General features: G+C 38.2%; 2 protein-coding genes and 1 pseudogene across 4 annotated transcripts; 2 read left to right on the top strand and 1 right to left on the bottom strand.

The window, feature by feature from the left end:
• The first annotated feature begins 22865 nt into the window (after window positions 1-22865).
• On the top strand, window positions 22866-24324 carry LOC149135057 (uncharacterized; annotated as a pseudogene). Its single transcript, XR_016242259.1, has one exon. The product of XR_016242259.1 is annotated as an uncharacterized LOC149135057 (transcript).
• Window positions 24325-29706: 5382 nt separating this feature from the next.
• Window positions 29707-41848, top strand: LOC106868079 (pantetheinase). Its single transcript, XM_014913194.3, has 2 exons — window positions 29707-30147; window positions 39961-41848. The coding sequence occupies exons 1-2, from the start codon at window positions 29947-29949 to the stop codon at window positions 41326-41328; spliced, it is 1569 nt and encodes a 522-aa protein (XP_014768680.1). The 5' UTR covers window positions 29707-29946; the 3' UTR covers window positions 41329-41848.
• Window positions 41849-45226: 3378 nt separating this feature from the next.
• On the bottom strand, window positions 45227-53717 carry LOC106868078 (uncharacterized). Of its 2 annotated transcripts, none has more exons than XM_052968846.2 (2): window positions 52367-53717; window positions 45227-50045 (listed from the first exon to the last, which is right to left on the bottom strand). In XM_052968846.2, exons 1-2 carry the CDS (start codon window positions 53267-53269, stop codon window positions 49986-49988), a joined length of 963 nt encoding a protein of 320 aa, XP_052824806.1. In that variant the 5' UTR covers window positions 53270-53717; the 3' UTR covers window positions 45227-49985. The 2 variants fall into 2 exon arrangements, with proteins under 2 accessions (XP_052824806.1, XP_014768679.1); XM_014913193.3 differs by having other exon boundaries at window positions 45227-46456.
• Window positions 53718-72089: the final 18372 nt, after the last annotated feature.

The following is a 72089-nucleotide window of genomic DNA, read 5'->3' as shown; positions in this document are numbered from 1 at the left end:
TTTATAGGCAGGCCTCCGGACGAATCAATGCATTGGTCCCTATAATATTTTTATTGACATCAAGCCACATTATACATAAACTAGAATTGAGCTTATAAACTCATGAGGCCCAGGGTGCCCATTCTTTAAGACGATCCTGCGTAACTATATGAGGAATCACTTTACATATCACTTTACATGTATCAATATGCTTGTTTTATCGTCCACAGAAAGATGAAAACTCCAAGACGATGTCAGCAGATTACCCCACTTTAGACATTATTTTTTGAAAATTATACAATTAGATATTAGTGTGGGAAAAAATTGACTTGGAATCCAACAGAGAAAGGAATATTAATAGCTAATCCCCACAAATTATCCAGATATTTTAGTAGCAACCTCAATTACAATCGGGTTGAAGTTGAGGAAAAATTTCTTGAAAAAAGTAGTACCTGCCATCTGACTGTTTCAAACTCTCCCAACTTCAAAAACAATTTTGCTAACCAACTTTTACTCCCAACGATGATGCAATAGTATAAATGATGATACATTACTTGCAATGTACTGATTTCATACAGGAAGGGAGAAAATAAAAAGAAATCAGAAATTACTCATTCTACCCCGGTTAATTTTGCCCCTCCCTACTTATTTTGTACTTAATAGAAAGTATGTGTTAATTGAGCAGACTTATAATCAAATGCATTCCAAACGTGACCATCTTGTCTTTTATTGAGGCAGTGTATATTCAAGACGAAACGCACATTTATTTTAAAAGACGGATGTGATTTACGGGAGATTTGGCTCTTATTTCTAGCAGGTCAATCGACCACATAGACAATCCCATCTTGAACTGAAAAGAAGTGTAAACAGAAACTGACTCATTTGTTGACACATAATCATCACAAAAGATTGTACTTAAGTGGGAAGGAAAACTTTTAAGCAATCTCTCGGCTGCTAGAAATAGCAGTCAAATGTCCCTTACATAACATCCTTCCATTTTAAATAAGGTGGGACACATTAGATAATGTAGTTCGGGCGATCTAGGCCGATATTTAGGTAATCGTACCAGGGTGAGTGTTTAGGGTTAGGGTTACGGTTACGGTTAGGGACGGAATTCCTTAACGCAAACCCTAAAACCCAAACCCTAACCGTAAACCTAACCCTAACCCTAACTCTAAACCCTTCAAAATAAATCGCGCTCTCTGTATGTCTTTCGCTGTTATGACATCGTTTCCCTGTTTCTCTCCAACACTTTTTACGGAAAGGGCCGATATTTAGGTAATTGTACCGAAAGATCGCCCTAACCCTAACCCTAAAACCCTAACCCTGACACTAAAACCCTAACTTCGAAACAATGGTCTTAGTTGGAAAGCCTCGAAGAGAGCTGACCTAGGGCTAAAAAGCAACAGCTACATACAGTGTACGTGTTTTACCACACGTATCGTTTTATTTGTTTACACTTGATCGGTCAGCGACAAACTTTACTGCGTATATCATTCTCGTATTTGATGCTATTTCTATAATAACTTTCATCATCTTCGCACGTCGTCGATTGTGCGTAAAAATAACTACCATGAAATAGTAAGCATAAACACGCGCACGGGTCACACGTGGCAAGCTTCTGCCACTGTTGGGATGTACCAGCATTAACATTGAAGATAGAGATTAACCGATATTTTATCGTTTACTTGTTTCAGTCATTGGACTGCGGCCATGCTGGGGCATCGCTTTGACGGGTTTTGTCGAACAAATTGACCCTAATATTTACTTCTTTAGCTTGGTACTTATTCTATGGTTGTGTCTTGGTGAACCGCTAAGTTATGGGGACGTAAACACATCAACACCAGTTGTCAAGAGGTGGTAGGGGGACATACCTGTGTGTATATATATATATATATATATATATATATATATATATATATATATATATATATATACATATATATATATATATATATATATATATATATATATGTATATATATATATATATATATATATATATATATATATATATATATATATATATATATATATGTATGTATAGGGAGAATTCACAAAATAAAAAAAACAAACAAAAGACGAAGACAGGTGGTGTAGACAGGAAACAGATGTATTAGTATAACGTTCGGGAAGTGAAAAAGTCCTTAACGTCCCGAGCCTACGCTCTTCCACAGAAAGGAACTCAGAAAGAAACAAGGAAAAAAAAAAAAAAAAAAAAAGAATGTGTATGGCTAGCAATCTATTTTTTGCAGCAAATTAATACATTTGTATTGAAATATTTTTCATATATATATATATATATATATATATATATATATATATATATATATATATATATATATATATATATATATATATATATATATATATAATTATCCAAAACAAAATTACCCCCCCACCCAAAAAAATTAACTTCCCACTCTCTGTTTTTTCTTCTCGTATATATATATATATATATATATATATATATATATATATATATATATATATATATATATATATTTATATTTATATTTATATATATATATATTTGGGTAATTTTGCTTTCACAGAGTTTACCTCTGTACAAAATCAAACTAGAAAACTGGACAAAACAGAGAACACAATTGAAAAAATTAAAAAGAAAAAAAAAAGGGAGAAGAAAGAGAGAGAAAAAAAAAATTCACCTTGAGTTGAAAAGTTGGGAGCGCCGGGAAACCTTTCTAATGGCTATTGAGATACGCCAGCACACACGCAGCATTGCCACGGGTGATGGCGAGGCTGATGCACTGGAACAGCCAAAATCTCTCACAAGCCTCACCAGTTACCTCTGCAAGGCGAGTTGCCAGGGAAGACAGGAATCTCGCAGTAAGTAGTCCGACCCCACCAAACATCTCGAACGTCACAGGATGGAAAATGTAGTTGGCCGACAGATCGCGGTATTTTAGGATTTTGTTCCGCTGGGCCGCAGAAGCTGTGGACCCATGCCCTGACCGCAGCATCCAGGATGTGAGAAGAAGCAAAGGAGTCGCTAACTGTGACAGCCCAGACAAGGCATCTGCCTTGCGACCAGGGGCACAGGGTGAGGCCGTCAGGTCTCTTCCCATCACATCTGGTCAATCTAGATGGTTTTAGGATGGAGGGGATGTTTGCCCGAGCCAAGCTCCTCTTGAGGTTCAACTCCGTATGACGCGCGAAGCGACCAGCATTCAAGCGGCAAGAAAGGCCATAGAGGCCTGTGGAGTTGAGGAGCCTATCACGACAGATCAAACCCGTGCATACGTCAGCTCCCACTCTGAAGGCAATGGAGACACGAAATTCAACCAAGCTGAGTAGGCCACCAGCATTAGCCACAGGAATGTATCAATCCAGTCATTTGAGTATTTGGAGCTAGCAAGCAGTAAACGGCACCATGAAAACTGGTCGGACTGGATGAAGAGGGAGTCGAAGGTGGCCTTCGAAATCATTCTGTCCCCATGTCTCTAACTCTGATAGTCCTCCACCTTCTCAGGAGCAGACAAGCCCAACTCCCTCCAGTGTTGGAGAGCTTCATCCAACTCCCTGTTGGAACTGGTCCATGTTGGAGAGGAGAGGATGCTGTCCACCAGGATTGAGCAAACGTGGGTGATGGAAAGAAAGCAGGGGAGAGAGAGGGACGAACACTTACGAAGACCAAGACCTCCAAATCGCTTGGGCAATGCAGCCTGATCGTAGGACGTTGCAGAGAGTCTGACATTGACCAAGCATTCGAGTCTTTCAATGATTAGGTTGTCGAAGCGCTGGAGGCACGATGGGGAGAATCGCTAAGATGAGCTGACTCTGAATAAATACAGAAGCTCGATAAATACAGATCGAGAGGTAATTCCTAAGTATGAAAAAACCTTGATGGGGTTCGATAGCTTCAATATTTTTCAGCAATTGCTCAAGGGTAGCCACCTTCGATTGGAAGATAGACTCAAAGGCAAGGTCAGTGATTGGGGAACCTAGAGAGCACCAAGCCGATATGGGGAGGAACTGCAATGGAAGGGAAGGATTCTGCAAAAAGGTCAATAGTTGGTTGATGTTGAGAAGCCTGGTGGTTGAGGATCCAGAGCTCATATTTGGAGCTGTTTACTTGGAAACCCCGGCAATCAAGCTTCCCAAACATCATGTTAGCAATGGTGAGAACCCTGTCCGGAGGTCCTCCCAAACAAGCATCGTCGAGATACCAGACGTTGAGGCCTAGCTCGACGCCCATCTTGGTGATGTCATTAATACCCAGTGCGAACAGAGCGGGTCCTAGTGGGTTGCCCTGTTGGATTCCTGAGGCGGAGGTGATGATTTGGTCACCGAAAGAGAGATAGGAGGGCTTCCGATAAGCCTGCCATGCAAGGCGCTAGAGTTGTGGGATCTTCTCTCTTACTGAGCTGAAGACAGCATCGCAGCTGATGGAGTTGAAGGCATTCTTATGGTTAAGTTTGAGGATGACCTTGGGTGACAATCTGGCATAGGGTCTGGTAGCGTGGGCGGCAGCTTCACATCCCAATTTGGTGCCTACACCTGGGTGGGGAAAAATCGGAAAGACTTCCTTTCATCCAAGGAAATACTGGTTCAATACCTAGTATAGAAAGATTCCCTTAGTATTTTGGAGGAATTAATTTCCTTAAAATAGTAGGTATATATATATATATATATTATATATATATATATATATATATATATATATATATATATATATATACCGTAAATCCTCGAGTATAGTCCGCCCTTGAGTATACGCAGGGAATTTTTAGGGGGCTGTACCTCTGAAAAGCCTAAACCTTGTGTATAATACGCATCCTTATCTAACTTGAATCAAGGAGGTCTATATAACGTCCTTGGTTTGTAAACATATATACGGTAACGTCCTTTATTATTATTGTATATATAACATAATGCAAACGTGTAGCTTTTTGTGCACTTTGGTTGGAGAAAATAAAGAAATAACAGTAATAACGTCTGGTCGTGAGCGCGAACCCTTCTACCTTTAGTGAACGACTTTTCTCCAGTCGACATCCATTCAGTCCATAAATCACGCATTTGTTTTTAATTGCTTTGTTAATAGAGACATCTAATGGCTGCAATATGGAGGTCATACCCGCTGGAATGATAGCAACATCTGTTTTGTGACGTTTTTTTTTTAAATGCTTGAGTTTATCTTCACTTCTGTGGTATCTAAAAGCATCTAGTACAAGCAAGCTGTTGTGCTGTTTAATTGCTCCACCAGGACGATTTCCCCATACAGTGTCAATCCAATCTCTAAAGAACTCATCATCCATCCAGCCTTTTTGTTGATATCTAACAATAATCCTTGTTTTTGGGTGCTGTTTTACGTTTGAATATTATATAAGGTTTAAGTTGGGTACCGTCAGCCATACAAGCTAACATGACGGTAAAACGATTTTTTTTCATGGCCAGTGGTTTTAATTGTAATTGACGATGTACCACTGAAATCTATTGTGCTATCTGCAGGCATATCAAAAGTTAATGTGGTCTGGTCCGCATTACCAATCAATGACATTGGGTAATCCTTTTCCCGTCGCATTTTAATAATAAACTTTTGAAAGACCATTGACTTCTCTTCAATATCAGCTGGTAACTTTTGTGAAATGTGGGTTCGCCTCCTAATAGACCAGTCATGCCTTGACATAAAGTTACTGGCCCAACCACGCGATGCTTTAAATTCTGACTCATTAAGTTTTACCTTTTTTAGCAATGAGTTTTGCCTGTAGCCTCAAATGTACTGTATTAGTGGCTATTCCGCCAAGTCTTCTTTCCTCTACCCATTCAAGCAAAATTTTTTCAAGCTCAGGATGTTTGGCTTCTCCCCCCCCCCCCGCTTCTTGCCTTTTTTCATCTTTGGCATCTGTTTAATTTCATCTTTATTTCTTCTCCATAACCTGACATTGCTTTCGTCAACATCAAATTTTCTTCCGGCGGCCCTATCACCATGCTCTTCAGCATATGATATAACTTCAAGTTTAAACATAGTTGAATAAGATCTACGAGGCATTTTATGGGCATGTAGTGTATAAAATGTTTTATTGGAGATTAATGTACAGGTTTAAGTCCCGCTTATAACAAACCCTAGTAAAGACCCACAGTAGTTCAAACATTCAATACCGGTATTTAATTAAGTATCTACCGTTTGCCACAGTAACGATGCAAACTGTCAATTCAAACAGCAGGATGAACTACTTAGCGCTAAACTATTAAGCACAACTCATGCGTAATTAAGCCAGCAGCACCTAGTCGAACAAACACTTCCGCGCATGCGTAATACAATAATGGTGATGTTCTTAACTGTTATATGGGAATGTAAATATGTTTGCAAATTGTTACATGTTATTCCGTGTTCTGAATACTTTTATTCTAATAAATGTTGCTAACTACAAGTTATGGATGATTCTTTTATGACTTCATTGCTTTCAGGTTTAGCTTAAGGTATTTTCGCGCCCGACATCACAAAATGCGTCTGAATAAACATTGCCGGACAGCAAATAGAGACTCGGACATTGCTTAGAAAATATTTTTCCTTTTTGACCTCGTATATAGTACGCACTAGGGATTTTGACCTTTAAATTTTGGGAAAAAAATGCGGATTATACTCGAGGATTTACGGTAATGGTGGCAGCTGATGAAGGAAATGTTCTCTATGTGGCCTGTGTGTTTTCTGTACTCTGTTTATCATTTTGTCCACATTTTTTTTGCAACGTCCTGTACCCAGATATGCATTTATATATACATGTAGATGTAGGTATGTACATACATGTACGTATATATGCATATACTCACATATTATTTGTATTATTATATGATCGAACGCATGTGTCATCCTTGCAAGTAAGTTTTAACTTTATATTTCTGACGCGATTCTATCTATCTTTGTATCTTTCTCTCCCTCTCGTTCTTCCTTCTGTTGTTCTTCGCCTCTCCCCTTCACTACTATATCTCCCTCTTCATCCTTGTCTCTCGTTGCTCAACTATGTTCTACTTCCTCCCCTTTTTCTCCCTCCACCACTCTTTCTCTTTACCCCTCGCTGGTCACGTGTCCGGCTACTTCTCTTCCTTTCCTATCTTGGCCATCACCATGCTCGCACGAACTCTTTTCGTCTCTCTTCCTTTCAGTTCGTCGCATCACAGCGTTCAGTATACACATTTTTTTCACGTCTGGCCGTATAGCCTTTCTTGTTTGTTTTCACTGTTTCGTTTTCCTGTTTTGTTTTCTGTCCGCCACTACATTCCTCCACGTTACAAATTTAATTTGTCTCCGTGGGAAGAGCCGTTCTAACAATGCGTCCTGCCCTAACTCTTCGAAACGCTTAGTTTTAGAATGGTGGCAGCTGATGAAGGAAATGTTCTCAATGTAGCCTGTGTGTTTTCTGTACTCTGTTTATCATTTTGTCCAGGTTTTTTTTTGCAACGTCCTGTACCCAGATATGCATTTATATATACATGTAGATGTAGGTATGTACATACATGTACGTATATATGCATATACTCACATATCATTATTATTATTATTATTATTATTATATATATATATATATATATATATATATATATATATATATATATATATATATATATATATATAGTTTTTATTCATATAAAAGAAGAAAATGAAAATTAGGAAGTTAATAATTTTGCATTCCAACGCTTTTGATCTTGAACTGAACTATTCAACAGTTTATCTTCTTTATCTTGTTTTGCTCTATTCCCTCTGTCATTTTGGAGGATGTCGCATGCGTGTGACTCTTCAATCTCTTTTGATAGCGCTCTGTAAAGTTTTGTAACCTTTTTTGTCTTTACTTCCCTCCCTCTTTTTCTTTTTTCTTCTTCCACCCCAACTTCATTCTTAAATATTCGTTGCTCTTTATCTCCCAACCAGCGACGACTGCCGATTGGTGGGGTTGTCACCACTTTAACTCATCCATTCTTGGTGGCGGAGGCATGCGTCAAACGACCAAGAAACCTGCCTGGTGGAGCAACTATGTGATAATAGATCAACCTCTGACCTCTCATTCTCCACCAACTTCGGTACGCTCGAGAGAAGCTAACCTCTCTACACCACGGGTTCCGATCGGAATTAACCCTATCAACCCACCACTCCTACAACTTTCAACCCCCACCCTCACCACCCGACCTTCGTTACAGCTCCACGGATGGAAACAGAATTAACCCTGCCAACCCTAACTCCAACAATTTTTAACCCTCCACCCGACCTCCGTTCTAGTCCCACCTTTGGAACTAATGCTGCATTCCCTGGACTGAGTTCCAATGCTTAGCCCTCTACTGTCGGTCGATGCTAGTTCGCCACCTGACTGTGCTGTCTGTGCTCGCACTATCCGTTACTTAAAGACAATTGATTGTCACCTGTGCCACCAAAATTACCACAGGAGTTGTGTCCGCATCCACAATGCTCAAGCCGAAAGTTTTCCATAATGGGACCTGCAGTCAGTGCCACTTCAGCTCCGACGCACTCCGTGGAGACGCCTCGCACTCCGTGGAGACGCCTCGCACTCCGTCAACCAGCTCTCTACAAAGAACTTTGCTGTAACCTTCCAGGGTTTATTTAAGTCGAAGCTCGTTAACCGGATTCCTAAGGGAGCTCGGAATAGATTTGCTCGCGCGCTCTCCAGCTTGTTGAAAAACATATGTTTATTCAACAATGCGTTCGACTGGCAGGAACTGTTTCTGTTCCCCCACATCTCTCTCCACGTGCACGATGTGAAATCGGGCTCCCTCACTTCCTCACTCAAGTGACAGTTCCAGCTATTTGAGTCCACCTCGACCACTTCTCACCTCAATTTGACATCGAGTACGGTGCCTACCGACAGGCAACCGATAAATCTTAATGCTAAATTCAGTGAATTTAACATAAAAGGGGCTGTCTGTCTCCTCTCTTCTCTATCCTCCATCGCTCCGTGTGACTCTGAGTCACTTAGACGTCTGAAAGAGAAGCACCTACCGGCACCCCTTGATAATCAACTAAACTGGCCCAATCCCCCAGAATACTTGAGACCGGTCTTCACCCCTGCTAACATCAGAAAGGCGATTTCATCCTTCCCTGCTGGTTCAGGGGCGGGAATTGATGACCTTCGGCTTCAACACTTCAAGGATGGTATCTCCTTATCGGCCGGTGACGCCGGACTTGAGCTCTTGGAGAATTTGACTCAGTTTATAAACCAGTTCTCTTCAATGAATGTCCTCCCTTATATCCGCCCACTATTCTTCGGGCTCATGAAACCCAATGGAGACTGCGACCCATTGCGATTGGCTGCACTCTTCGCCGTCTCACTGCAAAGGTGTGCTTACAATCGACCTCAAGCTTATTGGAGGAGAGATTTTCCGGAAAGACTTCCTTTTGCATCCTACCCACGTAAATTCTTTTTTTTGAATATTACACATGGTGGAAAACTGTTTTCCTGTCACGTCTTATAATAACAATGATGAGAAAAAGGCGGCGAGCTGGCAGAAACGTTAGCACGCCGGTCGAACTGCTTAGCGGTATAACGTCTCTGTGAATTATTGTGAAGACTGCTGTGTTACTTTGTGAAAACTGTGTGAATTACTGTAAGTTGTCTCTGTGAATAATTGTGAATTTTTGTGGAATTATTGTTGTTACGTTTCACGCGAGCCGCTGTTTTTTTTCCCCCAGCTGTGGCGAGTGGTAGGGTCTCCAGTATGGAGAGCTACGCCAGGGCCACTGCGGGGAAGAAGCCAGTGATGCTGAAAACCAAGTTGATCAAGCTGGATATGGAGGAGGTGAGCAGAAGCAGTAATTTGATAGAAGTAGAGGGAGACTCATACAAATTGTCCCCACCAAAAGAGACCAAAGAAGACAAAATTCTGAGGACAGTAGTGTATCGTACATAGGCTGTCGAAACCTGTAAAATTGAAATGGTGACGGAAGAGGAAATCGAGGAGTGCCTGGGTGAAATTGTGAATGAAGCCACGTACATGAGCAGAGGAAGAAAGTTCGGTACGGTAGAGGTGAGGTTCGCCACTATAGAAGAGGTTACCAAACATGCCACCAACATTTTAAGAAATACAAAAATAGCATTACTACCAAGTTATAGAGGAAGAAGTGTGAGAATACGTATTTCCAGAGTTCCACCAGAAATCAAACCGGAGTGGTTGGTTGCAGCAGTGCTGGCTGCAACCAAGGAGAATCCGGAATTGGGACCAGTGGCGGAATCAAAACTGCGCAAATGGTGGGGATTTGGACTCGAAATGTGGCTTTTTGCCACATTCGAGGACATAGAAAGAATTCCCTACCAGATAGAAGTGGAGGATGAGAGAACGTTAAATGTCGTAGTCGAGGGAAGGAAACCAAATTGCTACATATGCGGGGAGAGAAGTCATATGAAGACCAAATTCCCCCTATATGAGTTCACACAGCCACAGCAAGAGAAAGCACAAGCAGAGGAGGAAAACATTGTAGACCACACTGAGGAAATGAAAGAGAGACAGAAGTGTGAAACAGAGAAAACAAAGGAGAAGAACGAAAATGGAGCTACTAACCCTAAAAAGCGAAAGAAAAATAAGTCAAAGGAACGGTCAACAGAAAACAAAAACGAGATACAAAAGCCAGAAACTAATAATGTACAAGAAGAGGAGGAGAGAATGGATAAAGATGTCAAATACAAGGGGTTTTTGATAAAGTACGAGAAGAGCGAACAGATGGAGAGAAAAGTCGTGAAGTTGGAGGAAATAATAAGAGTGAAGATAACAGAGAAATGTGCTGAGAAATGCATTTTGATACTCGAGGAAAACTACTGGGAGTACATACACTTGGTGAAAATATAATAATGAAACGTGTATGGTTGGTGGAGACACCACCCCTTAAAACTGATTATTTGCAGTTGATAAGGCAGAAGTAACAGTGATTAATGGGAGAAAAGTAACGCGAGTGTTTCAATTTTTTTAGTTGCAAAACCGTTAAAATGTTTACATGATGTTGAACGTGAAAGTGAAAAACTGGATAAATGTAACCACCCGACTTCGGGGACGAGTGGACATTGCGCCTCATTTTTTCATTCTTGCATATCATCATTTTATTTTAATTTTTCTTCTAATATTATCATTGTAATTTTTAGTTCCTCGATTTTATGTTTGTTGCGTTTTGTACCATCTTTATGTCTTGTGATGTCTTAAAAATGCTTTGTATAGCTCTTTTTGGGTAATAAAGAAATAGGTATTTCATCTGCCGTTACGTTCTGAGTTCAAATTCCGCCGAAGTCGACTTTGCCTTTCATCCTTTCGGGGTCGATAAATAAAGTACCAGTTATGCACTGGGGTCGATGTAATCAACTTAATCCTTTTGTCTGTCCTTGTTTGTCCCCTCTCTGTTTAGCCCCTTGTGGGCAATAAAGAAATAAGAAACGTTAGCACGCCGGGCGAAATGCTTAGCGGTATTTCGTCTGTCTTTATGTTCTGAGTTCAAATTCCGCTGAAGTCGACTTTGCCTTTCATCCTTTCATGGTCGATAAGTTAAGTACCAGTTACATACTGGGTCGGTCTAATCGACGGCCCCCCCTCCCAAAATTTTGGGCCTTTTGCCTATAGTAGAAAAGAATAATAATGATGAAAAAGTCATAAAAATTAAGAATTTCTATTAAAAAAAAAACTTCATTTCTGTATTATGTATATTCATATCCCAAGGTTAGGCAAATTTCATAGAGTGAGGCAATTCAGGACTTAACGTTAGGCAAATTGGGACATGAATATACATCATAAGACATGGTAGGAAAACAATTTTCCACCATGTGGAATATTTTTTTAAAGACTTTTACGGGGATGGGGGTACAAAAGGAAGTCTTTCCATAGTGGGTTTCTTTCAATTTCCGTCTACCCAATCCATTTACAAGGTTTTGGTTGACACCCAGGCTATAGTTGAAGACGCTTGCCTAAAGTACCACGCAGTGGGACTGAACCTGGAACCATGTGGTTGGAAGCAAACTATGTTAACAAAATCAAAATATCCAAGAAAAATGATCTGAAATATCTCATTCATCTTAAAAGACTTAGGTTCTAAGTTCAAATTCCGCCGATGAAATTAGTACCTGTCAAGTACTGTGGTGATGTAATCGACAAGGCCCTCCAACCAGCGAAAAAAAAAAAACAAAAAAAAAAACAAAAAAACAATCAGGCTTTGTGTAAAAAGAAGTAGAAAGAATTATTCATTCATTGCCGTTGCTAGCTGTAACGTAAACAACATTCTTAATTACTATTGAACCGAGTTCGTTAAACAGGATCATGTTTTAGCATGATATTTATATTTTGACATCTGGTGCAATAAATAACTTGTTTTCAGTGGTTTAATTTTGAATACGACGTATATTGTTGATTTGGAGCAGGTGAAAGGAGACGGAAATAGACAGACAGACAGATAAAGAGAGAGAAAGAGAGAGAGAGAGAGGGGGAGAAATTGGATGGTTAGAGAAAACTAGGTAGTTAGATACATCGATACATAGGCAGACGGACACACGGAGACACCCACACACTAGCTTTCTATCTCGTCGATGCCGTACATTAGAATACTTTGGCGGATTTTCGGAACAGTACACACACATAAATTGGATTTTATCCGTTTTGACGAGGATTTTTCAATTTGTTTTTCCTCCACGTCTTTGCGAATGATGGGGAAGATCTTTGTGAAAAAAGTTGTAGTGGAACCTCTCTCTCGGGCATTAAATCATAAATGATAACGAATCGGCTAACATCTAGCCTTCGGCTGCCTTGGAACCTTGTGTCCATCACCCTGATTGGTTCTCATTTGCGCGGCAATTGTCCCCAGTTCTGTTTCGCGTCAGGGTGCATACAGTCCAATCGTGGCCTTACAAAAGGTCACGTGAGAGAGAGGTTCCACTACAAAGTTTTTTAGAAAATTATGCGTCCTCCCTCCCCACCTTGACTGGTTTCGTCCACTTTATTTTTTTTTGCACTACGCACTAAAAAGCAACGGGAGACGCCTTTTCGGTGAAAATGAAAACGCAAATTTTTGAAAATTTATTAATTTTTTCAGTCCTTTTCCCCATTCAGTACCGATTTTGATAAATTTGTTTAACACTACGCACTTAAAAACGATAAGAGAAACCTTGAAGGTAAAAATAATATATATATATTTCTAGAAATCGGCGATGGAAAGACGCCCCCGCCCAGTTTCTCGCAAATTATTGTTATTAAAAAATTTTTTTTTGACAAAAACCCACAATTTCGGATTCTGAAAAATTGCAAAAAGTTGCAATTTTGAAATTTTTTATTAGTATTTTTGCCAAATTTGGTGAAAATCTGTTCAATATACCGCCACAAATTTTTCACCAAATTTGGCAAAAATACTCATAACCCTAACCCTAAAATCTTAACTCTAACCCTAAAACCCTAACCCTAACTCTAAAACCCTAACCCTAACCCTAACTCTAAAACCCGAATCCTAACCCTAAAATCCTAAAGCTAAATCCAGTACAAACGCACGAACGATGTCATAAATAACAGTACTGCCGATAGTTGTTGTTGACAAACAACGGCACTAATTTTATTCAAGGGAAAAGATCCCATTACACCGCCACAACGTGTTGTTGACAATCCACAGCAGTAATTGTTTTCACCTCAATAGACGTCAGTGATTGGTTGAAATTACCGAAATACGACAATTTTAACACGAAATAACTTTAAAAATATAAACTTTTCTCAACAACAGTAAGAGTAAAAGATGTTTTATACGACACATTCTACAAGTGTCCCAAGTTTGAAAGTGTTTCGTTTGAAAACAAATGGTGTCCGCCAAATCAGAAAGATCCATATAACCACATACACTCGCATTTATATATATATATGTAGTGAAAGTACCTATCGTCACTAGATACAAAACTGCTATCGCCATTCTTCTCATTTAAATATAAACAAACGCGAACGTAGCGGAAAACATTAGCCTTGTCATCACGTGACTGATTATTATTTGAAGCGGCAAATTCTTCGAACCTTTCCCGCCAGAACGCAAACTGACCAATCACAGCCCTTAATAAGGTCACGTGATAGAGTATATTTCTGATGTCTGGTGAGCCGATAATACGCTATAAATAGATCAACTCATACCCACCAAATTTGTCTCGGTCCAGTTTCTCTTTGAGATCTGTTCCGTGTACCACACGACAGCAGCAGCGACAATCAGCCAGCGACCACTTCAACAGCTTCGTCCAGCCAACGATGACCACCGCCGTCGCCGCATCAGCAACATGAGTCTACGACTACTACCAAGCAGCAACAATCTCCACCAGCGTCAACACGACTTACTATGTACACCAAACCACCGCGGCACCTCTCTCTCTTCGATTCTGTTAGGTGACTTAGCTTCACCACGATAATAAACAGACAAGAGATTTCAGCCTGCGATAAACGTCTGTCCTCAAGGCCCTGGCATCGAAGCCAAAACACAACTAGTGATAAGCTCTGCCAAACGACGAACACCTGTATAACAAGAATCCCGGCCCGGCATCGATGCCACGACATCACAACTAGTGATCAGCTCTGCCACATTCAGCTTCCTCACTTTCACATACAGAACTTTTCCTATAGTGTACTAAAGAACTGGTAAAATTGCTCACGTGTTATTGACTCTTTTTCTATCTGCTGTAACATTTCACATACATGTATCACTCACATACATACTTTTCTTTGTACGACGGCCTGTCTTTGATAATGTTCTTATATGTCGCATTCACACTCTCACACAGACATACACCTTTAACGCTACAATAAATATCTCTGTTATTCATCTAATACGGTTGTGGTCTTTCATTGCTGGTCATCTATGTTATCGTCGTATAACATATTATGTATATCATATTTGATATATATATTTTTGTGTTCGACCGTGTGACACGTGTAAATAAAAGGAGTCCTCTGTTTTTCCATTCGTCACCATTTCTCCTTTTTGAGTTCGCACGGTCGTTCCTTACACACACATATATATATATATAGTTGAAATTTACAGAAAAACAAAAGACGAAGACAGGTGTATAAACAAACAGGTGTATTAGTTTGACGCTCGGGAAGGTGAGAAAGTCTTTTACTTTTCGAGCCTATGCTCTTCAACAGAAAGGAACACGAGGAAATAAACAGAGGGAGAAAAAAAAAAATTGTGAATTTAGTCACGACGGGTTTCTCTCAGTTTCCGTCTACCAGATCCATTCATGAGGCTTTGGTTAGGCCCGAGGCTATAGTAGGAGACATTTGTCCAAGTTGCCGCGCAGTGGGACTGAACCCGGAACCATGTTGTTAAGAAATAAACTTCTTACCAGGCAGTTACACAGACACACAGATAGACAGACAGAGAGATAGGCAGGCAGACAAATAGATAGAAAAATAGACGAGGAGATAGATATTTACTGCCCTTCCGTAAATTTTTCGAAACGTCAATACAAGTGTTAATATCACGTGATATCTAAAACATTTTAAAGTAAGGAAAGAGCTTGCACACGGTCAGAACCACTTTCTAAACATGCAAGCAATTTATCCCCAAATCAGAACTGGTATATATCTATGGCAGTTGTTTTCCACATGTAAATCGCGAGTTTATCATGCATGAAGACCTCATTTCAGCCAATCAGAACATTTTGTTCACGTGATAAGTTGCAGAATTTTCATTTAACGAAGGCCGTAAAAACACATTTTTAGCGGGGAAAGCCACAGAGAATTTGGATTTCGTTGAATTTTATCTTATAACTGCTTTCACAGCTTTATACTCAAGCCCGTACGATTTCCCTAATAGTTGCTATCACAGTTATAAACCCAATATCAAGATGGATGAAGAATCAACGTAAGGCAGCGATGTGAAAAATCATCCTAATCATCAATTATCCAACATCTGTAAAATATGATGTTCATATAAGATTGACTCTGTGTCTCATGAAACCTTGTCAATAAATCATGTATAGAAACTGACACCGAGTCTTTGTCATAATCAACGCTACACATGAGATGCATACAAAGTCGCGGGTGTTGCATCAAAGTTTTCTTTCCCCTAGTGAGATATCTAAACAAATACTTAGGGGGTCTTTCAGTCTCTACTATGAGACGTCTGTTGAGTCTACTGAGTGCATATGCTCGTTGACAAGATTCGTTTTCTGCACTGCCGTGTCCAACAGAACTGACTTTCTTTACTAAGCAAGCGTAGTCGTGTTACCAGTTTAGTTGCTCGATCATGCTGCAAGTTGTTCTGGGTTACTTGTTACTAGTAGCAATAAGAGTGACCTAATTCACACACACACACGTACGTACATACGCATATACATACAAACATACGTAAGTACGTACATGTATACAGACATATGGTGACAGTCGACTCGTTAATAAGTATGGAAAAGAATTTATGCTGCCTTCCTCTTTCTTCTTAATATGAAGTGACTCCCTGTCATCATCCTCAGCAATTTGTAACTCATATAACACTGTAGCAAGACCAAAGCTTCACCGCCTGGATACTGATAGCACGAAAACGGATATTTGTAAGCATGTCGAAATATGATTAGTTATCGAAATTTGATTAGTTGACAGTCCTTCCTCTGCCAAAACAGCAGCGTGAAAATACGTCACACATTCAATTGTACGGAGAGCGCTCGATAACTTTATTCACATGAAAAGCATGTGATTATTATCAAGCTTTTTCTTTTTAATATTAACAAATTTTAAGGCGGCGAAATGCTTAGCAGTATTTCGTCTGCCGTTACGTTCTGAGTTCGAATCCGCCGAGGTCCACTTTGCCTTTCATCCTTTTGGGGTCGATTAAATAAGCACCAGTTACGCACTGAGATCGATGTAATCGACTTAATCCCTTTCTCTGTCCTTCTTTGTCCCCTATATGTTTAGCCCCCTGTGGGCAATAAAGAAATAAATATTAACGAATTTTATCAGAACATTTAAATACAAAGAAACAAGAAAAGAAAAAAGAGAAAGGAAAGGGAAAAAGAAATGGGGAGGGGGTAAAACAACGGAAGTTGTAGGGGGTGGGAGTCGATGAACCATACCCCAGAACAAAAAGGCGTAGTCAGCCGCATCCCGCAGCATTGACTGCGGAGAATGGCTAGCGGCACTCGTTGCAGCAGCCACTCCACCTCGCGGGGCTCATTTCACCGACGGGTCACCGTTATCCTTATTTTGGGGAGGAGATCAGTATTACGGTGTCCTAAAACACTTTACAGCGACCAGCACAAACAGATAGCGGCCTGTTATATACATATATATCTCCTTCCTTTCCCGAGCGTCCAATAACACTATCCGTATCACGTCCTCACTTTGTTGTTTTTTTGTTATTGTTTTTTATGTTTTTTTGAACTTATATATATATATATATATATATATATATACACATACATACATACATATAAATATATATATACATATATATACATATATAAACATATATATATATATATATATATATATATATATATATATATATATATATATATATATATATATATATATATACAAATTTCTTTATAATCGTAATCCATGCCATATGAAAGGTATTTGATTAAAATTTCACTAAAAGATATTTTCTTAAAAGTTACGTGGGGAAAAAATCGGATCGTGTGAATTTTCCGAAGGTCCTCCTCCCACCCCCATCCGTTCGGAAAAATTTCCCCCACAAATTTCTTTATAATCGTAATCTATGCCGTTTGAAAGGTATCTATATAGAATTTCATTAAAAGATATCCGTTTTCCTAAAAGTTATGAGGGAAAAAATCGGATCATGTGAATTTTCCAAAAGTCTTCTCCCCACAAACGATTCGTTGGCGCAAATTTCTGTTTTCATATTCGTTTAATATACATTTTTTTACACCTATTACTCTTGTTTTTTTGTTTTGGTGGCCGGGTGTTAAAGTAAATATTAACCAAGGAGAAGGAGAGAGAAACGCACAGATAAGAGAAATACGAGTTTTGTTATGATTAACAATCCATCCTTTTTCCAGGATGGCCTTGAAAATGTGTCCAACAAGCGATAAAAGTCAGGAAACAAATTGAGTAGCCTTTGTTGTTTTTTATTGCATCTATATTCAACGATTAGGATAACAGAAGAGTTTTGTCAAGCAGCTAAGTGGTTCAGTCATTTCATTTTCGAAGCGTATAAACAGATTTCATCTTTCTGCTTAGTACCGCATTTATCAATTTTAGTACTGCTGCTGCTTTGTGGTATTCATTCAGGACCTACAAGAATTGGTTTCAGCCTGTACATCGGTGATCCGGGGCTCAGAAAATTAAGGATGGACTTATTTAATATTTAACGGGTTCTGAATTGTGAGAGGACCCGTCCCTGAGGTCCCAAAAACAGGTCTTTCTTCCCTTTGTAAAATCTCTCTCGGTGGTCCTATACCTATTTATAACTAGATACTCAAGTGCTTTGATTGACCTGGCTGAGTAGAAATGTCGGTAGAGTGATATGAATTACCAGTCTGTCAGCTATTACAAAAATTGATAGAGTTTACAATGAAAAAAGTTTAAAATTTGGTTTATTTATCTATATATTTATTCATTTCTAATGTAAAGAAATGTTAATCTTTAATTCTAAATATAATAAACCTGTATCCGTTCATTTGAACGCCCGCTCAAACTTTTCGTTACTTCGGGGCATATCTCTAATTACACGCACGCACGCACAAAGTGACGTGCGTGTGCAGACCCATCACTAGACTTTGGTGCCTGGGGTTGCTTCAAAATATTCTGGGTGGGCTCTAATTTGTAATAATGTTAAAGTAGTTTCGAAATAAGTGTACCACTGAAAATCTGAGGGTACACCATTAAATAGTGATGGGACAGTGCCGTCCAGTGCACCCAACCCTTCCACACTTAGCGACGGGCATGTACGAGTGTATGTTTTTCACATAACAACGTTGGTGAAAACACATGGAATGACAAAAAACTTGTGTTTAAAATCACTAGAGCACTGATGATGTACTTTAGCGACCAAGGTATACTGTAAAAAGTCATCCAGGTTGTTAATAATTTCAATTTTTTTTTAACGGAATCGTATGGAATTTGCTGATACTGAGATAAGAAAACCCGTTCAGTTCGCGAGCTTCATAAAACTTTTGCCTTCATACACAAAATACTCAACAGCTCCTTAAAAACATTGGTTAGTAAACTGTCGCCTCGTCAAGCTTATGTAGCGTACAAAAGCAATGCCTCTGTAGATTTGTTTGAATGGGTGTAGATATATTAGTATAATGTAAGGTTGTGTGTTGACCCATAATAAAAGCAATTCCAACGTTGTTTAAATAGAATTAATTTTTACAGAAGCATATCACAATATTTATATAGTTACCCAATGCTTTGCCAGCAGTGTATTGTGTATTTCTGTAATTTTAATAGTGACAAGCTCCCAGTTAAATAACCGTGTCATATTACCTTCTCTAATCGGCACTGCGTATTCTTCAGATACAGTTGCTCAACAGCTAGCTCCAAACCTACATTAGGGTCTGCCATGAGCCCTAGGACTCATAAAGCTGGACCCTAACCTGTTTCCATTGTGTATGAGTGACTGAAAATACAATCCCACCTCCCACGAAAAGGGACGCCAGTCTGTCCAAGGGTTGACTTCCCAGCTATTGCTGAGTGGAGTGCAGCAATGTAAAACGAAGTAATTTGCTAAAGAACACAATGCACCTCCTAGTCCGGGAACCGAAACTACAACCTTACCATCATGAGTGCAACACTCGAACCACTGGGCCATGTGCCCTCACAACCAAGGGTCGTACAAAATTAATTGATGAAAAATTAATTGCAATATATTGGTCCAGTTAATTGATTGGAGTCATACTGCCAATTAAATAATTGATTGCTGTCGTATCAATTAATTGCGACATTGTCAGCGAAAGTTTTTCAAATGGTTCACATTTCATTCGACGTTCAATTGGCAAATACAGCGTTCTATTTTTATTTGGGGTATTGTGTTGACGCTTTGTTCTGACAGCTGAGAATGATTCATGTATTCTGTCGTGCTTAGGGATTGACTCAATAGTCCATCCCTAAGCACGACAGAATACATGAATGATACACATCCTATCATGCCTGGGAACTGGCTATTGTGTATGTTGTCAAATAATCGCTGTCGAGTGATTCTTAGTTCTGATTAGGACTCGAAACCGGTTTTATATTATGATCAGTAAAACCGAAACGGATTTGCCAAACCCGATTTTAATGCTTGCGGTTTCTATTTTTTTTTTTTTCGCAAAACATTTCTCCATTTTTTCTTTTGAAGAAATATCGTTGAAACTGAACTAACTGAACTGTTGTCGGTCGCCTTTAATTGAGAGTGTTGTCTGTTACATTGAAACATCGCAGCATGTAAATTCTCTCCCTTGAACCTTAGATCAGCACCTTGTCATTTCCTTCGCTAACCCCTGGTTGACTCTTTGAATTTGGAGGTAACCGACTTTATTCATAGCAAGTCAAGGAGATGCTGTTAGTCTTCAGTCAGGTGATCTTTCCCTTTGAGCATATGTAATAACCAATTCCAGATTCATTTCAAGGAAGTAACGCAAACTAATTTTTTTCTTAATTATTTTCATTAGCCCAAGCATGATAAAAAGAAAATCAAACAAAGATGAAGCTCAATGCAATAAGTGTGATAAGATCATGAAGTCTTCTGGAGGATCTACTACGTCTCTGATTTTGCACTTGAAGAAAATTCATCAAATCGACATAAACCAAGATGCAAACCAGCCTCCTGTGAAAATGACAAGAACAATGGAACACTTTTTAACAAAGAAATCAATGGAAGAAGTTTCAAAGTTAGCTGCTATGGATGGATTCTCTTTCAATTCAATCGCCAAAAGCGATTTTATACAGAGAAATCTTCATAGTCAGAGAAGCAAATATGATAAATTACAACCAACATCTGCAAACGGAGTCAGGAATATGGTAATAAATTATTACATAACCAAGAAAGAAGAAAGAAAGTAGTACTGGGGATTCGATACTCATTGACATTGGATGAATACACATCAATTCAAAATAAACGATATATGAACATAAATGTTCATGAGAAAGACAATTATTGGTCGTTGGGTCTTATTGAGATCCATGGCTCCCTTAATAGCAGGAGAACAGAGCAATTTGTGAGAGGACATCTTCGTGAATTTGGATTGGATTTTGATATGCACATTGTTGGCTGTACGACGGATGGTGCTTCTATGATGGTGAAATTCGGAAAAGAAATAAGACCTGATCACCAACAATGTCTCACACATTGCATACATCTGTTTGTGATCGACATTCTCTATCGAATGAGACTGATAAAAAAAAAAAGAGATCGCTATAACAGACGATAGTGATGATGAAGCTGACATAAGCCAACAAGACATACTTTTTCAAACAGATTTGGCTCACGAAAATGTTTTGTTTCTCCAGCTAAAACCTGAATTTAACAAAGTTTTAAATAAGGTAAGAAAAAATTTTTCCGTAAATCTCCTACAAAAATGAAATTTTGCAAGATTTTGTACGAGCGAACTTTGATAACAGAGAATATAAACTTATACTGGATTGCAGAACTAGGTGGACTAGCACATTCCATATGAGTGAGAGATTTTTGAAATTGAAAAGCTGCATTCCAAATGCTCTACGAGCAGTACTTTTCACAGATGCCGTAGCTGACGAAGAATGGAAATCTCTCGATTTACTATATGAAATTCTGCATCCAGTAGAAATTATTTTGAAGGCTATTTGCGCTGATGAATCGGATTTACTGAAAGCGAATATTCTATAGAATTTTTATTGAATAAACTTAATATCGTCGGCAACCCTTTAGCTCTAAATCTTCGTAAAAGACTTATAGATATAATAAAAGAAATGTTGAAACCTTGACTCTCTTGAGGTATTTACATAACCCAAGGAAGTTTAAAGGTGAATCAATTTCTGGACCTTTTCTGTTTTTAACGTAACAACATTTAAGGAAGTATGCTGAACAAACATATAGGAGATTATTTTCCTGAACATGACACTGAGAACACAACAGAATTATACAAAGAAAATGAAATAGGAGGGAACCTAAAAACAAGTGTTACTGTTGTCCCATCTACTTACGAAGGTAATGAACTCCTGCGTGAATACACAAGCGCAATGAAGAAAATGAATGAAGAGCCCAAGATAGTAACAGATGGATTTGGAATCTCTAAAGAATTCGAATATTTTGAAGCAACTTCGAACAGAAGTGAAAAGCTCGAGAAACTTTATAGAGCATTGCTTACAACTAAAGCAACTAGTGTCCAGTCGGAAAGAGTTTTTTCAATTACTGGATTTTTCAACACAAAAATTAGGACAAGTTTGTCAGGTAAAACACTGAATGCATTGTGTTTTTTAAAAGATTATTTTCGAAGGAAAGTGAATCATCAAGCAAGTCAAGAAACTTGATTGATTCCCAAAAATACAACGACTTGGAAAAACGTTGCATTCCTGATTAAATAAATATAATACCATCACTTTTTGTAATTGTTTGTACATAGATACAGATACAGGCACCATCAACATATTTGTGGATATCAGTCAACCTGTTACTTTCTCTCTTTCTCTGTGTATGTATATAAACAAAATACAATATACGACAAACTTCTTCGTTACAGGGACACCGCTCTAAATCCGCGAAAACCGGTTTTGAGAATTACTTATACTTAAACTCGGTTTTGGGAATTATCGGTTTTTTGCGAGCCCTACTTCTGACTGCCGAGAATGATTTACACATTCTGTCTTCAAGTCATGTAAATTGTAACGCAGTTGTTGTATCTTGAATTCCGTTCCAACGTATTAACTGAATCAAACTATTATCAGTGGAATGGCGAAATATCTTCTATTTTAAACTGTGGCGAAATATCTTTTATTTCAAACCAACCCATGCCACGTGAAAACGAGCAAATCGTCAGAAAATATTTTAACCAAACAGACAGTGAACATGTAAAGAAATGCAAGTGTGGAAAAAAGTTGACCCAGAAAAAAGAAAAAGAAAAAGAAAAAAAAACAACTGGACAACCATCTTTATTGAGTTTTCTATCACCAAAAAGTAGCTTGGTCAGTCGCTCGGCCTCAAATGTTTATGGTTGGATTGAGTGGGTATGTGTTGTTTTAAAACCATATTTCTTAATTGAAGACTCACTGACTCGTAAGTATACAAACTTGGGGGTATGAGGGATGTGACCTTAAAGAAATACCATGGAGAAACTTACTCAAGAAGTGGAAAAGAAAATATCTGATGAAATTCCAAGTAAATTTTCATTGGTAATCGACGGTTGGACTTTCTGCATTTCATTCGTGCAATTATCAAAATGACTATTGTACTATGTTGGTGGCATTTTCGCCAATGGCAAGTGAAACATCATTCACTGCTTCTGATTATGTCGAATTTATAGAGTATGTGTTAAGTGTCTATAAAAATATTTAGAAAATGCTGTAGCTATTACCGGAGATAATACTGAAGTGAATAAATCTATAGCCAATTTGTGTAGAATAACATTGATTGGATGTGCCTCTCATAAATTCAATCTAGCTGTTTCTGCTTATCTCGACAAGCAGGAAGTTCTGTTTGATAAGAGTAATATGTTGATGGTCAAGCTAAAATTATTAAAACTTGAGGGCAAACTTCGGGAAAAAACGCCTTTGCAACCTATACAAAAAAAAATAAAAGCCGTTGGTCCAGTACTTATGATTGAGAGGTACATCCAAATCAAGCCGTTTTTAGACTCTTTTCAAGGCGATCCAAAGCTGGTTGATTATCTGTTGACTCCACGCAGTCATAATGAACTGCAGACTCTAAAAGACAATTTAGGAAAGTTACGCTCAGTAAAAATCGCCTTCCAAAGAAGAGAAATAGATTTGGGAGATGCTCGAATTCTTTTTGATGAAATTCTCGCATTGTATTCTTACAAGGAGTTTTAAAAAATACTTGCTTACATCGGCAGCCATAGTGCACAGCCCAAATTTTGAAAGTGGAGTTGTGAAAATTTTACAACATGCAGTAGCAGAGCCAACTGCGGATGAAGTGGCTGCTCTACACTAGCTGAAAGTGGTGAAAGACACATCACAACTGTCTTATTTACTTGGAGAAGATGATAATTTTGCTTCATTTGTTTGAAGAAACACAAAAAAATATAAAATTTCATCTCAACAATATCCGAACTGTAGATTTTTGTTACCAACGTCCAACATCTTGAAACGTTTCTTCAGCTGAGCAGGATACGTTTTTAATGATTTTCGGCAATACTTAATACCAACGAATTTAGAAATGCAATTATTTCTAAAAGTCAATCGCACTTTCTGGGATGAAGACCTAGTTTCAGAAATCTGCTATCGTTCATGACCTTTTGCTATATCAGAACGTTTTAATCGTGCTACTCGTTTGAGAAACTTTTTCAATTAAAGACCTTCAATTTATTTGTTTTTCAACTACTGTACAATGTCAGTATACATATTGCTTGTTCCCTATTCTAAATCAATAAAACTGAACTTTGAACGTTTTCTAATAATAATTTTTTTTGAAACTATAAAACGTGCCTTTTATTTTCGTATCATTTTGGTTCTTATCTAAATCGAAGCTAACACCCCAAAATATATGGCATTTTTACGTTCGGCAAAATAATTGACAATTAATTGCAATTAACTGTAATAACTGATTGGCCTGCATCCTAATCAAAATTAATTGATTGCCAGGAAAATAACTGATTGGAAAAGTTCCAATCAATTATTTACAACCCTATATTAATCAACTAAAAACCTGGATCCAAGGCGACAAACTTAAAGGAGTATCTATCAAGTTCATCGCCTTCTCTTCTTATGAGGAATCCCAGCACACATCGAATACAACAAAACAACCTGTGCGGGTGAACCTTCTCCAGCATTCATTATACGACCTGGGAGGGCTCTAACCCTCCCCTGTTGCTGTTGAGTAGATTACTAGAACTTAGGCTACCATTACTAGACTGGGTATAAAAACTAGAGTTTTTTCCCCCCCTTTGCCTTCTCCAGGCAGGTGGTATTTGAACTCAGAAAGTAGAAAACCGAAAGATATACCGTAAAGCATCTCTGCTGACGTGCCAAAAATTCGGCTACTCCATTACCCTCAGAAGAACATGAAATGAAGTGTTTTGCTCAAAAACATAACGCGCCGCCCGGTCCGGGAATCGAACCCACGATTGTCAGTGCAACACTAACCACTAGGCCACGCGCCTTCACATAACAACAAATACATAATAAAAAATCTTTGAGATTTACGTTCCTGACACTAAAAAATTTTTTTATTCATGCTTTGTAAGCTAACACTAAGTAAGAATTATATTTAACACAGTTTATAACGGTATATAATTAACTGTGTTTCCAATTCCGTAGATTTCTTAAAGTATTTAATTACACTGGTCAACAGCCAATTTTCATCAGGGATATTAGATGGTGTTTTATATGTAGTTTTGTCTGTGGATTTCAAAAATGTAATCGGTTTCTTTCTATCAGGCACAGTTTTTCTGTAATTTTATGTTTTCATAATCTTTTCTTTTCATAAATTTTACTTTCTGTTTAAGGTGCCAAGTCATCATCAAATTCTACTCAGGATGTCAAGGCATTGCAAGAACAGTCCTGATATATTTTGTTATGTCTGTGGTTCATTTACCACCAAAGCTCAGCAACGTGTCATCACAAGTGAAATCAAGAAGGTCTACCAGTTATACTTTGGCTGCTCTCTCGGGGATCAAGATAAGAGTTGGGCCCCGCACATCATCTGCTCAGCTTGTTCAAATGGACTAAGGGATTGGCTAAATAAGAGGAAGAGAGCAATGCCGTTTGCAATACCTATGATATGGAGAGAGCCAAAGGATCATTTCATGGGCTGTTATTTCTGCAGCGTTAATGTATGTGGGTTTACTATAAAGACCAAGCATAAGATTGTGTATCCCAACTTGGAATCAGCAAGAAGACCAGTACCACACAACGATGATGATCTTCCTATTCCAATACCACCAGAAAATGGCCTTCAGATGTCTGACGAAGATGTATTTCCTGAAGAAAATACTACTGCTGTGGAAGACACTGAAGTGGATGCAGATTTCACGATTGAAAATGAAGACGTACCACAGAAATTTTCTCAAGGAGAGTTAAATGATTTAGTTAGAGATTTGTCATTGTCGAAGGATAAAGCTGAACTATTAGCAACTCGCCTACAAGGAAAATGTCTGCTTAAGAAGGATGTTTTTATTACTCATTTCAGGAAGAGAAATAGGGATCTGACTTCATGCTTCTCTGTTGATGGACTACTTTGTTTCAGTAATAACACTGATGAGTTATTTCGCTGTTTGTGCCAAGAGCATATTCCAGCTGAATGGCGCTTATTCATTGATTTGTAAGAACGACCGTGCGAACCCCAAAAAAGGAGAAATGGTGACGAATGGAAAAAGAAGACTCCTTTTATTAAAACGTGTCACACGGTCGAACACAAAAATATATATCAAAGATGATATACAAATAATGTTATACTTCGATAACATTAGTGAATTCGTAAATACCAGTAATGAAAACGACAGAAGATGAATAACAGAATTATTTATTGTGGCGTTAAAATGTATGTCTGTGTGTGAGTGTGAATGCGACATATAAAAACATAATAAAAGACAGGCCGTCGTATAAAGAAAGGAGTGTGTGTAAGTGATACATGTATGTGTATGCGTTATATACAGCAGATAGAAAAAGAGTCAGTAACACGTGTGAGCATTTATACCAGTTCTTAGAGTACACAATAAGAAGAGTCTGTATGTGAAAGAAGTTGAGGCGTATGAGTGTGGCAGGGCGATCACTAGTTGTGATGTTGTGGCTTCCATGCCGGGCCGGGTTCTTGTTATACAGATGTTCGTCGCTGGCTGAACTTCTTGTCTATTATTAATCGTGGTGAATATGAAACACCTAACAGAATCGAAGAGAGAATATGTGCCGCGGTTACTGTTTGGTTTATTGGTGTACATAGAAATCATGTTGATGATATTGGCGAATCTTGTCGTTCGTAGTTAAAGTCGTGTTGACTATGGTTGGCGATGATGGTGGCGAGGACGATGCTTGGTAGTAGTCGTAGACTCGTGTTGCTGATGGCGATGTCGGTGGTAGTCTTAGCTGGACGAAGTTGTGCTTGTTGTCGCTGGCTGCTGCTGCTGCTGTGTGGTACACGGAACAGGTCTCTAAGAGATCTGAACCGAGACGAATTTTGCCGCTGAATTAAAGCTATTTATAGTTGATGGTGGGCTCCCGAATAGGTATTAGAAAAGCACTATCACGTGACCTTATTAAGGGCTGTGATTGGTCAGTTTGTGTTCTGGCGGGAACGGTTCGAAGAAGTTGCCGCTTCGAATAATAATCAGTCACGTGATGACAAGGAAATGTGTTTTCTACTACGCCCGCGCTTGTTTATATTTAACAGCGGGGAAGATGGCTTCTTTGTGTATAATGGCGATCGAAGTGTTAGTTTCACTACAGATTCATCTAAGAGAAGCCTCAAGGCAGTACTACTACACAACGGCAATAAGAAACCATCCATTCCTATAGGACATTCAGTGCACATGAAGGAGTGTTATGAAAACATGCAAGTACTCCCCAATGCCATAAAGTATACAAACTACAGCTGGAAAATCTGTGGAGACTTGAAAGTGGTTGGAATGTTGATGGGAATGCAATCTGGGTTCACGAAATATTGTTGCTTTTTATGCCTGTGGGATAGTCGTGCAACTAACAAGCACTACGTGCAATCAGAGTGGCCTTTGCGAAAATCATATGAGCCAGGAGTTTCTAGCGTCCAGAACAAGCCACTTTTAAACCCAGAAAATGTTCTTCTCCCCACTCTTCACATAAAGCTTGGCCTCATGAAACAATTCGTGAAGACACTTGCCCAGAAAAGCTCAAAAAGTTTTGAATATGTGAAGGCCAAATTTCCAAAAATCACCGAAGCAAAACTGAAGGAGGGTATATTCATAGGTCCGCAGATAAAAGAACTCTTGAAGGACAACCACTTCCTCACAGCACTAGATGAGACTGAGCTTAAAGCCTGGGAATCCTTCAAATGGCTCTGTGAAAATTTCCTAGGCAACAAGAGATCTCTAGATTTTAGAAATGGAGTGAAATGTCTTCTAGTCTCTTACGCTGCAATGGGCTATCAGATGTCACTAAAAGTCCATTTTCTTGATTCACATCTGGACTTTTTTGCAGAGAACCTTGGAGCAGTGTCTGATGAGCAAGGGGAACGCTTTCATCAAGATATTGCATCGATGGAACAACGATATCAAGGATTTTGGAATGCAGGAACGTTAGCTGACTACTGTTGGATGTTATACAGGGATGAACCTGAGACAAAACACCATAGAAAGTCCAAATCCCAAAGATTTTAAGATGTTATGCATTCGAGTGTATTCTAACTTATTTGTACACAATAAATTTTAATTTTGTACAATAAAAAGCCATGAAATTATTATATATTGTATTCATTATACTTTATATAGACATGCTTTACGTATCCTATACGTTAAAACAGCAGGTATCATTAACATGAAAATGTGACCTGATAGAGGAAATTGGACTTCAGATTCGTAATCAGCATCAAAAATTAACCCAGAAAAGTCAAACAGCAACTCAGATGATTACAAAAAGTTTCATTTTGTTGACCAGTGGTATTGTTGTTAAATTTCATAGCTTAAACGTCAATAATCTATGTTTGGTACATAAACCACTTACATATGTAACGATATCGGTTATAGTCGGAGGTTACCACTTGTAACGATTAATTTTTCAAGTCGGAGTCACCATTTGTAACGATATGTGTTAGGAGTCAGAGGTAGTAATTCGTTTTTGAGTTGTCATCAAAATGTAACGGGTGTTGATGTTGCAGATGTGAAAGAACAGTGGTCGAAGTTGAAGTTGACACCAAATTTTATTCACTGTTACTTTAATAAGTATAGCCACAACGACGGCGGGCTTGTACAATATAACTGAGAGTTAATTTTTCCTTATAGAAATGTGTATAATATTCTTGTCATTGTAGCAGTAAAAAGATTGAGACAGAGCGATGTTGAAGAGAGAGTGAGAGTGAGTAGAGGGAAGTTGTATGTACCATAGCAGCCGATTGTTTGTCCGTCAGCCTCCAACTTTTCCTTACGGGATTCTAGTATTTATAACCATGCAAGCCAGCTATAAAGAGGGGCACCACAAAAATTGATCTTTCTGAATTGACGGGCACCACTTGTTTTCTTAACGAAACACTTTCAGACTTGGGATACTCGTAGAATGTGTCATATAAAACATCTTTTTCTCTTAGTCTTCTTAACAAAAATTTCTACATCGCAAGTGGTTGAAATGACCGAAATACGACAATTTTTTACATGAAATAACTTTGAATACAAAGTTTTTTATCTGTTCTATAACACAAAATATAGTATACGAAGTTTGAAAGTGTTTCGGTACAAAAAATATAAATGAAAAGTGGTGCCCGTCAATTCAGAAAGATCCGACCACTCTTCCCCCACCTCTAGCTACGCTAATGGATTAAATAATTGCTAAACAACAATTGTTAATGCTATCATTAATACCAAAAACATCTCACTTATCAATAATTTACTATATCCAATGAGGATTGAGTCTTTAAAAAGTATCTCTTCACAAGCTTTATTCCGCCTCCCCCAGCTGCATCCTCCTCAACTACTAATGTTTTGAGAAAAAAATCAAACGAAGGATTGCCAGGCATTTGAATTGTCCTTTGTTGTTTTGTCTCTTCTCAGCACTATCAAGTTTTTAAAAATAACCAATAAAATAAGGAAAGCACCTAACTTAGTTCACAATATTTGACAATCCTTAACAAAAGTTGCGTTTTATTAAGTATTGGTTAAATGACAAACCGCTCATTGTGAAGTTGAGCTTTCACTAAAAGAACTTGGGATTTTCTAAAACTCGCACAAAATTGAAAATGAATTTCATGTATATTGTTATATTTTTCGTGCAACCTCCCATGTTTCTGTCAGCGGAGAAAACTTTAAGGGCCGCAGTTTTTGAACCGACAATATTAAGTAGAACACCTATGGGAAACGTATCACGCGACAATGCTATTGCTCAAATGAAAATTGTCCTGAAAGGATACGCTGATGTTGCTACAAAAGCTAGTAAAGAGGTTTGTAAATATCTTACAGAAAATATTTTACAACTGTTGTCCTTTGATATGAATCAAACATTAATACATTTTGATAATTAGCTTCATTTTTGAATACATTATATTATAATATATTACCAAACAAGTACAACTTACATGTAAAATGCGTGCGTGTGTGCGTGTTCACGCGCGCTTGCATATATAGATATTGATATAGAAAGATGGGTCGAAGCTGATATTGTGTAACAACAAATAACAACTAACGACATGTTTGTATGTATGTATGTACGTATGTATGTGTGTGTGTGTGTGTGTAAGTATGTGAGTACATGTATGTGTATGTGCGTGTTTACTACTGTCGCCCAACATGCTAGAAACAGCAGCTACGTTCCCCATATATAAATTTCATTTTCAAAAATCCATGTAAATACTGAATACACACTATTTTAAAGAAGACCTGAAGATGTGATGGCCATGGACGGAATGCCTTTGATTATTGGTCTGATTGATAACTAGTGACAGATTCGGCTAACAATACAAAAAAATCTATCGCTCACCAGTTAGAAAGATCAGTAAATCTGCTGTTGTTGTTTTTATGGTTGTTTTTTTTTTTTATTACTATTTGTCGTCAGGTCATCACTGTTCTTAACAAGTCGGACAATACGGTCAGTGGAAGTTCTATAGTAGCAATATGGATCTTTTCTGTTAGGCTGTCACGCACAAAATGACAGTTTCCAAATCCTGTTTTCTGGGGTTTTCCCTCATTGACCCTAGTTGGAAATCCTCCTGTATCAGGACTGCATCGTCCATGTTATCACATACTTTGTATACTAAGTATAACTATATCGCATTTCACAGTCTTTTCCATTTATTTCTCTCCATCCTTTATGTAAATTCCCACACAAATTGTTGTCTATATTTGTGATACTCCCTCATCTCTGCCCCTGTGGTTAATGAAAGAATTTCTTCTTCTTCTTCTTCTCCTTCCCCTCCTCCTCCTCCTTCTTCTTCTTCTTCTTCTTCTTCTTCTTCTTCTTCTTCTTCTTCTTCTTCTTTTGTTCAGATTTGTGTCAGGCCAAATCACAACTGATGTCATATTCCTGGTTAGGTAACTGCAGGAGAAATATCAAGCCAAAAATAAAATCCCTGTACCTAGCTTTTGTCAACATGGAGAAAGCCTTTGATAGAGTCCCCTGATCCCTTATCTGGTGCTCAATGCAAAAGCTAGGAATTGATGAGTGGTTGGTGAGAGCTGTACAAGCCATGTACAGGGATGTTGTCAGTAAGGTGAAGGTTAGCAACAAGTATAGCAAAGAATTCAGGGTGCAAGTAGGGGTTCATCAAGGATCAGTCCTCAGCCCCCTCTTGTTCATCATAGTTTTCCAGGCAATAACAGACGAATTTAAGATAGGCTGCACTTGGGAACTCCTCTATGCTGATGACCCTGTTCTATAACCAAATCAGTTTGTTCCAGAACTAGAGAAGAAATTCCAGGCATAAAAGCAAGGTCTAGAATCAAAGGGCCTTAGAGTTAATCTAGCAAAAAACAAAGTCTTAGTAAGTAGGAGGCATTAATAAGTGACCAAGATCTTTGGCAATATATCGTGCTTGAGAAGACCTGTGAAGCTGAGTGAGACCATAGTCATGGCCAATGCCGGTGTTTCATAAGTGGCATCTGTGCCAGTGGCCCGTAAAGACCACCCACTACAGTCATGGAGTGGTTGGTGTTAGGAAGGGTATCCAGCTGTAGAAACCATGCCAAATCAGACTGGAACCTGGTGCAGCTCTCCAGTTTTCAGTTAAACTGTCCAAATCATGCCAACATGGAAAAAGGACATATGATGATGATGATATTGAAGAAAAAATTTTATCGTCTCTAATTGTGACTGAGAGTTCCGATGCACCTATATTGCAAGAAATAAGAGTTAAAAACTCTTAGAGCTGTAAGAAGTGTGCAATATATATATATATACACTGACAGAGGAGATAACCGTCCCATTAGCGTCTCTAGGATCATTAGACTAGACTAGTCCTACCTATAAGTTGTAGGCTCGTCAGTAGTGACTCCTCAAATGCTCGATGGTTTGGTTAAGTCCAGCTGTCAGTATATATATATTATTACCATAAAAATTCATGGCTGATTTAGTGAAATGCTAGTGTGTACATAAAATTTTAATATAAGCAACTAGTCACTATTGACTGAGAGGCAAAGTAGTTTAGTCAAGTGATCCTAGAGACACTCGTGGTTATCTCCCCTGTCAGTGTATTATATGTTGTGTTCTTATTTCTTGTAATATATGTGCTTCAGCATCCTTAGTCACAATTAGTGATGATAAATTATTTTCGTTTATGTATTATATTGCGTCTAGCTGTTTATATATATATATATATTTATCATCATCATCATCATCATCATCATCGTTTAACGTCCGCTTTCCATGCTAGCATGGGTTGGACGATTTGACTGAGGACTGGTGAAACCGGATGGCAACACCAGGCTCCAATCTAATTTGGCAGAGTTTCTACAGCTGGATGCCCTTCCTAACGCCAACCACTCAGAGAGTGTAGTGGGTGCTTTTACGTGTCACCCGCACGAAGGCCAGTCAGGCAGTACTGGCAACAGCCACGCTCAAAATGGTACATTTTATGTGCCACCCGCACAAGAGCCAGTCCAGGGGCACTGGCAACGATCTTGCTCGAAAATCCTACGAAGGTCAGTCAGGCGGTACTGGCAACAGTAACGCTCAAAATGGTGTATTTTATGTGCCACTCGCACAAGAGCCAGTCCAGGGGCACTGGCAACGATCTCGCTCGAAAATCCTACGAAGGCCAGTCAGGCGGTACTGGCAACGGTAACGTTCAAAATGGTGTATTTTATGTGCCACCCGCACAAGAGCCAGTCCAGGGGCAGTACTGGCAATGGCCACGCTCGTATATATATATTGGGTCATCCCATAAATATTGCGTTTATTTCAATTGCATGAACTAAAAGGTGGAGGGGGACAGGATAAGCTACCTGCATCTATTTGCTATAAAAGCATGTAGTAATTTAACCTTGTGCTTATTCTTAGTGCAAGTTCTGAAGAGTGTAGTTCAATTTTAACAGTTATTTTTTCAAAGCTATAATGGAAGTGATAAAGGAGCATATTTGGCATATTTTGTTTTATGAGTTCAATAAAGGCAACACTCCAATGGAAAGTGCGAGGAATATTAATGCAGCATATGGGGATCGGACAATAAGCATAAGCCAATGTCAACGGTGGTTCCAGAAATTCTGAGCTGGAAACTACAGCCTAGAAGACAAGCTTTGTCCTAGAAGATTTGTAGAGCTCAATGAGTATGTCCTGCGAACCCTGGTGGAACAAAATTCCATTGTAACTGTTTAGGAACTAGCAGAGAAGCTTGGATTTGGTCATTCAACCATTCATCGACACTTGCATGCCATCAGAAAAGTCAGCAAATTGGATTAGTGGGTTCCTCACAAATTTTCCAAGTCTAATCGCGTGCAGAGAGTGAATATGTGCTTCTTTGCTGTCATGTCTCACAAATAAACTTTTTTTTGACCGAATAGTGACTGGTGACAAGAAATGGGTTCTCCATAAAAATATCAAGCACCGAAGACGGTGGATAGGGAAAGAAGAAACACTGGTACCCCAGGCTAAAGAAGGTCTTCACCCATGTAAGGTGTTGTTATCTATTTGGTGGGATATGAAAGGTTTAGTTCACTTTGAACATTTAAGCCCAAACCAAATGATAACAAAGGAGATCTACTCTAAGCAGCTTGAGTGGCTTAAGTCAGCACTAGAAGAAAAACGACCACCTTTGGTTTCAAGATGAAAGGTGTTGTTCCATCAGGATAATGCTCGGCCACATACGAGGATGACATTCCAATGGCTGGAGCAGTTTGGATGGTAAACGATGCCCCACTCACCATTTTCGCTGGACATTGCCCCATCTGATTATCATTTATTCCATAGTCTTCAAAATCATTTGGACGGAAAAAATATGAATTCTGTAGACAAGGTCAGAACAGTACTAGAAGAATATATTTTGTTACGGACGAGTGAATTTTGCAAGTCTTCCAGATAGATGGAAGAGCATTGTAGAAAATGAAGGAAAGTATATTTTAGATTAAAAGAGAACTTTGTTTATCTTAATTTTGAAAAACAGAAGTATAAAAATATCGCATTATCTATAGGATGACCCAATATATACAAATATATACAAGTATGTTTATATAAATATATATGCACATGTATACATATATATTTGTATATATGTGCATATGAACATATAAATGTGTACATATATGCATACATATACATGTGTGTGTGTGTTTAACCTTGGGTTGACCAAAAACCTGTGAGTTTGGTAGATGGAAACAGAAAGAAACCCATCATATATGTCTGTATATCCATATGTGTTTCTCTGTATTTGTGTCTGTCTTTCACCACTGCTTGACAGAGATGGTTTGTTTATTTTCCCATAACTTAGCAGTTTGGCAAGAGAGACCAACAGAATGAGTACCTGACTTTAAAAAAATAACATACTGAAGTTGGTTTCTTCAACTAAGCCCTTCCCTGTGGTGCCCCAGTATAGCAGCAGTCCAATAACTGAAACAAGTTGTAGCAAGTCATAAAAGGTGGCAATATGACATAATAGTTGTTTGCCCAAACAAGCATAATTGTTGGTAATTCCATTGGTTAAAATGACTGCCCATATTTGAGTTCTAAACTTTCGTCAAAGAGAATTCTTTCACAAAATACGGTTCTTAGAATTCAGGTATGAGCAGTTATAAAAACCCTGATTTTGGTAAAATTAATCAGTGTTCGTAGGATGTTACTAAACCCCACGACATTCACTCCTTGAGATATTGGCTATTTTTTATGCCATGTCTATGATAAAAATCCAACAACACTTATTTGAATTGTTGTGAACTCACTCTAGTTAGTATGAAAGATTAGCTAGTGTGAATTTTAAGTCGTAATTCTCTACTACAAAATGACTTTATTTTCCAATTGTTCTATAAATGCTAAATGTACATAAATAAACTAATGTAGTAATTATTTTCTCTTTCTTCATGTTCTTCAACTTGTAAATGAAATTTATTTCTGCAATTAGGAAACTGTGTATTTTTTTATAGTGGTTAAAAGAGCACGAATTTATTTATCTTCAACATACATGCATGCATAAATTGTCCATTAGCGTTTCAGAGTATATATTTCTCACTATGGTGTTTATGTAGCTGGAGTCAGGATTTATGTATAATGATAACACTTATAAGTAAGTTATAAGTGACATATTTATCAATATATATTCCTACTTCAAAAGTAAAATATATTTATTATCTATTTCCAAATAGGAAACATATACAAGTAGTGTTACACAAACAGTAACAAAACGCGACTATAAAAAGTGGTGACCCCCCAATGTGATCTCATAGATAAACCACCGCATCATAAAAGTATAGACACTTGTGAAAAATATATAAAATTTTTAATAGAAAATAGATGAGTTTTATTACACAAAATTTTATTAACAGAAATATTTGATATTAAAAGTTGAAGGAAAAAGAATGTTAAGAAAGAGAAAATAATTACTACATTATTTATGTACATTTAGCATTTATAGTACAATTGGAAAGTAAAGTCATTTTGTCGTAGAGAATTACGACTTAAAATTCACTCTAGCTAATCTTTCATACTAACTACTAGAGTTCGCAACAATTCAGATAAGTCTTGTTGGATTTTTATCATAGACATGGCATAAAAAAATAGTCAATATCTCAAGGAGTGAGTGTTGTGGAGTTTAGTAACATCCTATGATCACTGAGTAATTTCCCCCAAATCAGGGTTTTTATAACTGCTCATATCCGAATTCTAAGAACCGTATTTTGTGAAAGAATTCTCTTTGACAAAAGTTTAGAATTCAAATATGGGCAGTAATTTTAACCAATGGAATTACCAACAATTATGCTTGTTCAGGCAAACAACCATTATGTCAGATTGTCGCCTTTTATGACTTGCTACAAAGTAAAAGATTAGAAAGTGAAAAAGGTATATATACATACACACATGCATGTGCGCACACACACACACACACACACATGTATATTGCCTTCCCAGCAAGCAATCAGGCCTTGCATGACAAGCGGGGGGGGGGGTGGCACTTCCTACTGTACACACGTATGTATATATAGATATATAAGTGTGTATACATACATATAACAACCTGGGTATGTCTTTCACTAGAAGAACTGGAACCAGACACCACCTGTTGAAGGAGCATTTTGTTTACAAAAATTACACAACAGATCAAGATATGAACTTAAGAACAGATAACTTGGTTAGAGTGAGATGTTACCAAAGCTTATCTTAACTTTATTGAATTTCCTGAGAGGCTCAGCTATATCTCTGCTTCTTTTTATATCACTTGTTGGCTAAGCTGTTGCTTCACAAGTCATTGTTTGGCACTGATCATGCAAACCCATGATCAAAGGAATAATGATTCTCTCATTTGTATGTCTACAACTACATTGTCTAACGTCTCCTTTCATTTGTAAGTCTGTAAATAGTGATTTGCTTGAAATCTGACTGCCGTTTCTAGCATGTTGTATGACTATGCAGAAGCTCTTTTGTTCAATAAGGTACTTAGATTCACAATCAACAACAAAAAACATTTTCTGAGTACAGAGAAAAAAATATCCTTAATTATGATATCTGGCTTCAGCATTAGTTAGAAAGAGGTCTGTATTTTGACTTGAACCTTGTATATAACTGGTATGAATTGCTGCAATCCTGGAGGAATGACAAATACTTTCAGCCAGATGTATTTAACTTACTGTTAATTTTATCCATTCACATAATTAATTCCTGCTGGAATTGACTTGGCTTTTTATCTGTCTGCAGTTGCTAAAATAAGTTCCAGCGATATACTGGCATTGATTTTATTGAATTTACTTTATCCTTGAGCCAAGTTAAAAAGAACAATTTTCTTTTGTGAGTGCATATATTACAATGTGTAACATGATTTTTGTCCTTGGGTAGCAACTGTTATTTCCTATTTGCTTAACCACAGAAAGTATGAAAAATAGCTAATATTTCCTTCAAACTTTGCTTTTCTTACATTTATTCAAACCCCAAAGAATCCCTCTCAGCACATGACTCTAATGCTTCCCCATTGCTCTTGCTCTTGATCAGAGATGCATATATTGGTAGCCACGAAGAGATATATTCAGGTGGTTAAGGCCAAGCAACTGACAAACAAATCTGTAGTTTTGAGCAGATTATTTGCTATAATGATATTTCTGCTTCAGCAGCTCAGTGCTGAATCTGTCTGAAATATAATGGAAAACATTGATGTCCAGGTTACAAAAGCTAAGCTTGAAGGGAGTAGTAATCATTCCCTTTGGTTTCTAGATAGATGCAAATAGGAAATAATACTTACTGACTAAAGACAAAAAAAAAAAAATTGAAATTTTGTTTCAGTGTTATCTTTCTTGTACTAGGCCACAGTTGATTTAAGTTATTGTAAGTATAAAATACAGATGTGAAATCTAAAAGGATTAAGCATTTAAAAAAATTACTTGTTTTAATGTTTGTGTCACTAACCTCTCTATGATGATCTAGCAAATAAATTGAGAGGTTATTTACTTTATTTGATAGACAAAATATAGGTCTACTGAATGCTTGAGTAGTTTCCTTGAAAGACTTCATTCAAAGTAATGGATTTCACTAAGCATAGGCATTAATAAGTTTGCAAAAATTATACATTCAGTTCAATGGTCTCAATGCTAGTGATTTAAATTTAACATCAATTTATATAAAAGTTGCTTTTGAAATATTCATATTATCTGTCTGTATATATATATATATGTGTGTGTGTATTATATTATGTGTTAACATGGGCCTCCTAACGACAAAGTAAACTTAATTTAATCAAGATATCTTTGGCCTGAAGAGTAGTCTGTAGTATACACCTTGCTTGGATATTTGCCACTTCCAAGGTTCTGCTTGCTATGAAACATATGTAGCCTGGATTTTATCTAGTCCAACCATGAAATATAAAATAATTTTCAGCTTAGCATACTTCGATATGGGGAAAATTCACAACCTTCCACCCCAATAAACCACTAATGTTCCTGAAAGTTGTTTTCTATGTTTTCTATGGATTACTTGAAGCTCACTTTTGATCTACACCTTGATCCTTAGAGCTTACATATATATATATATATATATATATATATAAATATATATAATAGTAATATTAGGGATAAAAATCCAAAATTTCAGGTAAAAACTCAATTAAAATCAATTTATAAAAATAAAAATTAAATTAAGTTTCACAGTATTAAGTATATATAAATATATAGATTTAGGGAAAAGAACAGCGACAGTGGATTTTCATCGATGAGTTCATGAACCTTGTTTTTTTTTCCCTAAAACTATATATTTATATATTACTATTATATATATATATATATATATAAATATATATAGTTTTAGGGAAAAAAAAAACCCCAAGGTTCATGAACTCATCGATGAAAATCCACTGTCGCTGTTCTTTTCCCTTAATCTATATATTTATATATATTTAATACTGTGAAACTTAATTTAATTTTTATTTTTATAAATTGATTTTAATTGAGTTTTTACCTGTAATTTTGGATTTTTATCCTTAATATTACTATTATATATATATATAGGGAGAATTCACAAAAAAACAAAAGACAAAGACAGGTGGTGTAGACAACAAACAGATATATTAGTATAACGCTTGGGAAGTGAAAAAGTCTTTAACGTTTCGAGCCTACGCTCTTCCACAGAAAGGAACACAAAGAAACAAGGAGAGAAAATAAAGAATGTGTAGTGGCTAGCGATCTGTCATATATATATCAAGGTGTTGGGCCTCATGGAGGCAATGACAATGAACTGAGATGTCTGGTGATATGAGGTTCTTGAGAAGCTCTCTCCTACTTCAGAGAGCCTTTCCTCATTTTCATGCACTATGCTTATGCTTATCTCTTGCTCCCAAATCCTGTCCTCACTGCCCTGCCCACAGTATCATAGCTATCCTGTTGTGCCCCCATCCTCTATATACCCAGGTTTCACCAGTCACTGCATTCACCCCTGTTGTTTGCATTCATATGAATTCACTATTCATGCATGCACCCTTACTAATACCCTACCATCTCATTTATATTCTGATCCCTGTACCTTGAGGGTATGCCCTGGCACATCAACACCATCTCTCCCTTGCTCTTTCTCATCCCACTTTCTCTCATTCTTGATCATTCCTTTGCTTTCTCTCTCTGACTGGATAACTATGTATCTCCTCTACAGCAAGACACCTATTCCTGGCCCTCTGTCACATTGTAATCTCTCATCACCTGGCACAAGGCCACCTCCACCAATACTCCATCTCTCAAAGGATCTTTGTCCTGTGAGTTACTTGGTGACCCAGCCAGTGCTGATGCCATGTAAAAAGCATCCAGTCCACACAATAAAGTGGTTGGCATTTGGAAGGGTGCTTACTTGTTAAAACCCATGCCAAAACAGACCTCGCCAGTACTGGTACCATGTAAAAAGCACTCAATCCACTCTGTAAGGTGGTTGGCATTCAGCTGTAAAAACCATGACAAAACAGACAGTGAAACCTGGTGCAGTCTTCTGGCTAGCCAACTCCTGTCAAACTGTCCAACTCATGCCAGCATGGAAAATGGACATTAAATAATGATGATAATGTGTGTGTGTGTGTGTGCGTGTGTGTGTGTGTGTGTATGTGTACATACAGTGTTTTTGCTATTAACAAAGTATATTATATTTATATTTCCAGGGTGTGAATATTTTGGTATTTCCTGAAAATGGCCTTATTGCACATTTGATGAATTATTCTCGTACTGATATTGAGAACTTTCTTGACATTATACCACAGCCTAACAAAGTGAGACCATGGATTCCATGTGATGAACCTGATCTCTATCCAAGAACACAAATTCAGGAAGCTATTAGCTGCATTGCCAAAGAGAACAAGATTTATCTTGTAGTTAATGTTGGAGACATGCAACTCTGCAATCACACAGAAGATTCAAACTGTCCTTCTGATGGACGTTACCAATACAACACTAATGTTGTTTATTCATCAGAGGGTGCTCTTGTTTCTAGATATCACAAGAAACATCTTTCTGATGAGCCTTATTACAACGTTCCCAAGACTGCAGAATATGCAGTGTTTGATACTCCATTTGGTCGTTTTGCAAGCATTGTATCTTATGATATATTCTTCAATGACACGCTAAATAATTTAATAGAAAAACATCAAGTTTCAAATATTCTTTTTCCAAATCTATGGTTACATGTTCCTCCTTTCTTTTTATCATCTTTATTCCACAATTCAATTGCCAAAGCTTTCAAGATAAACCTTATTTCTGCAAATGTCAAAATAGATATGTTCCCAGATATTATATCTGGTGGAAGTGGTATTTATACACCTTCAGAAAGTCTTTATAGCTATAAACCCTTTAATTCTGTTCCTTCAGACGGATATCTTCAGTTAGAAATTAAAAATATTGAAGAGTCAGAAAGAAAATTTCTTTGGCCTCTAAAACGTGAAGTACCCATATCAGACAACTCTGTTGTTAAAACGGCACTTATGACAAATGTTTTCCCTGTATCTGCCGTGATACTTCAGAATGATTCAGGCATTGTTAGTGTGTGTAATTATAAGGTATGTTGTTCTCTTGAGTATGAATTCATGTCTAATAGAACTTTAAAATTTAAAATCAACTATATTTTAGCAATAAGTAACAAGAAAGATGTAGATCTGACTAATCCAGAAGGTAAAGAAATGCAATCATGTCTTTTATGTCCAATTTATGATGAAAAAATATCATGTTTGATGACTTTGCCAGCTGATATTCCCAAAGGAGATGTTAGCTTTCGCAAATTAAAAATGACAGCTCATAATTTTAATACTCCTTATTTATTTCCCCACATTGCGACTTTTAATTCAAAAACTTACGATATCAATACATCTTGGAAACATGACAGAGGAAAAATAGAAAATACGAAACCAATTGAAAAAGTTTTTACTGCTATAATATTTGGAAGATTGTATCCTATTACCTCATCAGCTACATCTACAGTATTTCCAGTCACTTTTGTAATCTTGTTAAATTTAATATCAAAGGAACTACTTGTTTAGCCCTTTAGCATCTAAACTGGCCATATCAGGCCCAAATATTCTGACTGTTTTATGCTCAAACTGACCCGATCAGGCCTGTCACAACTACCCTGCAATGTCATTCTAAAATTAAACAATGCATCATCGAAATTTCAAATCTACAAGATAATGATTAATTCAAAAGAATGTGAAGAAATAAGCCTTATATTTGACAGAATAATCTGAATGCTAAGGGGTTAAGATATTTTTCCTTCTTTTCTTACTCACACTCAATATATTTCTTTTTAATTCTTTGTCATAACTGCACTCTGTGGAACTTCCTTGGTACCTGTTTTATACTTATGTCCTAACCTTCAAGAATGCAAGTATTAACCATATTATGAATATCAGATAGTTATCTCCAATTCCTCATGTTTTGTGAAGTATGAAAATGTTATGGATACTACCTCCAAATTCTCAGACTAAGCCAGATTACAATAATTTGTTAAAAATAAGAAATGTCATTAGTTTTGTTCATTAATCAATAAAATCTAAAATCTCATCGTGCTTCTGGTTGATTTTCTCAATATTCAATGTTAAAATTTTCACATAATTTTTGAATGATTCATTTATGGTAATAATTTTGGGCAGTTAACACATGTATATATTATTTTAATTCAATTATTATTTGTTAGGTTTGTAAATATCAGGCTGTGGAGGCGCAATGGCCCAGTGGTTAGGGCAGCGGACTCGTGGTTTCGATTCCCTGAGCGAAAACACCTAAAACTCCACGAGGCTCCGGCAGGGGATGGTGGCGAACCCTGCTGTACTCTTTCACCACAACTTTCTCTCACTTACTTCCTGTTTCTGTTTTGCCTGTAATTCAAAGGGTCAGCCTTGTCACACTGTGTCACGCTGAATATCCCCGAGAACTACGTTAAGGGTACACGTGTCTCTGGAGTGCTCAGCCACTTGCACGTTAATTTCACGAGCAGGCTGTTCCATTGATCGGATCAACTGGAACCCTCGACGTCGTAAGCGACGGAGTGCCAACAACAACAAAATATCAGGCTAGTGGCTAGCTCCAGTTTCATAACATTAAGTAGATGAAACTTGAATCTCCTCCTGGAGAGGACAATACTAAAGATTCTTATGTGATCTACCACCTATTTCCATCAGACACTAAAATTTACATCTCAAGAACAATATACTAGCAGATTTGAACTCTCAATCTATGAGAATATAGTCTAACAACTTATCTACTCAATATTTATTATATATTTCAAATATGAGTGAAAATTGGAAAGGGTATTAACAGCTCCAAGAAACAAAAAATATAGATTGGAATTCATAAATGTATTTATTTACATTAGCATAATGCCATACATTTGCTGGAGGAGTTCTTGCAAATTTCATTTTTGGCCATTGCTGAGTATTTAATTTGAAATACCTTGTGTAATGCTCAACATTTATGCCACTGGTAGCTTGTTACTTTGTACCAAAACATACATGACTGTGCAATAGTTATAATTTAGTTAATTAAACAGTTAGCTATTTTATCTATCTATTTATAACGAATTAACTTTTATTTATCAATTCATTTATTTGTATTAATGCTTGTATAGCACCTGCTTCCAGTGGCGGAAGCAAGTATAACACAGATGATGGCAGATTAAAGGACAATTGCTATATGTCTATTGACTAATGCTCATTAGAACCTTCTTTTTAGATGCTGAATCCCATCCTCCCCATGTTCTCTCCTGCCTCAACTTTCATTTCCTCAGGAAGGTATGTCAGGTAGCACTGGCAATGACCACACCCGAATGGTGCTTTGTTACGTGCTGCCAGCACAGAAGCCAGTCAGGCAGCACTGGCATCGACCATGCCAAGACAGTATGTCTTACCTTATCTTCGTGGCTGGTGATTTCAGTGAACATGTTGGCCAGCACCTGGATGTCTTCAACATTATACATAGAGGCTATGGAATTTTTCCTGAAACAAGGAATAGGGCTATGGGAGTTCTGTGATGTGAATAACCTAATGATCTGCAACACCAACTTCAGGAAACCAGCCAGTAACATGATAACCTACAAATCCAGTGACCACACTAGTCAGATTGATTACATTCTCACCAGAAAGTGAGATACATGGTTACTTATAAATGCAAAGACCTTCCCTGGTGAAGAATGTACCCCTCAACATTGGTTTGTCATGACTTCAGGTTAGGAGGATTCCAAGAAGTAGACCAATCTGGAAACGAAGGGTTTGGAAGCTTTAGAATCCTTTGAATAGTCAGAGATTTAGAGACGCCCTAATTGAGACATTTAATGAGGAAGAGACCAAATGTGTGGATGGTGTAAAGTCCCAATCAGATCTAGTGTGACATGGTGGTAGAGTGTGTAGTAGACAGGGCTATTAGAACAAAGAAATAGTCTTGGAAGAATGGTAGTAGCAGAGAGCTAGAAGACAGGTATACTTAACTGGGGAAGAGGCAGAAAGGAAGAAGTTTATCAACATTCTGTTGCATGTGGTGTTTCAAATTGCAAGACAGCGTCAGAGATGTAGGCAATGTGGAAGCTAGGGGTAGATGAGAGTTGTACAAGCCATAATGGAGAAATTTAATACTGGCTACTTTTTTGAGTTCCTCTACACCGACGACCTTCTTCTTATTGCTGAATCAGTATAAGAACTAGAAGAAATTTCAGGTGAGGAAGCAAAGTCTGGAGTTAAAAGGCATTAGAGTTAATTTAGCAAAGACCAAAGTCCTAGTAAGCAGGAAAACAGACAACTCACTGATCCCTTCAGGGAGATAGTCCTGCTCAATATGTAGGTGGAAACCCCATATGGTGTACCCAGTGCAAGCTATAGACACATTAAGAGGTGCAGTCATTATATGTGGCAGATGTGCAGGTACATTAAACACCAGGAACATATAGGGGAATTCTTAGAAGTGATAGACAGTTTCCCTTAGTCAGCAGTGGAGAAGGGCTGGGCTAAATTCAGGGAGCTGCTACTATTGTTGGTGACAGACATTGAATGATGATGATGATGATATATATATATATATATATATATATATATATATATCACCATTGGTGACCGATAGTTCCATTGGTTATTGCTTTCCAACAGGAATTTGACACTAAGAGACAAGAGAGTGTACAAAATAAGAGCTAAGAATCTTATAGATCACCAATTTTTGTTGTTTTCTCACTGATGCTTATACCTTTCATTTGTTTACATTTATGGTCAACCTAATGTAACATAGAAGACGTTTGGCTAAATTGTTCTGCAAACTTGGTATCAAATTGCAAAATGAACATATATAATACAATGCCAAAGTTTACTATCATATCTGAACAGACAAGGGATTCCAAAACGTCCACTTTTCCATACTTGCCTGCACTGGAGTTTATTGAGGCAGATTTTCTATGACCAGATGTCCGATTGCCAGTTTCCAAGCAAGGTAATATTTCTCCATGGCCAGACATGGCCTTGCAGAATATCGGAAATGACATTCATTTATGATTACAAATGTCAAGACAAACACACGACAGGCTTCTTCGTTTCTGTCTATCAAATCCACTTACAAAAGTTAGGTCAGCCCAGGACTACAGAAGACACTTGTCAAGAGCATCATGCAGTGGGACTGAACCAGAAATGTCACTAACTATATATTTTTTTTTTTTACTCCTGGCCTTCACCTACATCTGCTTTCTGTTGTCATAAAATGGTTGTCTCCCCTACCATAAATATGTGTTGTGTTAACCCTAATTATGAATAGTCACAAAAGTTTAACTAGGTACGTATTAACATTTTTTTTTTTTTTTAATGGACTCCAAATTATCAATGCCATTCAAAATGATTTGCAAAATGAAACCTTTCTATTTGGATTCGAAGTAGATACTTAGAACACTTGAAAAAAAAACCAACAAGCAGATAAAATTTTAAATTGTAAATTTATTTGAGAAATTAAAATAACATGAATTTGAAAACAGTTAATAACTAGAAGTAAAATCAGACCCAACCCTTAAGGCTTTCAATAACTTGCATGCAATGTAAGATGAATTACTCCCAAGTTAGGAATTATAAAGAAAGAAGCTGATTATTGTGTGTGTATATATATATATATATATATACACACACACACACACATACATACATAAAATCTAAGATTTAACTGATCAGCATTAGCTATTTAAAATCTACAATTTAAAATTGCCTTAAAACTTAATCCTATTAAAAATGTTACATAAAAAGCAAAGATTTTGTAATAGAATGCTATATATTTTATTTAAGTTATCTTCATAGAAGATGTTAAATAATCTGTTATTACCTCCCCTTTCACTGTGGTTTACTTTATGTACAGCAGTAATTATTTATAGCTGGTCAGGTACAACCACATAAAACATTATACCTAAAAGGTTACAACAATGTACCAAGTCATAATTTTAGAATTTACTTAGACGATGGTATACAAAAGAAAACACCACCATTTAGAGTCAGACAGTCATCTTTAATCAGAGACTGGTTGCCAAAGCAATTCAAAATCTGAGTCAGCCAGATGTAATAAATAATAAATAACTAAGGCCAGATACATTAACTGTTGCTTGCTACATATATGTATTGAGAGATGATATATCATTAAAGACATACCATCACTTCCAACACCAACCACAATGTTGAGTTAATAGTAATTCAAATATTACTTCAAAGCTTATATGATCTACAAAGTTCCAAAAGACCATCATATGAAATTTTTCTTTTTAGTTTAATTACAAAAATATTTCATTTTGTATCACAGAATGCTTCAATGACGACATTTAAGATGATGTCCATTTGACAGTTGTCTGTATGTGACAAGATTGCATTTAACAGTCTGTAATGTAGTCTTGCCTAAAGAAAATACAATAAACCTTCAGTTAGGCAAATTCTTTACTAGATGCATTTAGTAATGTTCATATTTCTTTCGAAGAGCCAAGATCTTCAGTCTGTGAGAAGGATCCAAAATTGGTTTCAACACTTGCTCAGTGTTTTCTATCCGACATCGAAACCTCTCTGAATCAATATGAATTTGTACCCATTCACCTTTACGGGCAGCTTGGTAGGCAAAACTCCATACAAGCATAAAATGCTTGGTTTCTAACTTCTCATCAGCAGCAAAACGAACCTTTGGAGAAAAAAAAAGTAATAAGAAAATTAAAGATCAATTTCAGGGAAAGCAAACTAACACCATACTATTTCAATACTATTACCAGCAAACTGCTGAAAGTATTTTTCAGCTTAATTCCCAGATGAATACATCAGAGTATGTGAACAATCAACATTTACCTTTCTGGCATATATGTATTTAAAAATATAGACTGATTTACTTAGCAGTGATCCTGATAGCTTCATAGTCCACTGTGCTTATAGGTGGAATAAAAAAAAACACCTGAAAACAAAATTCAGCACTAGAAAGAGCACACAGCCATAGAACAAAAATATTTTGTTCAACCTATATCATTATAAGAAAAACAAAGATTGTTTCTCACAGGCGAAACAGTTAACTGAATAAAGTGCACCTAATGCCAGGCAACTGCATTATAATAAACTGTTGGTATGCCTAACAACAACCATGCAACACAATGGTCTGCACTTGGTCGAAACCCAATGATGCATAACATACAAGCCCAACAAAAGGCAGCTGGAGCAGAGATTAAAATCAACCATGCAATACATGGAGATACTGGAGGCTTCCTTGTATCTGGAGTAGTAGCTATCAAAGTAAGGCATCTTTGTATTGTATTTAGACATTACTATCATACAAATTAATTTTCAATTATAAATTCTTTTGTATTTATATTTTAGTATTAGTAATAAAAAACATTTGGACTTAAACTTTATACAAATAAATGCGGTAACGTTCACTTTCATTTCACCAATGATTCCTGCCTTAAATTGCTTCATTTTCACACCTTCAAGAGAAAGATCGCCTAATTATACTGACGAGACTACTACAGCAACATCCACTAAAGCACAGGAAAGAAAAAAATTACAAATTCTCACAACAGATTTTAAACTGTGTGCATGAGAAAATGTATTTCTATTTGTGAATCTTTTATATCACAAATAGAAATACATCGGCATCTTAGACAAGTGAGTTCCACTATAGCCCCGGGCCGATCTAAGCCTTGCAAGTGGATTTAATAGACGGATACTGAAAGAAGCCCACCATTTGTCTGTCCCCCACCAGTGGCGGTTTGTTTACGTCCCTGCAATTTAGCGGTTCGATCGAAGACACTGATAAAATAGTACTGAAATGCGTGGAGTTCTAGTTTAAACATCCTCTATAACCTCTTACATCTTTTTGGAATTTTCATAAAGTTCTAGCGAATTTTAGGCCATCTTATTTTTGTTTTCAAGTGAAAGATGTCTGTACCTGTATGTGTGTTATGTATACGTGCATACATAAATACATAGACCTTTTTTGTATGTGTGAGTGAGTGAGTGCCACCTAGATATACATGCGAACACACATACACACTCTCCACAAAAATGCTTTACGGAATCTCACATTTTCGGCTATGGAGATTTCAATTCTGAAATTTTTTTTTCACAAATCGCAACTTCAAATTTCTACCCCCACCCACCCCTTCTTCATTTTCTACTTTTCCGGAATTTTTTTGCGAAATACATAGAAAAATACGGGGATTCTGATTCTGAAAATAAATTGTAAAATTTCAACTTTTCGGACCCTACCACCCTAAACTCCTCTCCTCCCGATTCTACGGCCTTGGCCATCAAGCAGGCTATATCCACATGCTAGAAATAACAGCCAAATCTCACAAAACTGCGATAACATAATGAAAGAAATATGTAATCTATTCACTTTTCTGCAAAGATTTTTTTCAGAGTATTTTTTTTTGAATTATTGAAATATTTTACAAACAATTCCTTTTCAGAATCATATCTTCATTTTTCTAAGAAATACTCAAACTGAGGTCTTGCCTTTTTCTACGTAAGTGAGAAAATGAAACGGGGGGGGGGGTCGGTTTCCACCCCCCATCTTACAGAAACCCGGAACTATTCAAGAGTAGTACCAGTGCGCGCACTCGCAAGTCGTGACTAGTCGATCTTACAACGACTATATAGCGCGAATGCGCAAAACATATACGAGGTTTTTTTTTTTTTAAACAAAGTAAAGAATACTTTCGCCCATTAATGTGTTTACAGGGAGAAAACTATTCGGCATAACTATAGGGTTTTACCCCCCAGACTTAATACAGAAAAATGAAACAATTATGGACGACTTGCTCCGAAACACCACCGAGTGGGGAACGCTTCTCAAAAATAACCTGCAGTTGTTTCCTTTAAAATTCCTATATGCTCGAAAATGTACATACATCAAAGTATATTTGTAGAAAGTTTCACGAAAAAATATTAATTTTCCTGGAAGAATTTAAGTGGACTGTTGGAATTTCCGAAAATTGTCCCCCACCCCCATTCCAAAACACCTTCACCGGAAATTTTTGTATATTCGGATTCTACATAGTAAATACTATATGCATAGAAAATTTCATTAAAAAATATTCATTTTTCTGAAAGTTATGACCTACCAAAGTCTGGGGGGGGGGGGGTAAACCATGTAGTCATGCCAACTATTCAAAACAATGTCAGATTGACAAAGAAACCAGGAAGGTATTGGGTGGTCGTGAGTTGTGCAAAAAAACACCAGCTAAATCGTCCTTAAATCACGCGAGTCGTGACTAGTCGATCCTACGACTACCTAGCGCGTCATGCGCAAAACATGTATGAGGGTTTTTTTCTAAACAAAGTAAATATTTTTTTTAAAACTAAGATGATCTTTCGATACAATGCCCAGAAATGTCATCCCTTGTTCAATGGTATCAGTACATGAAGGGCATTACAAGTAATTATCTTTTGCGTAACCTTTACCAAATTGGTGGACTTGAGCGCAAATACAACAGAGGATGGGATAGAGAGGATAAAAATAGGTTTTTAGAACGTTGTAGCTCTAAAACTCTTCAGCCACTTATTAAAAAATTTATCAAACCAGGGACGACTATATATTCTGATTGTTGGAGTGCGTACAATGGGATTACTGAAATAGATGTGACACCAAAATACACCCTGGAAGAACGTAAAACGACGTTTTAGGAGTAAGGTGTGGAAGATTTAAAAAAAAAAAAATTTAATTTGTGTTTTATTTACTTTGTTTTAAAAAAGTCATACATGTTTTGCGCATACGCGCAAGATAGTCGTTGTAGGATACACAACTAGCTAGCACGGATGCGCAAGTGAGCGCACCGGGACCACTCGTCTTGAATAGTAGATCAGTAACACCGTACGTATTCTTTACTTTCGCCCATTAATGTGTTTACGGGGAGAAAACTATTCAAAACAATATATGTCAGATTGACAAAGAAACCAGGAAAGTATTGGGCGGTCGTGAATTGTGCAAAAAACACCAGCTAAATCGTCCTTAAATCACACATACCCCACCCCCAAAAACGTATGAATTCCTGTGTGTAGAATACAGATTCGTAAAAAATTTCAGAAAATAAAATTATGAGGGGTTATATCGGGTGCTTAAACTAGAATTCCGCCAAAAATCCTATTCTTCCGTATTTAAAATAAATTTATAAAACGTTCTTTATAAAAGAGAAGTCAGAAAGAGTACTTATTTCGAGATAATTTTAAGCAATACAAAACCATTCTTGTAAGCAGCGTATAGAACCTAAAATTTTTCTGTTATTCTGAAAAGAACAGTAAAAGTGGAACATTGAAGCAGTTACTCAACTCATAAAATGGGCGCGGTCTATTTTACAACATATCTACTGCGCACATGTTTAGGCGGAAGGACCCAAAATTGTTCAGTTGTAATGGTTCTTTACGAGGTAGAGACGGACTATATGTAATCTGAACCTTTCCCCACCTTATTTATTAATTTTTTTAACGGAATCCCACGTTTTAGGCTATGGAGACTCCGATTCTGAAAAAAAATTGTTTGAAAAATTACCCCCCCCCCCCACCAAGCAGGCTACTTACATGATAGAAATAACAGCCAAATCTCACAAAACTAGTGTTAGGGTTAGGGGCACTGTCATGCTATTAGCTGTCAGAAGTGAAAGTGCTCACTGCTAGTGAAGTATCTGTCTGAGATTTTTGAAAATTTTTTCAGAATCGGAATCTCCATAGCCTAAAACGTGGGATTCCGTAACAGCCAAATCTCACAAAACTAGTGTTAGTGTTATGGTTAGGTTTTGAGTTAGGCTTACCCTGTGGATCTATATAAAAACCGGCGGGGGGGGGGGGGGGGTCGAAATTTAGAATTTTTTTTTTCAGAATCGGAATCTCCATAGCCTAAAACGTGGGATTCCGTAAAAAAAAAAATAATAATAATAAGTGAGGAAAGGTTCAGATTACATATAGTCCATCTGGAGTTTTCGATAAAATTTTGGCATATCTACGTCAAGTGTGTTCAACAACTTTGTTACCTCATAACTTCCGGAAAAATGAAGATTTTTCTACAAATATTTTTCGTGGGGGAAGAAATAGAGAGGAGGTCCGATTTACTCACACGAGTGTCGACTATTTCCTTATAGCTTTCAGAAAGATGGGTAATTTTAAACGAAATTTCCCACAAATACCATTCAGATAGTGTACATTACAATTACATATGAATTCAACAAGAAAATAATACATAAAAGAAATTGTCACACATATTACACATATGTACAAAAGCTTGAAATTGTTATGCGCGTCAGTAGGTGTACACCTACGAATTTTTACCCACCCCTGGGAATTCAATTTCGATATGATCATAAATCTACACCATTTGAAATGCATTTGTAGAAAATACCATTTAGAGATATTCATCTTTCTCAAAGTTATGAGGAAACAAAATTCGGAGAAGGCCGGGGGAGAGGGGGCACTTGTGTAGGTATGCCTAATTTAATACAAATTATTTTGTAATGCCGGTATTAAATTGAAAAATTTCGGACTCTCATATATTAGCAAGTTACTGTTAAGTTTAATTTCCAAGGGATAACAAAACCGAAAAATGTATTTTTGAAAATTTTCAGGATAATGCAGTTTCCAAGACGAGAAGCACAAAAAATATGGAGAAAGAGGAAGATACATATGAAAGAGAGGAAGAATAGCTTGAGAGAAATATGCTCTAAACCGGAACTTAATTATATTAAAGCCCCACAACTATTTTTATATATTTTAAAAAAACAACCCTTTCTTTCAATGTTCACACAATAGAAGAGAAACATTTTAAATAGAGAGAGTGCTCGATTAATATAGTCAAAGTGTAATATATGGTAGCTGCGGAGTAATTCATTTAGACTGTGTACTGTGGTTCAACTGCGCAGGAGTATCTTTAGAACGTGTCAAATGCGCGCCCTACTTTACCAAGAATTAAAAATGTCGAATCAATTCACCGGCGCCATATTTACTTTTCGATTATTTCTTTGGGGGTTTTCTTTTTGTTGTCAACACGAAAAATTGGAATTCTTTAAAAAAAAAAAAAAAAAAACCGGTCTTGTTTCGGCTGCCGGTCTTTGAGCTCGGACTATGTACTTTGAAAAGAGATATTTCCATTAATGTTAAATAGTATTAATACAATCCTCATGAGAGAGAGAGATTGGGGGGGGGGAGAGCAAAATCAACAGTTCGACTCTCAATCCGATAAAAAGACAAAAAAATCAGTCGAAGAGGACATGCAAAGTGATACATCCGTTTGAGGGCCACGAAATATACGCTTTGTGATAAGCTTAAATAGGTTGAACAAACGTTTAACATGTTCTACCAGGAGTGAATAAATAACTGCAATTAAAATAATTCATGCGAAAACCAGTTTAAAATTAAATGGCAAATGTAACAAGTGCTGATTGAACCATTTGCTTAGATAGACATAAATCAATTAGATTTATTTCCTATAATTTTTGGAAAGAGGGAAGTCAAATATACAACATATGGCATTCAATAGTTTACATAAACCAAATGAAAAAAGAAATTACAATATATGTTCATGTGAAGTTTTTAAGGAAGTAATAATAGAAATTCAAACCTTAGAAGTTTTATGGTGTACGTTCGTGTCCGTATAGATTTTATTCCATCTGTCGTTGGCTTTTCCTATGATACTGGGAATGGAGTCTGTATTTTCAGTTTTTGTATTTTGAGTATTTTCAAACAGTTCATTGAAAGAAAAGCAAGGGGTATTAGAAAACAAGATATCATCATCGTAATCTTCATCATAGTCATCACTATCACACTCATCATCGCTTTCCACTAACTGAAAAACGGTTTTCCAAAATGGGACGTCTTTGGTACATGGTAAATCGTTACAATTTGTGTCTGAATTAAAATCCCAATTTTCGTCACCACTAGCATCCTCAAAAGAAAAATGTCCATCATCATCGCTATCCTGCCCATCATGAGCAGAGCTGTGCAGATCAGTAAAAGAGTCTAAAGTAGTGGAGTTCATTGAACTCTTGCTGCTCGGACTGAATAACAAGTCGTACTCGCTTTTTGGGGAGTATGCTTCTTCTTCATCTGAAGGGTTTTCTAAGGAGTTAGATTCGCTAATAAGACTATCGTATTCAATAGCTAAGTCGAATGGGGTATCAGCATCATCACTTACAGGGGTCAACGCGATGGTGTCGGGAATAGAACCGACCGCGTTTTTTGCATGCTGTCGGTTCATTTCAATATTTTTTGTATTTAATATACGGCTTATGTTACTGTGAGTACAGTCGCCACAGTTCAGCTGCATAAACAGCATATGTCTTTGTAAATGCACGACACTTAACTTGGCAATAAAGTCTATCAGAGAATCGCCGTTCGACGATTTTGGAGCGCCGTAAGTAAAGCCGTCTTCCCTTGGTGTCGTTAAGTGGCACACTTTTGGACTCGCCATCTCATCACATGCTTCGTGAGAACTAAATGGATTTATTAAAGCAGGTGGTGCCATTGTGATGCGAAATCCAAGTATATATATAATAGTCAAATGCGATTAGCTGTTTGTTTTTTCAGAAATTGTTTTGAATGCGGTGTTGGTGATGGTCAACAAATGTAGCAGAATTGTTTTTGTAGAGTTTGTGACAGGGTGGAAAGGAATATTGAAGCCAATATCTATCGAGTTTATTCCAGTATTTATCAGTGTAATTTACCTTTGTCATGAAATATTGGGAACCATCATTTTCAGTACAGCTGCAACGTTTAAAATCATCGGCGAACAAAGTAGACGAAAAATCAAGATCGGAGCATAGTGTGGAACATAATACATCCATTTCTGTAAAAAATATAAATCCAATTAGAGAAAGTAAACTGTTTGCATAAAATAAAGCAACACTTGTCGAAATTATTCAGCGGAGGGCATTAATCACGAAGCATTTGTATTCCTTTCATATTTTGTGAGTGACACAATTAACGGAAGTTACACTATTTATAGTTAGCGCATTGATTTTTAATCGCGCATAGAAAATAGTTCCACATTAAAAATGAAAACTAACTAAAATTTGTCATTTTCAAAAAATACTAGACTTTGGATTTTAAAGTAATTAATATGAATTCTACTATTAAATTATCTGTAACAAAAAAAATTCGCACAAATTATTTCCTGTAGACGAAAACGAAATTTTTAAAAATTTAACATGGCTACCGGTTATTGCATCAGCCAAAGGAGAAAAAAAGTTAAAGTGTTATTCACGCGATCACTTGCGTTTTATTATGCATCTAAAAACAAAGTGAAACACAAATTATTGTTTTAAAATATTAAATTATATGATAATACAATTATAACCAAACATTTCTAAGACATAGCTGCAGAAACACACTGAGTGCGAAAATAACACTGTGTTTTCAGTTTCAAGCATTTGGAAAAGTTTGATTTCTGTTGATAAATTAGCATGTAAAAAGTGAAGACAAAATTTCATGAGATAATAATCATGACTTTTATTGAAGAAAGTTGGTGTATTTATAATCAACATGAATACCTGTCCATTCCACATTCACAGTCATAATGTTGTTAATTTAGCATTTTTAAGTAAATTTTCAGTAGAGCATATGGTGGGTGGGAAAAAATTTTAGGAAATTCATTTTAGTTGCAAATAAATTTCCTAAAATTTATTTGCGTCTTTTTAGCATTATGCATATATATTCTTGATTCAGACTGCGACTACGAGGGGTCCCCAAGTTATGGGGACAAACAAACCAACACCGGTTGTCAAGTGGTGGTAGTGGGGGCAAACAGACACAAAGACACTCATATACATACATACATTTATGTATTTGACGGTCTTCTTTTAGTGTCCGTCTACCAAATCCACTCAAGGCTTTGGTTGGCCCAAGGCTATAGTGGAAAACTCTTCCCCAAGGTGCTACACAGTAGGACTGAACCTGGATCTATGTGGTTGGGAAGCAAACTTCTTTATTTCTTTTAAATTACCATAAAGGCATTACATAGAGGGGGACACTACAACACATGTAAATGAACATGAAAAATATTAAAATCAAAATATTAAAATGATACATGAATGATAACTTGAGAAATGAGAATATGAAAAGTGTGTTACTCACCTCACACTAACACCACTCGCCACCTCTGAGTACTGAGTCCTCTTTAGTCTTTGATCTAGTCTTTCGTTTACTGTTTTCCCATCACTGAGTGACAGCACTCTCTCCTCCATGTACACATAACCTTTTTCACCGGGGAAGAGGTCTTGTAAATTTTGTGGAGTCTGTTCCTTTTTTTTTCCTGTGGAGAGAGGGGGTGGGTGGGTTTGGTGTCTGTATGGGGAGGGTATGTCTGAGTGGTCTTGGGTGGGATAGAGTTGGTCTGGGGTCCCACATTACACTGACTGTTCTTCCTCTTCTTTCTCTTTTTCCTTTTATTCTCTGTCACTGTCCATTCATCCTCCTTCTTCCTTCCATCTATCTGTACTTCTTCCTTTTTCTCCTCCGTCTCCAGCACTGCTTCTTTTGTCATTTTCCTCTGTAGAGGGCAGTGAGCTCTAATGTGGCCTTTTTGGCCACATTTAAAGCATTGCGGAACTCTACCCTCTACCCATACTCTCAATACTATTTCTCCCAACGTCACCGTCTCCGCCAAATTTTCCAGCTGCTTCGCCTCTGCTTGTATGATGATTTCCAATGTTTTTCCTTTATATCCTCCTTCCTCCATCCCTGTGGCTTGGAGGACAGCCACCTCCTCCTCACTACCAATGAGGACGGCTGCTGCAACCCAAGCCACTTCTATATCAGGTGGGATTCCTTCTACCCTCACCTTAGAAGTCTTACTTCGAAGGTATGTGGGTAGAAGTACTACTTTCTCCATTCTCACCGTTGTGCTCACCAGCCTCTTTACCTTCTCCACTGTCCTAAACTGGACAACCACTGTCCCATATCCATTTCCTTTCGCTATATATGTTACTTTGTTCGAAAGCCCCTTCAGAGCTTTTTCTACTTTTTCCATCTCCATCCGCTCCACCTTCCTACTCTCCACTGAGTACACCTTGTAGGTAATTGTCTTCTTTTCCATATTTTCCAAGACCCTTTTCGGGGGTAATAACTTTATGTCACCGCCCACCTTCTGTGTCATCTTACACAGCTCCTTCAGTCCAGCTAGGTCTCCCTTTTCTTCACCTCTGCAAAACTCTTTACTCTTTCCAAATGCTCATCCATTCTATTTACCACCTTAACAAGCTCCTCCTCTGCTGAGGACAGTTAATACTCGCTAAGGTCTGAATATGTTCCTTTCCCGGTACAACACTCAACGACAAACCGCTGCCAAGCAGCTCAAAAAATAATGTCCGTCTCATCAAACATCAACACAGCAAATAGACTAACGCATGCACGGGAAGCAAGCTTCTTACCACACAACTTATGATATATATATTTCTTTTATTTTCTTTTACTTGTTTCAGTCAGTGGACACTACCTCGAGGTAGTCAATCAAACAAATCGACCTCAATACTTAATTTTTTAAAGCCTAGTATTTAATTCATCAGTCTCCTTTCTGCCCGAACTACGAAGTTATGGAGATATAAACAAGCCAATAACACCAGTCATAAATTTCCAGTCACATCTTGCCTGTAGATCTTGTGCACATACAAGTGAAACTAAGGGACTAACTCAGAATAAATTATGAAATATATTATTAATCTTTACTATGGTATTGAGAACTCTTTCTCAAGTTTGTTAACATTAGGTGTTTGTGTGTGTGTGTGTGTGTGTGTGTATGTATGTATGTATGTCTACCTTCACGGTAATCCCTAAAAGCATGTTGGAGCATCATCATCATTATTTAATGTCCACTTTCCATGCTGGCATAGGCTAGACAGTTTGACTGAGGACTGACAAGCCAGGAGGCTGCACCAGGCTCCAGCCTGACCTAGCAAAGTTTTTACAGCTGGATGATGCCCTTACTAATGCCAACCACTCTGAGAGTGTAGCGGTTGCTTTTTACGTGTCACCATCACAGGGGCCAGTCAGGCAGCACTGGCATCGACCACATTTGAATGATGCTTTTTATGTGTTACTGGCAGGGGAGCCAGTCAGGCGGCACTGGCATCGACCATGCTCAAATGGTGCTTTTTACATGCCACCAGAACGAGTGCCAGTCAGGCAGCACTGGCATTAGCAACGACTACTATTTCACTTGACTCAAAAGGTCTTCTCAAGCACAGCATATTGCCTGACGATTCAAGGGTACTTTTAAATGGGCTGGTTATATGACACTGGCATCGGCCATGGCTACAATCTCACTTGGCTTGCCAAGTCTTCGCAAGCACAGCATATCTCCAAAGGTCTCGTCATTGCTTCTGTGAAGCCCAGCCCAATGTTTGAAGGTCGTGCTTCACCATCATTGAAAAGTTTATGGAAAAAAGTACAGGAGCTAAAACGCAGCTGTCTTTGGTTCCAGTGGAAACAGAAATTGCCTCTGAACATTGATTGCTAGATATCACTGTTGCTATCATTCCTTTGTACAGAGATACTATTACTCTTATCATTTTATCAGGAAGACCAACTTTTGACAAAATTTTCTAGAGCACCTCATGATTCACTGTAACAAAGCCTTCGTCAAATCAACAAAGACCATGTACAAGTCAGTATTTTGCCCATGTGCTTTTTCTTGAACTTGCTGAAGGACAAAAATCACGTCAACTGTGCCAAGCCAGCAATCCACATTTGGAATCAGGATATATGCTGTTTACTACATACTTATTGATGTGGTTAAGGATTACCCACGCAAAATTTTTACAGCTATGTGCAACAAAGTTATTCCCCTGTGATTATCACACGCCCTCTTCTTCCCCTTGTTTTTGTACAATTGGATTATAGAAGCATCTTTGAACTGTTGGGACACAGATCCAGTTTCCCAGATCAAACAGGTCAGTTTGCGCAGCTTTCTTACAAGTTGTCTACCACCATGCTTGTACTCTTCTATGGGAATACCGTCTTGTCCAGGAGTTTTACCATTGAAAAGATTTTTAATAACAATACTTATCTCTTCCAAGGAAGGATCTTCCACAACTTCCTCAATTGTAGGTCTCTGGAAGATTTCATTGATTACTTCAGGATCGAAAGTGGATTCTTGATTTAATGCAGATTTAAAGTGTTCAGCCCATCTTTTCAGAATTTTATCTTTGCTATTTAAGAGTTTTAACCTGTTATTAGAAAGAATAGGTTCCATACCACCCCTTTTTGGACCAAATACACCATTTAAGTAGTCATACAATTTGTGAGAGTTAGCAGCCTGTTCCAATTCTTGGGCATTTTTTTTTTTTGGCCACCAAAAATTTTTCATTTCATTCAGTTTTTTCTGAGTAGTTTTTTTTAAGCTCATAATATGAGATGGAAATGTTAACCTTTTCTTTTCTTCTATTCTCTTATCACATCTCATAACCTCAAAACCTTTCACTATCTGCGGTCAGATAGCAACAGAATCATACTGCATATATTTGTGTGGTGTCTGAGCATTGCTGGCTTGTGGAGTTATGCCAAACTTCTGTTGTTGCATGCAGGACAAATCATGTCATTGGCTGAGTCCATCATGAGAACTACCCCACCATGCACCTTTATCAAGGCAGGACTTGTGGTGTTCCTCTGTATAGTGGCTATGGTGAAAGGGACTGTGTGGTGGATGAGGTTGAAAGGATTGAAAAAAGACACCTTCCTCTTTGGTCAAACCCTCATAAACTTTTCTAAGTTCCACTTAGAAAGGAAAGTGAGGGTGGAGAGGGAAGTGCTAGCACCTGCTACACTCTCTGAGTGGTTGGCGTTAGGAAGAGCATCCAGCTGTAGAAACTCTGCCAAATCAGATTGGAGCCTGGTGTTGCCATCCGGTTTCACCAGTCCTCAGTCAAATCGTCCAACCCATGCTAGCATGGAAAGCGGACGTTAAACGATGATGATGATGCTGATGATGAGTGTCAGAGGTAAAAATGGTTTGGGTGAATGGATCTGCTCCAAGTATGCATCTGTAGATTGGAGAACAGGGCTTGTGAATTTGATAGTCAGGATAATCCTCGATCTGTGGGGTTCTTTAATTAGCCCTAGTTGAAGGTTTTCCTTTATTAGGAGGACTGCATCATTCATATGTTCACATACTTTCTATATAATGTAAATTTTTATCCGATTTCACTCTCTTTTCTTTTCACACTCTTTCCTTTTCTTTCCCCATATCTTTTGTGTAAACACCCAACACAAATTGTAGACTGTCCATTTGATGTACACCTCATTTTTGCCCCTGTGGCAAATGAAAGAAATCATTATTATTTTTGTTGTTGCGTGGTATCAGAAACACAGCACTTGTAGGTTTTGTTTTATTTTAAGTGTCTTCTGAAGATATATGCTCAAAATTTTCATTGAGTGTTACACAAACTCCCAAAGGTTCTGAGTAGGTGCTCAACTTCATTGTAGTTTTGCCCTTCGTGGAGAGAGTTCTGATTAATTTTGTAAAAATTATTCATTTCTTTAAAAGTTTCAAGACAGTATGGTGTTAAATTTTCCAGTAAAATGTCAGGGTAGTGTAATCACAGATTGGAGGAGTCCTTTTGACACAACCTTCTCATTGTTAAAACAAAGTACCACCATGCCCACCACTACTGCTACTGCCAATGCTAACTGAAACCACAACTACAATAAAGAAAATGCAAGCAACAAAAAAATGAAAACAACCACAAAAATGAGAATGAACATAAAAACGAAAAATTAAAATGTTATTTCAACACACCGACAAATTCTGCTACTGTTATCATCACCACCATTAAAATGAACATAGTAAAACATGATAAAGAAGAAGATCAAGCAAATATGACTTGCAAAACTAGTGTTGGCAGTGTGTGCCAAGTAAAAAAAAATTGTTTTAATTATCTCAAGATTAAAAATAATGCAAACAACATCCTTATATGGTTGGGCCAAAACATAGTTTTTATTGGAATCCATTTAGTGAAAAAACAGCCTCAAGACTGTTGTTTACATATCCATATAAATAAAAAAGAAAAGTCAGAAAGTGGAGAATACTGCATAGTAGAGGTGGGATTTACATCAGAAGATAAGACCAGGAAATGATCCACAATAACCCTAATGAGAGATGAATTGGTTTTCATATCAATCTACCTATAGAGTAGTAATAATAAAAGTAGTAGATGAACCTTCAGAAATAACCATCTATTGGCTGGTTTCAGATGTCCTTTTTCACAAAGAGGACAGCACTAATATTCTACAGGTCCAGAGGCTGAAGGAACAAAATTAGACTGGTCAACAGATAGAGCTATTGCTAACTGGATCATGACAGTAAGGAATCCATCCCAGACCCGAACAGTCTGCAAGATGGCTCACAACTGTATGTGACTGCTGAGGGCAAAAAGTGAAAGTGTAATTCACAAATCCCCTCAAGGCCTATTGGTCATAACAAAATGGACACTATCACTACAACAATAACAATGTCAACAGCAACAATGCCAAAGAAAATGTGCAGCCAGAACAACAGCAATGACAGCAACTGTGTCAAAAACAAAAGAAACGCTGCCTTCACAATACTACTACATAACCAACAACAACAGCTATTGAAAGCCCCCAAACAACAACAACAGAACGAAATTACAAAGGGCCCCCCCACCACCACAACCACTAGCAATACATCCTTCTCCCAAAGACATCACCCTCAATGCTGAGACCACTCAGACATGTGTGGCAATGGTGATGGGGTAGAAAACAAATAGATATAAACATGAATAGAGTCAACAGATGAGATCCAGAGCTTCTCAATATAGAAAACACTTTGTGGTACTCAAATGATTTGAACTTAAATTCTAAAACCAAGTCTGTGGAGTAAAGAATGGCTATAACAGGAATCCAGGTGAGCAGATATGGAGAGACAATGATGCAAATAAACAAATAAAACTACTTGGGTTTGATGTACCAAAAGATATATACATATATACATGTAAATAGAAAGAAAGCAAAGACTGAAAATTTTCAGATGATGAATATTCAAGTGTATATATATATATATATATATATATATATATTCTCTAACTTCCACCCTCCTCTTGACTTTACTTCTACCATCTCTGACACCTCTGTTAACTTCCTCGACATCTCTCTTTCCATCAACCCCCTCTCCAACACTCTAACTACCTCCGCCTTCTTCAAACCCACTGACTCCCACCTCTACCTCAACTTCTCCTCCTCCCATCCATTCCACACGAAACGAGCCATCCCCTACTCCCAGTTCCTCCGCCTCCGACGTTTGTGCAGCCTGGACCAGGATTTCGAGACGCAGTCCCAGTATCTTGCTCGTCTGTTCATGCATCGAGGATACCACTCCCACCTTGTCCAATCCGCCCTCACCCGCGCTCGTCGAATCGACCACACCAATCCCCTAACCGTACCCCCTTCCCACTCCGTTTCCACCCTGCCACCCTACCCCTTCGTCGGAGGATCCTACGGGCCTTCCGTCGCCTCCAGCTCGATCCCACTACCCACCCCATTTTCCCCAACCCACCCCTATCCGCTTTCAAACGCGCCCGCAACCTACGCGATCTACTGGTCCGCAGTACCTTCTCCTCTTCCTCCCCACCCCACCCGGCTCCTTCCCGTGCTCCAGATCCCGCTGTCACACCTGCCCCTTCATCACCAACACTACCTCTGTCACCGGATCGAACCTACAAACACTTCACATTCCACACAGTTTCACCTGCACCTCCTCCAACCTTATTTACTGCATCAAATGCACCCTATGCAACCAACTCTACATGGGGCAGACGGGCCGCCGGCTGGCCGACCGTTTCACCGAACACCTAAGGGACGTTCGGCTAGGTTCGGACTCCCCTGTCGGCCGTCACTTCCAACTGCCCAACCACTCTCCCTCTAACATCTCCGTTTTTGGCCCCGCCCTGCACCATGGATCCACTCCCTCGCGACTCCACTTGGAGCAACGCTACATTTTCAACCTTAATTCTTCTTTCCCCTTCGGACTCAACGCAGCCCTCTCTTCCTTATGACTCTCCCCTTTACGTCTATGCAACACTTTTCTTTATTTTATATATTTTTTTTACCCCCCCCCCCTCGTCCCCTTTACATTATATCCATTATTCTCTTGTTATTACACTCACTTCATTTTTCCACTTTTTATCTCACCCCTACCTACACGCACACATACCCACACACAAAAAATACACGCACCCATACACACACATGTAAGCACACCTACCCCCAACACACCACACACACACAACACATATGCATGCACTCACATGCTCAGACTCGCCCACACACTTATACAAACGCACATACACACGCACACTTGCGCATATACACACACACGCTAACAATCACGCAAACATACACACACACACACCCAAGCATACACATCCTTGCACACATAACCCACATATACCCCCATTCACAAATACCTCCCACACACCTTACATATATACCGCCCACATACATGACAAACATACATGCGCGCCCTCACACACACATATAGACGAACGCACATATATACACACACACACCCATATATACGCGCACGCCTACATACACAGCCGCATACACATGCACACACATACACACAGGAGTGCATACACAAAATAACACACATACCTGGCACACATACGCACGCACACACATAAACACACACATACACAACTCTCACATACATAAAACCACACACACACACACACACATACACAACACACATACACATATACACACATGCACACATACACACACATGCACACACGCACACACACCTCTCACATACATAACACACACGCACGCACGAAAACATACACAATATACACATACACGCACGCACAAAAAATATACACACACGCGCACACGGAAACACACATACAGACACACATAAACACACACACACCCGTACCTAACACTCACAATCCCACACACACACGCACATCCACACACATACACACACCCACATACACACACACACTTCTCACCAACACTACACACTCACACAGACACGCATACAATCACACACACATGGGCATAAACAACACACGCACATACAATAGCAAACGCACGCACACACACGTACACATCAACGCACATATACACAACATACACATACACACAAACATACACGCACGCACAAAAACATACACATACACACACGCGCACATACAAAATACACACACACACGTACACGTACCCAACACCTACAACCCCACACTAACACGAACACACACATACTCAAAAAGCCGCCTGTTGACCTTCTACCTACACTGTCTATAAGTGTCCACTAACCAGTCCTGCTACTAATTTCTTCCACTACGTCATACACACATACACACACACAAACACACCAACAGATAAACCACCAAACCATGCACACACACACACACACATACATACATACGCACACACACGTTCTGTTATCACACACACACTCGCAGACTCTCACACACGCACAGATATTCATCTCCCTTTTTCACTCTCCTGTCTTAGAAAGAACTTTTCCCCCACCACCACCTCTTCCGGTCTTTTCACAATGTAACCTCGTGGGCATCGGTACCATTTTCCTCTTTCTCTGTTCTTCCATTCTCCGAACTTTCCATCTTTCCGACGAAGGGCTACGCCCGAAACGTCATACACTCTCTCTTTCCTTTCCTGAGCATCCAATAACACTATCCATATCACGTCCTCACTTTGTTGTTTTTTTGTTATTGTTTTTTTGAACTTATATATATATATATATATATATATACATAATGTGATCAACAAGTATCCAGACTGTTGCCATAGTAATGAAGTTAAAGCATGCAGAATGAAACTGCTTGCTGGAGATTGACCTTGAACTCTGCTGTGCATGTGCACTAAGTTTTAACATTCTAGCTCACTTCTGCTGTTTACAGCAGTGCTTGGAAGGAAGGTGTGTAGCATGTGATCATCGCATTGACCATGACAGAGAAAGTAGAACAGAGAATCTGCATCAAATTTTGCCAAAGCTTGGCAATACCTGCTCAGAGGCCTATGCAAATTTTTCAAAAAGTTTTCATTGTTCTCGACACAATCAAGGAGATCTTGTGCAACTGAAACCTGAGTGTCTTTTTGGTCAGCTGAAAGCAGCTTTCGCAGAAACTTGGCAGACATGCATCTCATACCTAAATCTTCAGCGATGATGGAAACAAAGTTCTTTTTTAATCTAAAATATACTCTCCTTCATTTTCTACAATGCTCTTCCATCTATCTGGTAGACTTGCAAGGCCCCTCTTCCAAAATTCACTTGTCCCTATATATTGCATTAATGTTCCTCATACTTTCTGTTGCATTGTTGTCTTTAGTGAACTCATAAAGCGAAATATGCCAAATATGCTTTGTCACTTCCATTATAGCTTTGAAAAAATAACTGTTAAAATCGAACTGCACTCTTCAAAAATTACACTAAGAACAAATACAAAGTAAAATTACTACTTGCTTTTATAGCAAGTTGATGCAGGCAGTTTATCCTATCCCCCTCCGACTTTTAGTTCATGCAACTGAAAAAGCCGCATCATTTATGAGATGACCCAATACAAACACACACACACACACACACACACACAGATGAGGAGAGTGAGCAAGAGAGAGGGAAAGTGATAAAATGAGAAAGATATAATATAGCTCATAGTAACTCAAAGCTGAAAGATATTGTCAATATTGGTATAAAGAAAAAAGATATGAATACGGTTTTGAAACCGGCACATTGCGACTTATTAGTTGCTAGTTATCTTCATTATGTGATGCAAATTTTCAGTAAATCATGTCATATTTTAAACTGTGAGCCCTTAACTTTTTCTAAAAGTATCCTTCTAAACTTTGTTTTTCTGATATATTTCTCCATAATGAGCGAAAAATGTGAGAAAATATATCTTTAGAGATTCTGAAATGAATGGCTTTGTTATGTTAACATTAAGTAAGTGGTTGTGTGAAGCCTTGGCTGATTCATCTAAAGTGCACTGCAAATTTTGTGGATGTGACGTCAGAGAATAAATAGTTGGTTATTAATTTATTGCTTAGCAAAAACAAAACAATAAAAATGAGTGAGCGTGGCTTCCCAACAATGTGGACTTGTGCATGGCACCTTGCCTTCTGTATTGATTTGGTAGATAGAAAGCCTGTTGTGTGAAAGCCTTATGTGAAAGTCTGTTGTCTGTCTATCTATCTATCTATCTATCTAGCTGTATGTATGAATACATGTAGTGTGTGTTGTATGTGTTTCCCACCAATGTTTGACAACTGGAGTTTATTCTTTTACATCTCTGTAACTTAATGGTTTGACAATTTATAGGCGCAGGAGTGGCTGTGTGGTAAGTAGCCTGCTTACCAACCACATTGTTCTGGGTTCAGACCCACTACATGGCACCTTGGGCAAATGTCTTCTACTATAGCCTTGGGCCGACCAAAGCCTTGTGAGTGGATTTGGTAGGTGGAAACTGAAAGAAGCCTGTCGCACACACACACACACACATATAATTGTAGATATATATATGTATATGCATATATATATATATATATATATATATATATATATATATATATATATATATATATATATATATATATGCATGTATGTATGTATGAGTGTGCATATGTCGCACATATATGTATATATATATATATATATATGTATGAGTGTGTATATGTTTGTGTGTGTTTGTCTCCCAACATTGCTTGACAACTGATGCTGGTGTGTTTATGTCCCAATAACTTAGTGGTTTGGCAAAAGAGACCAATGGAATAAGTACTTGGCTTTAAAAAAATTACAAATGTACTGGGGTCAATTTGTTTGACTGTAGTCCCTCAGCATGGTTGTAGTCTAGCTGAAACAAGTAAAAGATAAATAAGAAAGAGGGCAGTTTCGTTTAAAGCAATTCTTATTACCAACATTTTATAAGAAAATGTGAGGAAACCTTGATGCTTGAAGCTAACTTAGGATGAAGGACAAAGATCCTTTCTGAATAATATAGGGCTGGTTTCCCAGTTTCTGTGGCACATATACATTCTCCTCCTGGACAGGATGCTTCTGTAGAGTGATCCTTTTCTGCATTAAGTAGAATCAAAACATACCAAAGAAATGCGACAGGAGAAAGAAGACTGTCTGGGTTAGCACTAATGTCAATTGAAAAATATTTATTACAACAATTGATGAAAGGAGGAGATTTCTATGAAAATGTGATAGATATATTTGCCCAGAAAGATTGAAGAATTGAATTAATTTATAAATGAGATAAATAACATTTTAGAACCTTAAAAAAGATTTAATATATCAAAGGGCATATATTACAGGTTTTGGTTAGTGTTTGTTATAATGTAAGGTTTGACCATCTTACATCAGTATTGTTTGGCAGCTAAAATGGTTCGACTTCTTCGTCAAACCTAACCTACATAGGTTTTCCTTTCTGAGCTGTTGGGTGTAGTCTATTTACGGCCGTAAATGTCTTGTTTCAATCTCAGAGATGTTGACTTTTGCCACTGTCTTTCATTGTGTATGTATTCATGTATATGCGTGTATTTTCAATGTGTGTGCATGAGATGTAGTCTTTTAATATACGGAGTTCTGTAAGTCTCAGAACAGTCTGCTTGAGTATCAATAATTTTCCTGGAATTGACAAGTAGCATGATAAAGCACCTAACTTGTCTTCCAGAGCGTAACAATGTTAAAGCATAGCCATATAATGTAACTAAATGTGTTCTCTTAATTAAAACATTTCAATTTGATTCAGCTCAACCAATAGGTATAGGGGCTAATGCAGAATCGCACCCCTTTGAAATACGAATTTTGTGAAAAATTTTTTTCTGATTCCTACCTTTAACAGAGATTCCGAATATGCAAAAATATTAACAGAATCCAATTTCATCTTTATTACATTTCACTTATGATTTTTAGACTTTTTAAGGGAGAGTGAGGATGGGAAAATACTGACGTTTCAAAGAGAGAGAAAAATACAAACAATACACTTATTTCAGACTCATCTCTACAGAGCCATTTTTTATTCCCTGTTTATTCTAGGTCATACAGGGGTGATTGCATATTCAGAATCTCCCATATGTAAATTGTAGGAATACAAAAATTTTCTTACTGAAAAATTGCCGGGGGGGGGGGGGGGGAGAAATTCATTGCATGCCCAACCCTGGAAGTCACCACATGCCACTGATATATATATATATATATTATATACAATATATATATACACACACACACATTGCAAACAAAACACACTACATATACATACACGCACACACACATACTTCAAACTACCAGTTAAACACCTTTCTACTGACCATTCTCCCATGCACATGTGTAGGTAGGCACACAACCGACAGCCACTCCTACCAAAATTCTTACTATAAATTCTTCCTATTACCTTAAATGACACTAAGTGCAACCACACACATACATAAACAGCTACAACCACACACACGCACACACACACACACACACACGCACATACATGTACTATCATTACACGCACACACAGACCTGCGTGCATGCACATACCCACACATACGTCCTTCTCTTGCACTCCCCTGTCTTTGAAAGAACTTTTTCTTCACCCATTCCCTTCCTGTCATTTCAATATGTGACCGCGTGTGTATCGTTGGTGATTTTCTTTCTCCGTCTTCCCTTCTTTGAACTTTTTCTATATTTCTGATGAAGAGCTCTGCTCGAAACGTTAAATCCTCTTTTTTTTCTTTCCTTCCCTGGGCGTTCAATAACACTGTACATATTCCATGCCCTCATGTTGTTGTTTTTTCGTGCTTATTCATGTTTGGATTGACTAAATATATACATATATAATATATATATATATATATAATATATATATATCTCTTTTTTTACTTGTTTCAGTCATTTGACTGTGGCCATGCTGGAGCACCACCTTTTTAGTCGAGCAAATTGACTTATTCATTGTAAGCCTAGTACTTATTCTATCGGTCTCTTTTGCCGAACTGCTAAGTTACGGGGACGTAAACACATCAGCATCGGTTGTCAAGCGATGTTGGGGGGACAAACACAGACACACAAACATATACACACAGACACATACATACATACATATATATATATATATATATATATATATATATATATATATATATATATATATATATATATATATATACATATATACGACGGGCTTCTTTCAGTTTCCGTCTACCAAATCCACTCACAAGGCTTTGGTTGGCCCGACGCTATAGTAGAAGACACTTGCCCAAGGTGCCACGCAGTGGGACTGAACCCGGAACCGTATGGTTGGTAAGCAAGCTACTTACCACACAGCCACTCATGGGCATATATATATACGTATATAATATATATATATATATATATATATATATATATATATATATATATATATATATATATATATATATATATATATATATATATATATATATATATATATATATATATATATATATATATATATATATATATATAAGTTTTTAAGAGGTTAGCTTTGAAAGTTGCATTCCCTCGCAATCGGTAAAAATGTGCTTATTTTGGTAGTTTTGACTTATGGAGTCCCTCTAAGCATGAGGCATTATTATATAGTAATGCCCTTATATATATATATATATATATATATATATCATCATCATCATCATCATCATCATCATCATCATCATCATCGTTTAACGTCCGCTTTCCATGCTAGCATGGGTTGGACGATTTGACTGAGGACTGGTGAAACCGGATGGCAACACCAGGCTCCAGTCTGATTTGGCAGAGTTTCTACAGCTGGATGCCCTTCCTAACGCCAACCACTCAGAGAGTGTAGTGGGTGCTTTTACGTGTCACCCGCACAAAAACGGCCACGCTCGAAATGGTGTCTTTTATGTGCCACCCGCACAAGCCAGTCCAGGGGCACTGGCAACGATCTCGCTCGAAAATCCTACAGGAGCCAGTCAGGCGGTACTGGCAACGGCCACGCTCAAAATGGTGCATCTCATGTGCCACCCGCACGGCTTGCCGGGTCTTCTCACGCACAGCACATTTCCAAAGGTCTCGGTCAGTAGTCATCGCCTCGGTGAGGCCCAATGTACGAAGGTCTTGCCTCACCACCTCAGCCCAGGTCTTCCTGGGCCTACCTCTTCCACGGGTTCCCTCAACTGTTAGGGTGTGGCACTTTTTCACGCAGCTATCCTCCTCCATTCTCACCACATGTCCATACCAGCGCAATCGTCTCTCTTGCACGCCACAACTGATGCTTCTAATGTTCAGCTTTTCTCTCAAGATACTTACACTCTGACGGGTATTCACATTGACATTACACATCCAACGGAGCATACTGGCTTCATTCCTTGCGAGCCTACGTATGTCCTCAGCAGTTACAGCCCATGTTTTACTGCCATGTAGCATGGTTGTTCGTACGCATGCGTCATACAGTCTGCCTTTTACTCTGAGTGAGAGTCCCTTTGTCGCCAGCAGGGGTAAGAGCTCTCTAAACTTTGCCCAAGCTATTCTTATTCTAGCAGCTACACTTTCAGCGCACCCACCCCCACTACTAACTTGGTCGCCCAGATAGCGGAAGCTATCGACTACCTCTAGTTTTTCACTCTGGAATGAGATAGAAGTTGTTTCCTGTTTGTTTGCAGTCTTTATTGCACCTGAACATCTGCCACAAACAAAAACTAACTTGCTAGTTAACCTGCCTTTGATGTTGCTGCACCTCTTATGTGTCCATAGCTTGCACCGGGTACATCTTATAGAGTTACTACCTACTCCTTTTCTACATACTGAGCAGGGCCATCTACCTGAAGGGGTTTGTGTTTTATCTACCTTCCTACTTATTAGGATTTTGGTTTTAGCTAGGTTGACTCTAAGGCCCTTCAATTCTAGACTTTGCTTCCACACCTGAAACTTCTCCTCTAGTTCTGATAGTGACTCCGAAATTAGGGCAAGGTCATCAGCATAGAGGAGCTCCCAGGGGCAACCTGTCTTGAACTCCTCTGTGATTGCCTGGAGGACTATGGTAAATAAGAGGGGGCTGAGGACGGAACCTTGGTGGACCCCTACCTCTACCCGGAATTCATTGCTGTACTCCTTTCCAACCCTCACCTTACTGGCAGCATCTCTGTACATGGCTCGCACAGCTCTCACTAACCATTCTTCTATCCCAAGTTTCCTCATTGACCACCAGATAAGGGATCGGGGGACCCTGTCAAAGGCTTTCTCCATGTCAACGAAAGCCAGGTACAGAGGTTTATCCTTAGCTAGGTATTTCTCCTGCAACTGTCTCACTAGAAATAAGGCATCAGTAGTGCTTTTACCTGGCACGAACCCAAACTGCATCTCATCTAAATTGATTCGCTCCCTAATTAGTTGGGCTATGACCCTCTCTGTAACTTTCATAACCTGATCTAACAGCTTGATGCCTCTGTAATTATTTGTATCTAAAGCGTCACCTTTACCTTTGTAGCAGTTGACTATGATGCTGCTACACCAGTCATTGGGTATGACTCCTTCGTGTATCACCTGGTTCGTAATACGGGTGACTAGGCTATAGCCAACACTGCCAGATATTTTGAGCATCTCTGCAGTGATTCCTGATGGGCCGGGGACTTTCCCGGTCTTCATACTCTTAATTGCTTTATCTACCCTGGTACTATCAACTCGGATAGCTGGTCCCTCTATTGGGTCGACATACGGCAGGCTCTCTTTCTCCCATTCATTCTCTTTATTAAGCAATCTATCGTAGTGGCATCTCCAGACCTCTTTCTTTGCATCCTCATTTAATGCAAGCGTACCATCATCCATGCGAACACATTTCTCTCCTACAACATCACTATTCTCTCTCCTACACTGTCTTGCAACACGAAATACCTCGAGTCTTTGGTCCTCACGGCGCAGAACATTGGCAAATCTTTCCTTATCTGCTTCCCCTCCGGCTAAATAAACCTGTCGCCTAGCCTCCCTTCTGGCACATTGGTACAATTCCCTGCTACCACCGTTCTTCCAGTCCTTCCAAGCCTGTTTCTTTTGTCTAATAGCCCTGTCTACCTCCTTGTTCCACCACCACGTTACTCTGGGTCGGGAGGGGACCTTACACCACCTACAAATCTGGTCGGTGGCTTTCAACAGGTTGTCCCGCAGAAATCTCCAATTGTCTTCCACGTTGTATGATGCTATATCCCTTTCTATTTCGTTAAATGCTTCAAGTAACTTGTCTCTAAGTCTCTGTCCGTTTGCAGGGTCTTTAAGCTTCCACACCCTTCTCCTCCAAGCCTGTCTAATTCTGGGCACCCATTTTGCCTTGATCCCAAAGTCGCTAACTACTAATCTATGTTGTGGGGTACATTCTTCGCCAGGGTAGGTTTTGGCATTTATAAGCCGCCCTCTTTCCCTATTTCTGGCGAGGATGTAGTCGATTTGGCTAGAGTGTCTGCCGGAGCGGTAGGTGACTAGGTGACTGGCAGGTTTCCTGAAGTTGGTATTGCAGACCATAAGATCGGTTGCATCACAGAACTCCAGCAGTCTGGTTCCCTCCTCGTTGCGGGAACCGAAGCCATAGCCTCCATGTATGCCATGGAAGCCTCCAGCACGACGTCCGACATGACCGTTGAAGTCTCCAGCCACAAAGAGAAGGTCCCTGTCACTCGTCGACGAGGTAGTTTGCAAGAGGGTGTCATAGAATTGGTCTTTCAGACCATCTGGTAGCCCTGGTTGAGGTGCATAGGCTGAGATGACAGTAGCTAATCTATGATGAAGCACTAGTCTGATCTTAAGTACTCTGTCACTTACTCTAACGACCTCGATTACCTTATCCACCCATTTCTCCGCTAGAAGTATTCCTACGCCCCCGACCCCGTCAGTGTTCCCTGCCCAGAAAATCTTGTACCTGTGTTCTTTGCCTGTGAGGAACCTCGCAGAACCTCCTCTCCATCTTACTTCCTGGATGCAGCACATATCTACGCGTCTCCGTTCAAGCATCTCAACAATTTCACCAGATCTACCTTTCAGCGTGCCGACGTTGAGAGTGCCAATCCTAACAGTATGGGTGTTGGGGGTGTGGGCCTGTAGCCTGGGAAGGGGAAAAGCAGTGTCGTGTACCTGAAAAGAAAACTTGCAATTGGAAGAATTCATAAGCAAAACAGTACCTACAACCTGCAAACATTTCTCAAACTTAATGCGCTACCCAAAGGTAGGGGAGAGGATGGCCAAGGCCACTAGATGGGTTCCAGGAGACAGCCGAGGTTGACAGGATGACAGAGGAATGAACGTCCGGTGGAGGGGGTGGGAGGGCGGGTTACCGTCAGCGAGTAGATAGGGCTCT

The sequence above is a fragment of the Octopus bimaculoides genome, chromosome 6 (assembly GCF_046866305.1).
Source record: "Octopus bimaculoides isolate indiv1 chromosome 6, ASM4686630v1, whole genome shotgun sequence".
NCBI lineage: Eukaryota > Metazoa > Mollusca > Cephalopoda > Octopoda > Octopodidae > Octopus > Octopus bimaculoides.
This window is presented reverse-complemented; position numbering and strand designations above follow the sequence as displayed.

Bases quoted from the DNA above. Each gene is read 5' to 3' on its own strand.
- LOC106868079 (XM_014913194.3), top strand. From the start codon at position 29,947: ATGAATTTCATGTATATTGTTATATTTTTCGTGCAACCTCCCATGTTT. The intron at 30,148-39,960 runs GTTTGTAAATAT...TTATATTTCCAG, and splicing joins CTACAAAAGCTAGTAAAGAG to GGTGTGAATATTTTGGTATT.
- LOC106868078 (XM_014913193.3), bottom strand. From the start codon at position 53,269: ATGGCACCACCTGCTTTAATAAATCCATTTAGTTCTCACGAAGCATGT. The intron at 46,457-52,366 runs GTTTGAATTTCT...TTTTCTCCAAAG, and splicing joins TACACCATAAAACTTCTAAG to GTTCGTTTTGCTGCTGATGA.